The sequence below is a fragment of the Amblyomma mixtum genome, chromosome 3 (genome assembly GCF_055824585.1).
Source record: "Amblyomma mixtum isolate Tamu chromosome 3, ASM5582458v1, whole genome shotgun sequence".
Lineage (NCBI taxonomy): Eukaryota > Metazoa > Arthropoda > Arachnida > Ixodida > Ixodidae > Amblyomma > Amblyomma mixtum.
In genome coordinates this window covers 346,193,620-346,265,708 of record NC_143014.1, presented here as the reverse complement: position 1 = coordinate 346,265,708, position 72,089 = coordinate 346,193,620, and the positions used below count along the sequence as shown (strand labels likewise).

The 72,089-nt window shown below is 47.0% G+C and overlaps 1 protein-coding gene and 1 long non-coding RNA gene across 2 annotated transcripts; both read left to right on the top strand.

Annotated features, from left to right (window-relative positions):
- The first annotated feature begins 24,971 nt into the window (after positions 1 to 24,971).
- LOC149356246 (sulfotransferase 2A1-like) lies at positions 24,972 to 50,348 on the top strand. The gene is made up of 3 exons (XM_089576290.1): positions 24,972 to 25,044; positions 35,376 to 36,216; positions 48,974 to 50,348. The coding sequence occupies exons 2-3, from the start codon at positions 35,428 to 35,430 to the stop codon at positions 49,211 to 49,213; spliced, it is 1,029 nt and encodes a 342-aa protein (XP_089432416.1). The 5' UTR covers positions 24,972 to 25,044; positions 35,376 to 35,427; the 3' UTR covers positions 49,214 to 50,348.
- On the top strand, positions 40,895 to 47,293 carry LOC149356247 (uncharacterized). The gene is made up of 3 exons (XR_016291627.1): positions 40,895 to 41,264; positions 42,071 to 42,251; positions 46,319 to 47,293. It is a non-coding gene; the product is annotated as an uncharacterized LOC149356247 (long non-coding RNA).
- Positions 50,349 to 72,089: the final 21,741 nt, after the last annotated feature.

The window sequence follows — 72,089 nt, the reverse complement described above, 5'->3', positions numbered from 1 at the left end:
TGGAGGAGGTGAACAAGTGTCGGCATCGCCTCCAGACACCAGATGCCCACGGCTCCCGGTCGCCCCCCCCCCCCCCCCCCCCTAGCCCAACAAGCAGTACCTCGGAGCTCGTCTTCCCGGAGGCAACCCGCTTTGCCACCCTCTCGTGTTCAAGGGAGTCCTCGTGCGAGAGTGATCCGCAGCTGTCGCCCTCCCTCACAGGACAGAGTTCTTGATGTCGAACTCTTTGCTGCCTCCTGGCCCCCGACGCCAGCCCAAGAAGAAGAGGCGCTGCAAACCAAACGCTCTGGCCCCTGCCCCCATCACCCTTAGCCAGAGGATGGAGCTGCAGGATCCCCTGCAGCAATGGTAAGTAGCTCTTTGGCCAGCTGTTTAACAACACCTGCTACATCAAACTCACGTGCCCTAAAGGAGGCAGTCACTGAGCCCCACCCAAAGGTCCTGGGAACGGCGGCACCCACCAACAACCCAATGGCCTCAGCCAGCCTCTCATCCGAGCCCACCTGGGCGGGAACCATATGGCAGAAGAGGAGCCAATGGACACACGGTCAAGCCCATTGGACAACCTCCTGTGCATGGCCAGCCAATAGCTGCAAGCCACCGCACCACTACTCAGCAGTGACTCGCCGCCAGCCAGTCACCTGACACCCCCAAGATATCCTTCCCAATATCCCAACAGGACTCTGGACAGGCATCGGCAGAAGTCCACTCTGCATCCAGAGTGAGTACTCGTGCCGACTCGCGCACTAATGGTTTGGTTTATGGGGTTTAACGTCCCAAAGCGACTAAGGCTATGAGAGACACCGTAGTGGAGGGCTCCGGAAATTTCGACCACCTGGGGTTCTTTAACGTGCACTGACATCGCACAGTACACGGGCCTCTAGAATTTCTCCTCCAAAGAAATTCCAGCCGCCGCGGCCGGGATCGAACCCCCGTCTTTCGGGTCAGCAACCGAGCACCGTAACCACTGAGCCACCGCGGCGGCTTCGCGCACTAATCCTGAGCACTACGGCGCAGGTGAACGGGACGACCGCGGTCCAGATGGCTGGACGGAAGTCCACAGCCCTTCGCAGGACAGCCTACCTCGATGACTAAAGCACGGTCGTGACCCAGCTCCGAGCACCGCAGCAGCCCAGGCACCGCACGAGTCTCGCCCCCTGCAGCCAACTCATCGGCAGACTGGAGAGGAGTCCTAAGCTACGCTAAGGCTCTCTGGTCACGGCGCAACAATGCGCCCCTGATTGCCTCCACTGGAACCGCCAACTCCCACGATGGAGCCTCTGCACGCACGCCTTGCCGATGCCAAAGACCTTGTCTACCAGGGCACCCTGGACTGCGACGTGCTGGCCCTCCAGGACACCCGGATTCCTGCCTGTCTCCCACCTTCCTGATTACACCGGGTACTCGGGACGCTCCTGCTTCTCCCTACAGGACTGCAGCAGCGACGCCTCCTTTTTGGATGATGTCACCCTCAGGGCAGACCTCGCACGGCCATCTATGTCAGAAACAGAATCCCTGATACAGTTCTAAGAGTGGATGACCCGAACGAGGGCCACTTGGAGATTTGTGCAGTGCGAGTCCGAATGGGCAACACGGACACCTCAGTGGCTTCGGTCTATCTCCCTCCCAGTGTGCCCTGGGATTCATCCTGCCTCATGGCCCTCCATGCTCTCCTCGGTGGGGATGTCCTAATCTGTGGTGATTTTAATTCTCTTCGCAGGGAATGCTGCAGCCGAACCACGGCCGCCAGAGGCAGGAAACTCCTGGGTGCCATATACAATGGCAGCCACCGTGACCTGCAGGCCGCGGCTACTACCTTCATCCGACCAGCACGGTCGTCCATCATCGGCCTCGCCCTGCTGTCGGACGCCTGCCATTTCTCTTGGGAAAGAGCAGGGGACTCCCTGGCCTTGGACCACTTTCCCATATTTCTAAACTCTTCTTCTCAAAGGCGAGGAAGGAAAAGTTGCGCAGAGCCACGAGGGGGCCCTTGTTCAAAGATCTCGTAAAGGACATTCCGCTTGCAGGGGACTTCCTTGCCCGCCTCGGCACGTGCGCCCAGATCGCCATCGTATACTGGTCTATCTGAGTGCAGGCTCCGGCCCTCGACCCCCAACTGCTGAACCTCCGAGCTGCCAGGTGAGTCACAGAGCTAAAAGCGGAAAGAGCGCTGCTGCCTGCAGATTGGACGGCCTACCGACGGATCGACGCTGTCTGCCGTAGTCAGGCCAACTGCCATTCTCGGGATGGCAGGATTGGCTCTACCACTCCATCCGGTTTGTCCAGCAGTGGGTAACAGCCTGGCGCCTTCTCCAGTCGCTGCTGCAGGTCACCACCAACCGCCGTCCGGTGCATGGAGTGGCCATCGCCCGGGGAGTGTCTCAATGGGTGGGCAGCTGACCGACTACTTCTCCAAGACAGCCCAACCGGGCCCCAGCCTCTCGCTGCCCCCCTCATACCCAGACAACACAATTCTGCTCTCCCGTGCCTGCAGGCTTTGTAGGTGCGACCACGCTGTGCAACGTGCCGATCACCAACCACGAGCTCCACAGTGCCCTGAACCGGTCTAAAAAGTAGAGTGCTCCTGTGGCAGACGGGCTCACGTTGCAGATGTTGCGGAACCTGGATGCCGCGGAAAAAGATCGCCTCCTGGTCGTGTTCAATGACATTTGGGCGAGTTTCACCTCACGGACGTGTTGTACCACAGCCTCGTGGTCGTCATGCTCAAGCTCAGCTAGCCATCCAGGGAGCTTTCTTGTTACGCTGACCCCCACCACCTGTAAAACAATAGCGTGGATGGCCCTCTAGCGACTCACATAGATCGCAGAGGTCACTAGTTTCCTTCCCGAGAACCACGCAGGGTTCCGCAGGCACCGATGCACAGCATACACCATCGCGGACTTGGGGTCCTCACCGCTAAGAGGCGACGCATCATGCAGACGTCACCCTCTAGTCCTCCTGGACGTCCAGTCGGCATTCGATTGTCTCCTTTACAGCACCATCGAGACGGAACTGGACAAGCTGGGGGTGACGGGAAACCTACGATTCTTCATTACCTCCTTTTTCTCCGATCGTTTTTTTACAGGAGCGCGTAGGGGGCACCGTAGTACTCTCCACTTCATCCCCTCCAGGGTACCCCAGCAATCGGGCCCCAGCCCCTTCCCGTTCAAACTGGTCATGGCAGGCCTGACCGGCTCTATCCTGCAGGGCCACCGCCACAAGGTTCTCTGCTCTCTGTGTGCGCGGACCATGTGGCGCTCTGGGTTCGATAACGGCGGAGGCAGATCACCTCATCCAGGCAGGCCCTCCACACTCAGCCACCAAGTCCGGGGCCCTGTTTGCCAATCGGAGGGGAGCACCCGACAAGGCTCAAATTGCTACCCTCTATATCAATTTTTAAACCTCCCTTGGAAGACCTAGGTGAAGTACCCCGGCCTCACTATAGACCACCGGCTCACCTGGATCCCTGCTGCCAAGACATTCCTGTCCCACTTGAATCGAGTCGACCGAGCAGCCCAACACCTCCTCGCCCGAGGCAACGGCTGCACCCCCACTTGGGCCATCCGACGGTTTCAGGCAGCGGCCACATCGGCCATGCAGCGCGTATCGCCTCTTGTCACCCTCCGGCCTACCCGCCCTAATCGCTTGGAACTGTCCCGCAGTAGATGTATTCGCCACCCACAGTGATCGCAGGCACTGGCCACCCTGGCAGATGCGGGCGTCTACCCGCTGAGCCTCCTGCTCGTCCAAAGACGCCTGATGGACATGGACACACTCTCATACCTTCCATATGGTGGGGCCCTCCGTGACCCTCTCCACGGCAACCCCAACGCCAGGATGGGGAAGCTTTCTACAGCCGATGTGGAGACACTTCGCTCTCCCCTGAGGCACCCGATCCTCCCTCGCCTCCTATCCCGTCCTGCCCTGCTGGATATCCTGGGCCTTGACGGAGTGACCAAACGTCGTTCCCCTGCTACCGCACTCCGCAATAGCAACGCAACTTTCCTGGATGAGTGCAAAGGCTCAACCCTCATCTACACCTACGGCTCGGTTCGACCAGCCACTGGGCAGGCGGTGGCGGCTCTGACGGTGCCCCGGTCGGAGCAGAGCTGCACCTGCAGGCTCTCTTTCCTGGGCAGCTCCACAGAAGCTGATAGACCCTCCTTGCCCCGTTATTGTCCTGTGTGATTCTCGGCCAGCCCTCCTGCTCCTGTGCAAGCCCCACATCTCCTGGACCTCGACCAGCGTCCTTGGTGAACAGCTTCAAGCCCTTGAGGACGCTGGCTACCAGATGTCTGCAATTGCTACCTGGCCATGCCGGCTATCAAGGCTGCGAGGACGCCGACGCCGTTGTGCAGTGCAGCCCACAGCAACGGGCTGCCAGTGACTACGAAATAGCCCCCACGACTTTGGCCATCAGCTACTCAAGCAGGTGGTAAGCCACCCCAAAGGGTGCATCGCCGCATACCGGCCCTTCCATCGACTTTCCGACAAGATCCCTCACCGGGAACAAGCCCTGGTGCTGCGACTCCGCACCGGCTGCTCCTGGACGCCAAAGCGCAAGTTCGTCTTCAGCATGGCACTCTCCCCTGCCAGCGCATCGTGCGGCATGCGGGCACTTTGGGACACTTGCTGTGCGCGTACCTAAGATTTTCTCTCCACCGTCGACGTCTCTTGCAGGTTACCGGGCCCTCGGACTGTCAGCCGACACGGAGGAGCAGCTCCTGTTCCCGGCTGGAAACCACCTCTCCGCCCACCGCGTCTTATTGATCTACCTCGAGGAGACCGGCCTGGACGCCAACCTCTAGGCCTGCGGCTCTTTGGATCTGTGACGCCGAGGACCTGGACCATGGCAGCAGCAAAGACATAGACGTTTACTGCATCTCCCCCTCCACACCCCCCCCCCCCCCCCCCAAATCTCCTCAACCTCCCCTAGACGACAAGAGGGATCCCACAAATAAGGAAAACATAACCCGCGTCCAGTATACTCTCCAAAGAATGCCCCTAAATAACAACCACCACTACAATGCCGGGCAGTCAGGAATACCCCAAAGTAACCACCACCACTACAATGTCTGGCAGCCACGAATGTGGCATGCGACGCCGGACCTAGAACGCCGAGTAGGTGCTGTATCGGTCTATCTTTTCGGTGCCTCGGATCACTCTCCATGGCCGCCACGCTCGCTCATTACTCTTTCTCTTTCACGTTACTCTCTTTCCCGATCGGCTCACCCTTCCATTCCTCTTCCCTGATCTCCGACTGCTTCGTCCAGATATTGCCATTTTCTCTTCCTGTTCCTTTTTCCAAATCGCCGCTCCTCTCCACATCTCCGCTGTGAGGCTTCAGACGGAGAGCGCCAACGCCATTTTTTTTTCGAATGATGCTTTTAATGCTAACTCGATAACAAAAATTAGGGCCCTCCTATTGATAGTGTAACGAAGGAAATGCGAAAGTTCTTAGGTGTTCTGTTTTGCCGTCAACACAGTAATTCGAAGGTCGTTCCTGCATTTAAATTGTGTACCCTTCGCCATCACCATTTTACATAGGAGCAGAAATGACCACCTAAGAGAAAGGCCGACATGCGGTGTCCTACCCATCAGCTCGTGGGAGACAGACGTTCGGCTCCACATCCCCGAAGATATATCATCGTTCTCTGCCAAGAACAGCTTGAAACAAGGTTTTTCCGCCCACTATGGGAGCTTAATCTACGTCAGGTGGGCCGAATACCTCCTTTGGTGGCAGGCCAAGTGGAAGGTTCTCGGAATTGAAACTGAGAATTTTTGGAGAGGTAGGCTAATACCGAAAATTTGGGAGGTGGGACAAGTGCCAAATTTGGCGGTGGAATGTTTCGGAGGTGGGCTAACTGCAAAAATTGGCCGGTAGGCGAACTGAAATATATTATGCGGGTGGGTGAACTCCGAAGACTTGAGGGAAAGCCAAATGCTAAGTTTTGGGGGTTGGCCAACTACCTATATCTTGGAGCGTCCAATTGCCAAATTTGATAAGAGGGTTAAAAAGCATAATTTTCGGCAGGGCAAACTGCCATAGTGCCATAATGTCATGGTGGCCACCAGCCAAACTTTTGGGCCACCGCGCCGCGTTGGCTCAATAGTTACGGCGCTCGGCTGTTGACCCGAAAGACACGGGTTCGAACCCGGCTGTGGCGGCCGAATTTTGTTGGAGGCGAAATTCTAGAAGCCCGTGTGCTATGCGATGTCAGTGCACGTTAAAGAACCCCAGGTGGTCGAAATTTCCGGAGCCCTTCACTACGGCGTCCCTCATAGCCTTAGTCGCTTTGGGAGGTTAAACGCCATTAAACCAAACCAAACCGAATTTTTGCGCCAAGTGGTAAATTTTTGTGATGTCGGCCGAATGTCAAATTTTGGGGGTCCTTCAGACGTTCAAATATGCTAGAACTCTCTGTTTGGTCTCTGTAGGTTCACGTGATCGTGATGACGTCACTTCCAAATTGACCTATCAGGGGATTTCACTGTGGAGAAACCGGCTGGTTTTTGTAAGACGTACACAAAGGACTAGTGATAGCATTTTGGCAAACGCCCAGGCCGAATTTGGAGGTCATCACTGTGTCGGGCGTGCTCAGATATGGTTGTACATCGTTTGTGGTCCAAACTGGCCAAGGTCAAATTTCGGGGCTGGCCCGGGCCAATTTTTCCAGATTACCCGTGACAAATTTGGAGGTCACCATCGTGTCGCGCACGGTGTATTAGGGTGGACACCAGATTTGGTCTGAATCGGCCAAGGTCGGTCTGTTGCTATGATTTTCGAGGTTAAAGGTGAAATCAAGCACGGAATGGTGACCGCCTCTTGCGTTTTGTAGAGCTACCGCTCTAAAATGCCCAGAATGTCCACTCAGTGTAGAACCCCTGAGTTCACACCTACGCTTGTCAGAAAAAATCACTCCGGAGGGGCTCAAGACAGTCGTTGCCGCGGGAACAAAAGTTCAGAGGGTACTTGAGGCTTCTTACGTGGGGTGAAGGCGAAAGCATTAGTGTGTCATCGTGACCGTTTGGCCTCGACTCAGGTTGCGCAATCACAAATGAAACGTCCAAACATTGATCACTCGAACGCTGAATCCGCCAAGGTCCGAGTGAAACACTCTGACACACGGTTCGAACACCTGCCGCGAGCTAGCCTCCAACCAAAGTAGGACGCGTATCCTATATCCAGAGGGAAACCGTATGAAACTACCCACAATGTTGCAGGATGAACGATCCCGTCACAATTTTAATACCCACATAGGTTTTGAGGGAAGTAAAGGGCGCAGTGACTGTCGCATATCTTTCTGGACACGTAAACCGTTCCTTCAGGGAAGAGGTAAAGTCGGGGAAGTCATGCAACTGAATGTGCATATCTCGTTAGTTGGAATCTTTGTCGCAAGCTAGCCACGAATTTAGCTAGAACTTGTCATCACCTATATGCAAAGAGAAATGGTATGACAACCCGGAACGCTGTATGAGGAACAGTTCCTGAAACTTGTGATACGTTTCTAGCCTGAAATTCTGGCACAACGTTGATGTTTGCTAGGGGGGGATATAATTCGAATGAAATTTACATCCGTCCGAAATTGCGGCGGTCGGCTTGCTGTGTTGCGTCCTACGGCCGCTTGATGACGTCACCATTTTTTTCTTCCCGTCGCTGCTATTTTCTTCATCATTTGCGAGTACACACTCCAACAAACGCTGCCGGCTTTTCTCGTAATGCAGCTAATACGGCTTCAGTCTTAATGACCGCGAAGGGCGGAACACGTCCCTGCTGCTGAGAAAGCAGCACGCTTCAGTGGGTCGTACGGCACCTGCAATAGGCTGTTCACAGCAGGCGTCTAAAAAACGCTACATATGCATGCAGATAGCGCGGGAAACTTCAACAAACGTGTTGCTCTTGCTGTGTTGCCTAGGGAACGCTCTTAAGGAAATGAATGTATCTGGAATCTTGTTTAGCTCTAGCTATCAAACGTTTATACTGGGAACAGCGATAAAGAGTTGATTTACTCACCAAAAGAGGCGCAGGGGTACTACTTCTTTCGTCTTGGTATATCTTCGCTGCTGCCTGGGAGCTCCACGACGACTGCCTTTCAGTGAACGTTCGCAGAGTCACGTTCGAAACGCCGAGGTCATCTTCTTCTTCCTTCAGTGAGCGGACTTGTTGCAACCAGTAGCTTCCTCTTCAAAAGCGTGGCGGATACACAAGCATACCAAAGAAGCAATCGGAAAACGAGTAAAAAGCCCTAAACGAATTTTTGGTTCGGTTCGGGTTACCAAATTCTACCACGACTCAATAAGTCACTTTCCAGCTGACACTGCACCGTGGCGCCACCACTCTTGGCTAGTTCGGCGGCGTTGGTTCGGCCGTATTGCATAAGCCGCCCGTTTTAAAATGGCCATTTCGCGTCTGTCTGGTCCTCTGTCATTGGTCACTCAGATATACCAGAGGATTTGAAACGTCTGTAGAAAGTGACCCTGCCATTGGGTGGTTGGCGACCGGAACTCACCATTGGCTGGCATTGGCGTTGATATGTAGCCACTGGTGAGCTACATCGCTGAGAGCTGTGTGAGCTGTGCCCCGAGCAGGCGAGCGGACCTGCCCGCTAGCATGACTGCGATGTGCAGCCAGCGCTGAGGTCCGGTCGCTGCTACCCAATGGGCCGGTAGCTTTCCAAAGACGATGCAAAGCCGCTCGTATATCTGAGTTACCAATAACGGACGACTAGACGGACGTGAAATGGTCATCTTACGATCGTCAGCTTACGGAATACGGTCCCAGGTGCATCTTTTGCGTACACGTTCAGTCTCGAGCCCCTAAAACTTCGTAAAGTAATGCCAACCTTTGAATAATTGCGCCCCGCAGTCACCCTTCCGCCCTCTATTCCCTCCCTCGCTGGTTGCGGCCGTCGGGCGCCTAAACGTGCACCTCCCCAGGCATGTTTTGCACACCATTTTTGATGCATGAATAGATTGTTCTGCATCTAGACGAGAGGAGGAAGCGGAGGAGTGGAGGCGATATGTCGCTACTTTACCAAGCTTCAGGAGCTTTAGTTCAACCCATCGTTGAGCGGTGGCGTCCGTGTGCATCGCTGTACCAGGCGAGCCACCTATTTTTAGACAAAGCTTAAAAACATCCCAAGGCAAGATGGGCGGAAGCAATTACAGCCAATTTTATCTTGCTACTAAAGTGTTTTTGAACTTCGCTCAACTGAATAATCGAAAAAGGGAAAGTTTTTAGCTGCAGGCTTTCCTGCGAGAATTCTGGTGCTAAAACATAGAGCGTGCCAAAAACAGACGTCTAATTATTCACTTTGTGTATGTTATACGAATAAAAGCCTAATTTATTTTTATTCCTTTGCTCTAGGTGAGTTTCGCTTGCGTTAAAAAAAATTGGCGGGGCTTATCTTTGGTTAAGCCTGGTAGGTTGCGAAAGCAGGTGTTTTATACTGCATATGCAGCGCCTCTAGTGGGAAGAGCGCGGCTCGTCGTGGCAAGGGGCCGCCGTTACCCGTCGAGCCGAGTTGCTGGCCCGTCTCTCGCTCCTGGTATGCCGCCGTGACGTCACTAGGCATGGTATGACGTCAGGGGTCATTCTAAATGTCACGCGTGGCTACCGGCCGCCGCTGCGTGACGACTCGACTTGGTAGCCCATTTCTCACCCTTGTATGACGTCAGAGGTCGTTCTAAAGGTCAAACGTGGCTACCGGCCGCTGCTACGCGAAAAGCCGTTCATGAACGTAGTTTTGCTTTCGCAATAAAAAATGCGTGCAATGTGAAAGGAACGCCCGCGAACATGCTTTCGCGTGTCACGACAGCAGCGCTCTCAAACGCAGAATTCCCGAACGTGGCCTCTTTCGAAGATGCCGCGAATGTGACGGGGTAAAAACAATGAAGTAAGCGCTGGCGACAATGTTTAAAGTCACCTGTGACTTGGCGTGAAAGAACATGGTGTTAAAGAGCTTATCGACTTAGAAAAGCTGCTTGGAAACGCCTATCTCATAAACGCTGCCCGCGGAATTGGTTAAATTACAAATTTTTCGCGGCTTCATTGAAAAGGACCACTGGTAAGGCGAAGGAGGAGTACAATGCGAATTTGAACAGTTATTTATCCAGCCTAAGTAACCGCAAAGGTTTGTACCGATTGAGTAAACGCAAGCTAAATTCTCCGGCCCCTCATGTTACCTAGTCAGTGGTTTTACCACCCGAGGATGAAAAAAAGACCTGAGAAGATAGCTCAAGGCCTTGCTCTGCGCTTTCGAGCTCGCTTGGTGGTGCTCTTCGTCCTACTCCCTCCGCGCGCAGACTTCATTGCGGTTACACCCTCAGAATTATTTTCCATATTTACTGGCCTCAAACCTGCAGCTTCTGGATGCGATGGGGTCTCTATCGGTATGTTGAAGTCTCTTGTGGAAGACTTGACCTCTGTTGTATTGCATTTTGTGAATGTATCCCTTGAGACGGCTTGGCTCCCTTCTTAATGGAAAATTGAGAAAAAAGTCTTACTTCCCAAAGATCCTAAGGTGGGTTTTTTATAAATTAAACCCGGCTGATTTGCCTCTTATCTAATTTAGTAAAACTCAGTGAATACATTTTTCATAGCCGTCTTACAGATCGCGTTATTGCACTGCAAGCCTTCAGTGCTTCTCAGACAAGGTTTTTTCGTGGGTGCTCGTTCTGGACTTCACATTTAGACTTGGAAAGCAGAATTACAGCTGCAATGGAGAAGAAAGAGGTCGCGGCTTTAGTCATTTTGGATATCGCTTAAGTATATGACACCGTAGAGCATTCTACACTATTGAACAAGCTTGACGAAATTCGGTCACCTCTTTACATTCTTGCATGGGTGCTGGAATTCCTAAAAAAATGACGTTTCCTCTGTTCCGGCGCTTCTCTCGAAAAGCTTTTCTCAGTCTAGGGTGTGCCTCAGGGATCGGTTCAGTCTCTTTATTTTTAACATACTTATGCGAGACATACCTACTCAGGGTGACATCAAAGTGTATGTGTATGCGTACGAAATAGCCTTTTTTCTTCTGCTAGAGACATTCATTCAGTTTACCAGCTATTGCAGGCCTACCTCAATGCACTGGAAGTATGGCTGGGTAAGTTACATTCAATTCTCGCCGTGAACAAATCTTCCGTTCTCGGTTTTCCTGAAGCGTCGCCTTTTTATATCTGTCTACTGTATCGTGGGGCCCAAATCCCGCAAGTTGAGTCCTTAAAGTAACTAGGTGTAATATATGACCCTCATCTACACTGGAAACCTCATATCAGAAATATAATCCTAAAGGTGAGCGAGCTCTCGGTCGCCTGACGCCTATCAGCAATAAGAAACTCGGTATGCGCAGAGACACTATTTTATTGCTCTATAAGACGTATTTAAGACCAATTTAGGAGTTCGGTTGTGTTCTATTCTCCGGTTGTCCTAGATGCAAAATTGAACCTCTGGTTCTTTTGGAAAGGCGCGCTCTGCGGCTTGGCCTGGGTTTGCAAACATCAGTGGCAAATTGTGCCCTCCTTCTGGAAGCTCGCGTGCGGGACTTGGAACTCTCGCTTCCAGCTTATCACACTTCGCTCCTTCTTACGGGAACTTGAGCCTATGCCTGGAGTGGCTTCTCCAATTTTTTGACTAACCCTGCTTTGTTTCTAGATAAACATTCGCCGCTGTACAAACTGCCTCAATTTGTGTATATAGAGCACCTGTTGTCCGGAATTGTAGTCTCGCGTAGGTCAGTGTAACGCGTTAGTAATGTGCAGGCTGCAGTAGCTGTTTGTTTCGACCATACGCTACCGTTACATGCAAAGCACTTATCTGCCAATGTGTTAAACTAAACGGTCTCCTGGAGGATTATCTGTTCCAGTATCCGAGCCATGCTGTTGTTTTTACAGATGCCTCTCTACAGGGCACAAAAGCAGCAGAAGGTGTTTATTCCCACACTAGATTGATATTATTCTGTCCAGGGCCCTGATTATACACCAATTTTTGCTCCTCGATTTCTCGCTATTGATTTGGCCCTTCAAAAGTTCCCCGCAATATTTCTCAAGTAATCATTGTATCGGGCTGTCTTTCAGTCTTGGCAGCGCTTGAAATTTCGGGATCTAGTCTCTTGTACTGATCCCTAATGTACTTTTTGCCACTTCATGTGCGAGAATTGCTTTTCCAGGGGATCCCAGGGCACTGTGGGATTACTTCAAATTGTATGGCCGATTTCTTATCGAAATCAGCCATCAATGGGCCTGTCCCATCTCGTTCCGATCCTCACCCGGCTGATCACGACCTGTTATGAACGTTACCAAATACACCCGTACCTGAGCTATGAGCCCATTCTTGGTACAGCGTATTTCGAACATTTGAAATTCCCATGGAACATACGCTCTTGCGCATCAAGGCAATCTGAGGTTTCCACGACGCTGTTGCGCTGCAGGATTTCACGCCTTAATATTTATGCCGTTCTGGGTTCACGCCGTCGAATCTATGTGCGTCGTGCGGGGACGTTGAAACGATAGATGATTTAATCCTCTGCTGCACGCGGTTTGCACGGCAGAGAAATCAGTTTTTTGCAAAATCCTCTTGCTCAATTAGGGCTACCGTTTACTCTTCCCGTCCTCCTCTCCTTTGGTGCAACCGTCAAAGGGCATGCTGTTAAGCAGGTGTGTCAGCTTCTTCACAAGAATATTACTGAAACCGGCAGATTTCTGTATTAACTTCTCGACGCCTTTAGTTTTCTTTCAAAATTATTTGATTTCTGATTATTGGTTTAAAATTTATTCAACCCACACCGCTTTGTTTCCTCAATTTTCATTCCGATTTTCTCAAGGGCTCTCAAAATTCGTGATCATTTTTTTTTTCACAGGTTCATCTGTTGATATTTAAGAGCTGCTTGAGATAAACCTCGGTGAGTTTTTTTCCTGTTTGTATCTGCACCAAACCGTGGCGAATCCCCCACCGTCGACATGTGCGATCGTTTTTGAGGCAACAACAACAACAACAACGAAATTTCCAGTTGCTCGACACTCGCCGTGAGGACCCATTCTGGGAAGTATCGGCTAAGTTTCAGGTGGCTGGTTGGGGCCTGTTTCTCATTGCGCTTTTGAGCTTTTCGTTTTGAGGGCATAACTCACGAGTTAAGGCCGTTAGCCCGGGTTATGCTTACCCAGTCTCCCGGCCGGGGCAGCTACTCCTGGTCGGCTTCCCTATTTCCTGATCCCCTGTCTCTGGGAGCTTTTTGCTGAGTGCCATCAGCAGTCTTCCTGTTGCCCGGGTGTCTAATGATGGCGGTGCAATCACGACGACCAACCCTAGGACTGTTCGGGCTTCGCTCCTCTCAGCCACTTCTCTATACGAGACAATCTTTGAGGTACACTAGTTTGTACGCGGTGGGAACCTGTTCCGAGCGCCAGACCTCACCTGTGTAAGAGATATACTGCACATACTACACATCTACTACACATCTACTACAGATCTACTACACATCTACTCCTCATCATTTGGCTTATTGCGGGTAAGTTGTTTTATCCTTTCCAATCTCGCCTGCACGAAAGGGACTGTTAGAGGTGTTAATTCTTTCCTGACTCCAGTTCAGACTGAACTTCCGATCGGAGCAGGTGTCGTTGCTGTGCACCGCTGTAGTCGGGATGTCAACAACGCGCGAGTGCCTACTGAGCATGTGGCTACTTTTGCTGGCCTGTCATCTTTCGTGTAGAGCCATCATCGTCTAGGCCTCTGCAGTGCAACAACTGCTGGCGCTATGGTTATAACGCCGGCGGTTGCAAGTCCAACTTACGCTGCAACAGTGGGGACGCTCATGCAACGAGCACCTGCACTGAGAAGAACGATAATTGTTGCCTTTTTGGTGCGAATCACACTGCAAAGTCCTCGAACTGTCTCTTTCGAGCGCTGAAAACTCAAATCGTTGAGATCATTTACCGGAAACGCTATTCACGCTGAGACGCAACATCAGAGCTTAAAGAACGAGCCTATGGTTATGCAGGTGTGACAGCCCACCAAGGGGTAATGTTTGACTCGACGCTTTCTCAGGCAATTGCGTATGCTATGGAGGCTTCCGTGGCTAAATTGGCTGAGCGAATTGTTGCAAGTGCCTCGGAGTGCTTTACTAACGTTCCGGCGGCTCAGCTTACTTGTGCGCTCCATGCTGGTTTGGTCACAATGTCGGCAACTATTCCCTCTCCACTTACCCAGTCTGCGATACCTGAAGCATCTCAGCCCCAGGAACGAACTACTGTCCCTACCGCTGTACTTTCTTTTTATACTTCAAATGATGTTGGGATCACCTATTATTCAGAGATGATGGACCCTGCTGTGCGGGTATAAGCTGTAGTTGTAGTTGTAATGTCTCATTCGTCTTTTCAGCGTCCCCAGACCAATTCAAAGAAACAGCAGCTTGGTACTAAGCGGAAGGATAACGTTTTGGAGCAGGCAGTTGCTGCCATGCTTTTGCAACAATCGCGTCGCTGCGAGTTCTACAGTGGAACAGTCGCTCAATTCTTTCAGCTTCAACAAATTTGAACTGCCTTTATGCCCAGCTTAGTCCGGATACTGTAATTCTACCAGAAACATAGCTTCAAGCCGACAAGCCTTTTATTTAAAAAAAAAAATATTGGTCAGTTCGTATAGATCGCCAATCAAGAGAAGGGGTTTGCTAACTTTAGTCTTCAAAATTTTGCCGCAGGGCTGAGCTGTCTTTTCAGCAAACCATTCTAGACTGTGAGATATTGTCATTAGCCTTTGTTCTTGCTGGGTGCTCTCCATTTTCGTTAGTGAATGTCTATTTCTCCTACGGAGTACAGAATATCACTCCTCTGGTCTTGCAACTCGCTAACTGTCAAAACCCAGTTCTTGTGGCTGGTGATTTCAATTTACATTATTCTCCGTGCGGCTTTAGGATAAACTTATGCGGCTGTCGCCACTGGGACTGGGTTTATGATAAGTGCCTTCTGTGTATGAATTGGTGATTTGCCACTTATCTTGGAGGACAGACTCAATCTGTTTCCGATCTCATATTCGTCACTCCAGGCATTGGCGTAATGAAATGTTCAACTGTTGTTTGCGACACCTTTAGTGATAATATAGCTTTAAGGTTTGATATTATATTTTTTATACTCCTGCAGCTTAACTGCGGTTTTACGCCAATAATGACAGATTGCAGAAGAATTTTCGCTCTGCCTTTGCGTCATTTTCTAACATGATCGAAGGTCACCAATCAGTAAATATATGCCTGGCTACAGAGGAATTCCGTAAAAGGTTGAAGATTTCTGATGCAGCAGTTAAAAGAGACTACTGATTGTTGTAGGCATGCGGACTGTGCAAGAGATTACAGGCGGACGAAGGCGACATGGAAAAAAAGCTTCTTCATATTCAATGCCCAAAAAACTGGAAGGATTACCAGTTTAGCCATTTTGAAAAGCATGGCTTCACGCGCGAAAGACAAATACTACACTGATTATTTCGATTATTTTCAAAGTCTGGAAATCGACGTGCACTATTCGGCTTTTTAGTGTGTAGAAAACAGCTCACGACATGTCGAAATTTGCAGTTATTAGTTTTGGCGCCAAAACAAGCTACAGAGGCGGTTGCGTCAAATGCCAAGGGATCGCAAAAGCGGTTCTCGTCTGTACTACTTTTGCTTGCAATGTTGCTGGCACCAGTGACGCCAAATACGAGTAATTATGACTCTTAAGTCAATAAGTATGAGCTGCATGTAGTTCTACTGAGATTACTACAACATCAACTGGTGGGCGAGTTGATCTGACATGTCTAGTGAAGCAGCGCAACGGCACAAGGTCACCGGAATAAAGGGACAAACACAGCGCTGTGTTTGTCCCTTTCTTCTCTTGCCCTCGTGCCATTGCGCTGGTGCACTAGATATGAGATTACTACCTGCTGCTCCCAGTGCTGATGATGCCACTTCAAAAAATTGGCTGATGGTTTAGCATGGTTGGACCTGGTAAAAAGCGATGGCTTCATCTTCGGTCTCCTCTGCACGTCACCACCGCATGGTTTCATTCCAACGGCAGTCTCTGGCTTCTTTCAGCCGAGCCGACTCGTGCATCTCTAGCCGGGGCTGCACCACCAAACGCCTCTTTTATACAACCGACTCGCCTCCTGTCGTCTCTATTGCGCATGCGTAGCTGGCGGAGCGCCGGTGCCGACTCGGCCGCCGCAGCCACGCTAACCTCACGAAGTGCCAGGCAAGGCGGGGCCCCATCCCAGCTGCGGCGGTTGCCATGACAACGGCTAGGCTTTCCGGCACCGACACGGCCCAGGCGCAGCCACGCTGACGGCTTGAAACCGGGCGCAGTGAAGCTATCGCCTCAAAATGGTCCTTTTTAAAGGAACGGAAGGTTGGGAAAGTTGGTACTGCTTCATAACTTTGCAGCAGCGCACCACAACGAGCACAAGAGCGAGAAGAGACACAAAGACGGCGCTGAATCTACATCTATGCTTTATTGGAAGAAAACACGCATCAATTTGTACATTCCGAAAATTCTACCCACATGCGCATATTCAGTCAAAGAATTACACCCAGAAGTGCCTATCACAGACAAGGTAGGTAGGAAAGACTCTTATTGCTCTAGAAAGTTGCTAGTAGCAGACGAGAAAGAAGAGGTCCATCTTCCTTCTTCTCACAGGGTCGGTGCCCCATCACAGACAAAATCGCTACACATCAAATGCGCGTACACAAAGGCAATACCGTTATACAGTATTCTCATTTTCTTGGCTGATATCGTTGCGGATGAAGCCCTGACACACCGTTTTTCCTTCTGGATAATGTGGAATGGCTCGGCCAGTTCCCTTGTGCGTCTGTCTCTATGCCGAAACGGCTCCTCTGTGTTTACAAAAGACTGACCGCATTCACAGACGAAGCAGTGATTGGCTAGATAATTTCCATCTTTTGTAATGAGTTAGCATGCTTTATTGGCCCCATATTATTACATCGGCCAGACTGGTCTATGTAAGTACGACCACAAAAAAGCAGAATTTGATGCACCACACCCTTCCTACACGTAACATATCCATTTACATGATCAACATGGCATCTCTTCCTCCTGCGTCCTTCATACTTGCATTGAACGGCCGCGCCTATTTTTTCTAGTTTGTTTGGGCCAAGAAAAGAACATTCACATCGTGCTTAGCCCCCACTTTCTTCAATATGTGTGATAGGGCATGTACTTACGGCATGACCACCGTTTGCTTGCGTTCTTTTGACGCCCTTCGCCGTTCCGAATCATGCTTCCATGACTTCAATGTGCCGATGATTTTGTCCGCACTCGACCAGAGAACGGAGTCAGGATACCTCGCTTCTTCACACCTCTTAACCTGTGTTGCCAGGCTATTGCCATTTGATGAAGACAGGTGCTCTTCACTGTCACGCTTAAACAACTTTTAAATATCCTGCTTTTTACCAGCTTGGAATGAAAGGAGTTATAGTTCAATAGCGGCTTTTCGCTTCTAGGGGAACACTGCCAATAAATATGGGTCACCTGACCTGTCAGTTTAAAATAAAGGAACCGGACGACACCTCCTGTGGGACTTCATGCATGAATATTAGCCCCGAACGATTTCTTACTAAGCTCGCAAAACGGAGTACTTTTAATATTAGCTGACTATCAACACCTCAGATATTCCTGGAGCGGAAAATTTTGTTGAACTCAGCGGCCTCAACTCTCTCTGACAATGCTGAGCTGCCGTATCCCTTCTCTGTATTCCTGTTACACAAGTCTAGTTTAGTGCTATCTGCCCTCTTTGCATTTTTCCATGAACATGAATCTCTCGATAATTTTTGACACTATTGTCGCCTCTTCACTTCTTTGAGAGAGAAGTATGCTGGAGGAACCCTTTCAGCATCGTGACCTTAGTTTGAGCAGCCCCTCTTGCTATCCTTTGGCGCCACCACACTTGGGTTCAACCACAGGTCAGGGGCCGTATTCCATAAGCTGTCCATTTTAAAATTACAGCATTGCGCCCGTATGGGCCTCCCTCATTGGTCACTGAGATATACCCGCGGCTTTCAAGTGCCTGTGGGAAGCGATCTGGGCATTGTGTGCTGGGCGACCGGACCTCAACACTGGATGGAATTGACTGCGATATGCAGCCACTGGTGAGGCGCAACGCAACGCTGTGTCAACAGCAGGCGACAGGACCTGCCCACTTGTTGCCATTGGCGGCGATATGCAGCCGAAGGTGACGTCCGGTCGTCTTCTACTCATTGACCGGGTCGCTTTCCACAGACGCTTGGAAGCCGCTGGTGTATCTGAGTGAGCAATGACAGAGGGTCAGACGGACGCGAAATGGCCTTTTTAAAATTGGCAGCTTATAAGATACGGCAGCTGTTTGCTCCGCTGTTCAAAATTTCTTGCTGGAATCCATCGACTGCGTTTAAACCATAGAATATTGTATTTTCTTTGACTTATTAAAACTTCGCCTATTACACTGATTGTTTTCTTATCCAAACTCTCTTCCCGTTTCAGTCCATGCCCTACTTGAATTATATCCCACCGGCGTTGCTCTATCGTGTGCGTTTCATCTGCCTTTATTATGTACAGGTGTATAGCAACCTCGGCCTCCCGATTCTTGGCCGATCCCCCAGTGTGGGTATGTGGCATAATTTTTAAGGCGAACAAGAACAACGCAAAAGGCAAGGCATATGAACTCATGCTAGACAGGAACACACTGAAAAGGGGAGGCAAAGGTGCAAATACAAGGGCAAAACCCAGCAGTAAGACCCAAAGACACGAAATATTTGTTACAAACAACTAGAGTGTAATTCAGAGCAAATAGCACAATAAGCAGCACAGTACCCAGCACAAAGGCACCCAAAGCAGGCACCAAAACGACGGCTCAGTGAATGCTATAGCTACAGTGGAGTGAGCAATAAACACAGATGTTGTAATGCACGTGAAACGAAGGCAATCAGGACGATAGACGGGCCGCTCACGGCACGTACTACCTCGCTCGTGAACTGACACCGCACGGTAAATGGGCCTCTAGGATTTCGCCTCCATCGAAATTCAACCAGCACCGCCGGGTTCGAAACCAAATCTTTCGGGTCAGTAGCCAAGCCCCATAACCACTGCGCCTCCGCGGCAGCTACTTAAAACATCTCCGTACTTCACAGTACCATCCGCACTCAAACGTACTTGCAGATAGGGCAGTTCGGAAAATCATCATCAGCCTGACTACGCCGACTCCAGGGCAAAGGCCTCTCTCATGTTCTATTCACCATGTACACAAGGCAGAAGGCTTGTCTACAACACGCTCTGGGCGTGTTTCGGGCTGAATTAACACGCGATATCTATAGATAACATTTGGTTAAAATGGTCTTGATGTAAGCATGTGCAGTTAAACTTATAGGATTTCGCTGTCATTTTTTGACTTCCTAGTCGCAGCGTCTTTGGGAGGTGCGGAACAGATAGTGCACTCCTTCCAGACATGCGTTTTGCTCTCTGTACTTTGCCAGCTGCCGCCACCATAACCCCGCAAATTTCTAAATCTCATCCGTCAACCTAACCTTCTGCTGTCCTCCGCTATGCTTGCCTTCTCTTGAAACCCATTCCGCTACGCTTAAGGACAAGCGGGTATCTTGCCTTCGCACCACAAGCCCTCACCAAGCACATATCTTTCTCCTGATTACGACTAGGATGTCATTAACCCGCGTTTGTACCCTCGCTCACTTTTCTGTCCGATTTCGGTCTCTTAACGTTGCCCTTATTATTTTTGTTTTTCAGGGCCCATTGCGTTGTACCCTATCGTAAGCTAAGCCCATTTCGTTAGCTTCAATGTTTCTGCTCACAGGTGACTGAGAGTAGGATGCAGTTGTATACTTTTATTGCGAAAGCAATAGTACTCGCACCTTCAAGCCTTCGCGTAAGCCGGCCGCAGTTACGTTTGAGCTTTACCGGAGTGAATATGGGCGACCAACTCGCTCCTTCAGATAGCCCGGCTGCAGTTACGCAGCTGTGGCGCGCCGAGCACCTGTGGCGATACTGCCGCTATGACGTCATACCAGCTGTAGATTATGGGCGACCAAGTCGCTCCTTCAGAGAGCCCGGCTGCAGTTACGGTGTGTGTTTGCCGCGCGGAGCACCTGTGGCGCTACTGCGGCTGTGACGTCATACCAGCTGTAGATTGTGGTTTCTTTCTCTCAGTTGCAACAACATCAAAAACAAAATATAAAAAATACCGTAGATGCTTTGAGTCGTCGCGCAGCTGCGGCCGGTAGCCACGCGTGACCTGTAGACGCGCCGCACTGCGTTCCTTCAGTTGGAGGCGCTGCGCTTTTGCTTTCGCAACCTACCAGGCTTAACCAAAGCTAAGCCCCCGCCAATTTTTTTTCTTGAGGGACATTCGTAATTGCCATTCATGACCTAAGAAGACCTGCTACATGCGCTCCACCCCTTTCTTATTCTCCTTGTTATTTCCCTCATGATCCAGATCAGCGGCCACTGCCAGTCCTGAGTAGACGTATTTCTTTACCACTTCCAGCACCTCGCTACCCAATGTGAACTATTGTTCACTTGCTTGATTATTCAACATTAGTTTGCTTTTTGCATGCTGTTTTAGATCCACCGTTCCGCTCTAATTGATCATGATTTGATGTTCATCTCCTGAATGACTTAGCAAGGCAATGTCATCAGCGAATCGAAAATTTCTTCGGTATTCTCGATTAACTGTTATTCCTAACTGTTCATGATCCAGGCACCAGAACGCCTGTAAACAGGCGGTCAATAGCAATAAGGAGACCATGTCTTCCTGCCCTTGCTTTTTGGAACTTTATTGCTGACTTTACGGAGGACTATGGTAGCTGTGCAGCTGTTTTAGATATATCCCAGTATTTTCAGATCAGCCTCTTCTAGAGCCTGATTCCGCAATGCCTGCATGACTGCTGAGGTTTTCACTGAGTGTAATGCTTTCTCGTAATCAACGAAGGCTATATATAGGGGTTGGTTATAACCTGCGCATTTCTCTAATCACCTGATTGATAGTGTGAGTATGGTCTATTGTCGTGTATCCTTTACGAAAGCGTGCCTTATCATTTGGTTCGTTTAAGTATAAGGTTGTCCTGCCTCTATTAGCGGTTACTTTACTAAACCCCTTGTAGGAGCGAACACTAAGCTGATCGGTCTAATTTTTGAACTCTTTCACTTCTTCTTTATTATGAATTGAGATGATGTTATAGTTCGTGCAAGCTTCTGATACACTGGAAGTCATAAGGCATTGCGTATAGAGGGTGGCTAGCTTTTCTAGCATAATCTTCCCTCGGTCCTTAACAGTGCCATGGTTACCTGATCCCCACCATCTGCTTTCCCCTTCTGCATTGCTCCTAAGACTTTCTATTTCATTAGTGGCGGGATTTCCCATTGGTGTGCTCTGTTGTCTCTGTCGTTAACGTTCTGATTACAAAAGGTACTGTACAGATTTGTGTAGACCTCTTGGGCTACTTTAACTATAAAATCAATATTGCTAATTATTGCCACCTTTGTCTCTTAACGTATACATTGGTTTTTACATACGCCTAGTTTCCTCTTCACCGCCTTTAGGCTACGTACGTTCTTTAGAACATGCTCCATTCTCTCCATATCAAACTTCGTTATGTCGGCTACCTTATGTAGGACAATTCAGAATGGCTTCAGGAAGGTTCTGGAAAGGAATCTGCACACAGGCCTCCCAAAAGTGCTCTTCAACTACCAAATAACACCTCTGGATGAATTAAGGATAGTTGCCGGGCCTGTTGGTACACGATCACACGGTAAAATAGCGCGCTTACACGGGACGAAGAAAGAAGACACGCACACACACAGCGCTGAACTTACAACTGCATGGTTTATTGCATTGCTCGCAATAAATACCGGAAAGGAAAACAAAAAACAACCAAAGGAAGGCGAGGAGATATCCTCCAGTCGCATCATGTCGTCAATGGTTATTCAAGATATTTAATCTATTTTCTTGTCAGTGCCATCGATGGAGTGCTAACGCATGACGCGCCTTTCCTATCTATGATGAATGCTTCATATAGTTCACGTTTGTGCTGATGATTGTACCGCCTCAAAATCTGGCTTCGTCCAAGGTTAGGTGTGCAATAACAGGCAGATACGTGTTTTGCCAGCGTGCTGCCGTATCCCGTGCGGATGTTAATGGCGTGCTCTCGTAGACGGTCGTTTATGCAGCGTCCACTTTGGCCCACATAAGATGCGCCGCATGACAGCGGTATCTCGTAGATTACCTCCGTGTCACAGGTGTCACAGATTACCTCCGTGTAAGCGCGCTGTTTTACGGTGTGACCTCTGGATGACGGAAATCTCTCTTTCAGCCACTTCTGGGTTACCAGACTCGTTCTCGCCTGGTCACGTTCCTGCCACCACCTGTTTTCCTTCCGTTACGTTCGCAGGAAGAGGCAGATAGCATGCTCGGCAGTGGTGATTTCGTTTGGGCAAGAAACTTCGGTGAAGGTGAAAAGTGGCTCCCAGGAACCGTGAAACAGACAATGCATAACCAACTAGCCCCGCAACGTGTTTTACTAAGGTTCATGGATGGTTACAAATGAGATGCCAGCTGGAGAAATGCAAGAACACTGGGATCAGCTTCACCCACGTGAAGCTCCAGTCATGCCGGCGACAACACCTGCAGAAAAAGCAGCAGCTGACCCGCCACCTGAAAAACAATCCTCTTCAAAGCCACCCTGTGGCCCACACCGTTTCGGAACTTCAGCGATCTGCCCGTGTCAAGTAACCGGTGCATTTTTATCCACCCTAAGCAAGGAAGAATGCTGTGCCGTAATTTGAGTGTGCCGGCTACGACCCATTAACTGCGTGGTGTGCGCGCCGAGCCGCCAAGTGATCCTTCGGGAGTGCGCGCAGCGGTGTGTTGCGTTTACACGGAGGGCCCGCTCTGGCGCCGAGGTTTATGTTAGTGCCCCGCGCGCAGGCATGTGCCCCTTCTATTTCCGAGAAGAAACTTAATGCTGTGTTTCGGCAGCTCTCGTTCCGTCTGCTTCTTGTAACCACGTCTGCCTCCGCTGGTAGGCGGTAAGGCATTCATCTACAGCGTGACTAGTGGACGCCACAGAGTGACAGCTTCGTTATCTGGTGCCACAAAGGCTATGGACTGGTTTCGAAATAAAATAAGCAGTATTAATATATCTAAGAAGCTATTATTCTGCTTCTATAATCGTTTCAAGGTGGTTACCCTTGACTATCCTCTGGTGTTGCATGGATAAGATTGTATGTCCTGCTCTTGTAAGCGTCCACTGTTTTAGGCTGTATTAAAGCACCTCGGCTTTTATTTTGACAGGGACCTCACTTGGAAAAGCCACCTTGCTCACGTTTCTAAGAGACATCTCTGGGATACTGGGCGAAAATTTTGCGCCAGCTGTTTCTGATGCCAATAACGCATAAAAAGGATAACTACGGTAACATTTTGCGCAAAAAAAGGCGTGAGAGTCATTTTTCTGTGTTTTCCTATGGTGCCTAAAAAAGCTGCCAATGTGAGGTAATAAGACTCCTGCTGATCCAGCACAATTCAATCGCTATACAAATTTCACGTGTGTAAGACCAATTTTCGCCATCCTTTTAATTTTCCTGCTCAAAAAGTTTAGTCGGCGTTTTGGCAGTTTCCTGCGAAGAATTTTGAATTGGCAAGTGGCAGCGCATAAAATTCGCGCATAGAGAATCGTTGGCGGCACTGTTTGTGGAACTGTCACCATTTAGCCATGCCGGCGATTCTGGTAAGTTTGACGTCCCGTTGAAGATGATAATTTCCCGCTTTCTCTTCCTCCGCCAAGGAATCTGCTCACTGTTGAATGAGAACTGTCAAAAATAGAAAGTCATTAGAAAGGGAGCTCTGCGTTAAGAGACCATTGCTTGTGCTGTTGGTACCATTTTAGTGTGAACTTTATAAGAAAACGGGCGAATCATATCATGATAGCCGAAGGTTCACACCCGTGAAGAATTGAGAAATAACTTCAGCACTTTGAGACTAAATTTTCACTAGGCCTAAGGAATTTATATTGTTGCTGACCTATGTAATTTCTTCTTTCAACCTCTCACTAGTGTGGTTTGCGCAGGTTGTGCCTGGAAGGCGTGTGTTGCGCATCTTAAAAGCAGCCTCCTGCGTTTGGCAGGTTCTCATGGGTATGTATACCGGGTATCATATTCTCGTATGTACCTACAAGAAAGAAAGCCGCGAGACTTCTTGCCTTCATCACAGCTAAGAAGTGGCAGAACCGGTTCTAGCCCCTCTCCCAATGAGCGCGCTACGGGAAAGACAGTGCACCACCAATGGTGATTGTTGGTTGGTTTATTGGGTTTAACGTCCCAAAGCGACTAAGGCTATGAGAAACGCCGTAGTGGAGGGCTCCGGAAATTTCGACCACCTGGGGTTCTTTAACGTGCACTGACATCGCACAGTACACGGGCCTCTAGAATTTCTCCTCCAAAGAAATTCCAGCCGCCGCGGCCGGGATCGAACCCGCGTCTTCCGGGCCAGCAGCCGAGCACCATAACCGCTCAGCCACCGCGGCAGGGCGCGAATAAAGTGCCACATCCAACTATAAATGCTTTTATAGAAAATTCTGCATAACGACAGTTTACTGTACGGGGACTGGGAGTTGCCCATGCTGCGCCGCACTTTCCGCAGTAGTTAGCTACATCGAGATAAGGGAAACTACAAGAGACAAAAGAACGGCACCGTCAGGAAAGTCTCCAGCGCGCATGATTAGGGAACAGCTCGGTTTACAGCTCTTAAGTGCAGCCTATACGGACCTCACCCATGCATGGACAGAATCTTATCCAGGTGCTCTTGGGCAAAGTCTGACGGTCGTATTCGAGGGGATGATAAAGGTGTCCTCGCCGTAAGAACTCGGAGTAGTTGAGGAAAGATAAAATTAGATTGTGCAGATTATTTGACCCACTTGTTGTGTATATCGTACTAGACCGTATCGCTGCGTGTAAGAAAAGAGCACTTCCTTGAGAAGCACTAAGAGGAAACAACTGAAATTTGGCTTCTCGCACCCTGTGCGCCACGTAAAGGTTAGCTGCAGAAAGATTTCTTCAAGTCATAATTAGCAGACAAGGCTGTGATTTTCGGCTCAAGCTGCATGCTGTAAAGACGCGACGTTGTGTCCGGGTGAAAAGCGGTGGCTTTACGAATGCGTGAAAATCACTTAAACCCACCTGCCCTTGTCTACGTTCGGGTAGGCGTTATGTCCGAGATGAAACTTCGTAGCTTGCTGGAGCGCCATTATTTATATGACCGCTGTGCAAGTTTTGGCAAACATTCGGCACTCATATCGTCAGTGGCTGGCACACTCAAGACGTGCGGATGCTTTGCTTTCTTCTTGCCGCTACGATGCTTCGTAAGTTACCGCCCCTCACATTGCTCAAAGTTTCCTCTCAGCGCGAAGATTCGAGAATGTTCTAATCATGCAAGATGCACGCACTTCTGCGAAATGCTGCAGCTTGTAGACGAAGCATTTTCGATGCAGCCCATGCAGCGCAGCGCAGGATACTATACGTGTAAATTTTGCCGTCAAGATATTTAAGATAACCTAAACAAGCATCGTTAGTCTACTATGACGATGCTATTTTGCCCGGTTCTCAGCAGGCGTGCGCTTGTCCTATCTCTCTCGGTTTCCTCTAGAAACTCTCAGCACTGCCAGCAGTCAGGCGTGCAGAGTGCTCCCAAGTTGATTTACCTGGTGTGCTAACGACAGAAACCTGGCTACGAGAAAGCTTTCCCTTTGTTATGGTTCTGTAACCGGATAGAAAACCACAAGATTTGGAATGGAATATTAGTCCTCCATCGCCGCAAAAAAGGGGGAATTGCATCGTGGGTTACTCATCTTGAGGAGCGGTATGACAATTAAGAGGCCTCATCTGTTTTGCTCAATATAGGAAGACAAATCTAACGAGTCCAATGAAAGGAAACTTCTGTGACTAAAATGAAAAAAATATGTCACCTGCAAAGACAGTTTCCGCTACACCTGGTCAACCCACTGCAATTGAAGCAACAGGCGACTCTTCACTAGTTTTCGTCGGCTGCTCATATAGCTTCGACAGCACTGGTTGGTGTAATGATTGAGTACATTACGACTAAAGTACTTTCCAAAGGAACATAGTTTTATGAACGGTGGCTTCTGACTGAGCGCGGCTCGGTATGTGTCCTGGAACGGGAACGTACCTCATGAGCCTCTACCGGATTCAAGAGTTTCTGCAGAAAGTTGCTGACAAAAGAAAAATCGTGCTTCCAGGACAATGCTGATACTATCACAGCCATGTGCCAGGACAACGATGGCTGTATCGCTCTTTTCTTCGCTCTCTAGGCCCTCTCTTCTCTTCTTGAGTACTCTCCATTTCTGAAAAAAAAAAGGTCTGCATGGGTTCCGAGTGTGGCGTAGTTAGGTGTTGCGTGACTTCTCGCATGATCCTAAGATCACGGCTCCCAACTGTAGACTAATATGTTTATGATCCCTTCCCTGGCTGTACTTCCCCTCTTCGTCTATTTCCATCATCGCCAGCTTGCTATAGATGCCCTGCGACATTAGACAGTAGTAAATGGTTGTGTGCCTGTCACGGAATTCCCACGTGATTTGTGCCTCAGGTTTAGTTTCTCTATTGACAATAACTAGGTTGTGCCGCTCACAGAAGTCTAGCATTAACTTCCGGTTACAATCTGTGTATCCATCCAGATCCACGATGTGGCCATTCATGTCTCCAAGCAGAATAATATCGGCGCTCTCTCCAAACTGCTTTATATCGTCATTGAGGCACTTAACTAGATGCTTGTTTTCATGCCTGCATTTGTCCCCGGTCCCTAAATAAACTACCCCTAGCATGTTTTTTACCAGCAATTCTACCAAATACCCAGACATGTTCTTTGCAAGTTGATTTAATTCCTTGCCAATTTGTTCCTTGATGTATCAGCATACCTACTCCTCCTCCCTTTTTCTCCGTTGTTGTTCTGTTGACTCCTCAACAGAGATAGCCATCGATTAATGGTGGATCTTCTAGATCACTCAGATGTGTCTCGCATAGAGCGTAAACACCTACTTCTCCGTCCTTTAATTGCTCTTCTAACCATTGCGCTCACATTCTACGCCCTTCCTTGTTTATGTAACTGATCCTAGTGTTAAAATTATTTCCAGAAGTGGTGGTATAATTTCGATGGAGGCAAAAATCTAGTGGCTCGTTTACTGCGTGATGTCAGTGCATGCTTAAGAACACCAAGTGGTCGAAATTTCCGGAGCCCTTCACTAAGGCGTCTCTCATAGCATGAGTCGCTTTGGGACGTTAACCCCCATAAACCAAACCTATTTAGCAGTTTTCTTCCTGGAACTCCTAGCGGCGATTTTGTTGGGCAGAGCCGCCGTTGTTACACTTTCTGCTTCGCTTCGGCCTACCCATACACCCTGATCTGCTGCGGAGCCCCTAAAAAATCTACTGCCTGGTCTGCCAGGAGCCCGCCGATCTTCGCTCCTACGCTTCCACTAAGATGGATGGGATCTCGTGTAAAGCGTCTGCGAAAGCCTGCTCTATGCACTTCCCTGTTTATGTGTGCCTCTTCAAAGCCTTTCTCGACGCTTAACGTCCTTATCTCTCGATTAGGAGTCACCACGTCTTTGGCAATCTCTCCGTTCTGTCCTTGCACCTTCGGCACAGGGCACACCACGATCTGCAGTTGCTGTGCCTTATATCGTCTACTCCCTCAACTAATCTGTCCACTACTTGTGCGGTGTCACCATTCAGGACATCATTTAGCCCCGCCGCTATCACTACCAAATTACGCCCTGCAGCGTTCTCTGAAAGTTATCTTTTAGTCTCTCTGAGTACCGCGTCCATTATCCTCCGTGAGAAAACCTCAACTGCTACCTGCATATCACCCTTTACACGCGCCATTATAGCTCTTTCGCACCTCGTCATATCTTAGTCACCAGCGATGAGCACTAGGGTACTCTCTTCCTCCCTCCTAACTTCCGGACTGTGCTGCCTTTTATCAGTTACTGAGACATCATTCTTCGTGTTTAGCTTGTTCCCCTTCTTGGCGGTGCATTGCTGTTCCGGTCTGAAGCTGCCGGACTTACATTCTTATCGCTATCCATGCCAACGCTAGCACCGTCCACATGGCTGGTGCTGGAATGTCCTCAGTGTGGCTTCCGATGCCGGTGTCAATCATTTTTTTTTTTTGCAGTTGAACAAGCTGTTCTTGAATTTTCCGCTTCTCTGCTCTTTCGAACCTGTAGCTCTCTTTCTAGAGCATCCTGACGTAACGCTAGTTTGGTGTTCGCTTGGTCAGCCCTGTCCACGCGTGCACCCAATACGCAAGATTTCTTCATAAAATGCGCGCCTTCGGCTTTCTCTACAGATTAGAACTGCAATTCCTTCAAATTCACCGACGCCTCACTCTCCTTGCTTCTAACCTTCAGTTCCTAACCCATCTTAGCAGGACTCGATTTTTGCTACTACAAAATTCTAGAACATCTATACATGCTAAAATAAAATTCAAGCTACCACAAATGCCGATCACCTAGGAACAGAATAACTACCGTTCTAAAATTGTCAACTTTAAAATGAGCGCTGAAAGTCTATAGCTGCCGGCTAGAATAGACCCGGCCTTTATCGGTCACTGACCTAAATTCTGCTCTTCAGCCTGCACTTCCTCTAACTGGCCTAAATCTAAAACTGTGTATCCAAACTTCTATGGGAGGTCTTCTCACGACATCACGGGGCTATTTTGATGAATAGCGCATAGCGTCAGCACTGAAGGTCGGAGCAAGGGGCGATAAGCCGATCAGACTTGCAGACAGCCGTCCGTCGTGCTAAATGTGAAACAAAATGGTGGTCACTGCGACGACCGTGCACACTCCCTGCATTGTGGGCGGAGAAAAAATTTTAGCATATATGCTTTTAGAATGCGCGGATTGTACACCGATACAACAACGGGAAGCTTTGGGCCAGTTGGTCTGACAAGTCGGAGAGGAGGAATAACCGCGAACTTGACAGGACTGAAGAACGAGAAGAGGACAGGACGAGCGGTTACCGCTCGTTTTGCCCTCTTCTCGTTCTTCAGTCCTGTCAAGTTCGCGGTTATTCCTCCTCTCCAACATGTACACCGATAATTATGGTATTGCTGGTGGCGCTTGGACAAACGATGCTGATTTCTAAACGGATGGCCTCTTGCATTAACGCTAACAGCATGACTACATTCATTTTTTTCCTCGTTATCAAACCTCCCCGCAAGTGCTTCATCCTGCTGCTATGGTGTTTTCAGTAATGCAGGGTATAAAAAAAGCGTGAGCAGGTCAAGCCGACATTGAAAATGGGATACTCCTGAACCTAGCGAAACGAACATCAAATCTTGGGCCCAAACGTACACAAATCTTGAAAAAATTTTCATACTTTAAAAACGCTTCTGAGAATACTTTTAATATATCCTAAAAACGTCTCTTCCACAGATTTTTCTACCAAGCAGGCAAAATTTTGCCATTCAATATATAATAAAGATAAGCTAAGAGTTGCGTTCTAACGTGAGCTCCAACTGCATTTAATGTGGAAAATATCGTTGCTGGAAAATAGCAATACATTTTACTCTACCCACGATCTAAAGGGTGACATTTGGCAACCCCTAGAGCAAACTAAATTATCGCAAAACTGGTACCATCTTCCTAAAAATAACAGAACACGAAATTGAGCAGACAAGCCTACGGAAATGAGGGCTCGTTATGATATGCATATTTAGAAAGCGAAATTCCATCGTAACCAGGGAAAGCCTAGGGGAATGTTTTTTTTTTTACTTTGTGGTGTGGAACAATGGCAAATTAGTAGTATGGCTAAAAATTATTTGATTAGAAAGTAGAAGAAACAACAGTCAAATGCCGCCAGTGGGATCTGAACTCACGACCTCCTTATGTTTACCAACTCAGCTACGGCGGCGTCTGTCCAATATTCTACTATCGGGAGTATTTAAGTTCCGTGTAATCTAACCTTGGTAGTGTTGACGAGCGCCACCCTTCTCCATAGCAGCGGACACAGAATATCCAGTATTAGCGCGAGTCTCACGAGGAACGTGATCGAATGGTGAGGACAGCAGCTGCGCGAAAACCCTCTCACGCTACCTTGACACGAACACGAAACACGAGAGCTACACTCCCTACTTCCATAACGCTCCACAATCGCGTTTTGTCAGGTGCATATTTCTGCATGTCTTTTATTTCCTTCGTATTTTCAGCATTTTTTTCTTTTTAAATCTTTCAGTTAGCTATCGGAGCAAAAAGTATTTTTGGTTGTACTTTTATTTCGTGCTTTTGTCACCTTGCATAGCGGCCTGTGGTTTTTTGTAACGCTCCTCCATGGGTCCGGTGGACAAACGTTTTTGACTAAAGCAAAAGCATTCCTGGGCTATGTCGGCGGGTTCGTGTCACCAAAACTTATTAGCAAAAAGTGTCCGCAAAACGTCTCCGCAGTAGTGGCGTTCTGAGAAGAGGTAGCATCAAACGAGTGGTTGTAATCGATAGAGGATGATATGAGGATGCTGCGGGGAAAAATTATGTCGATGGGATGAATAGTTAACTAATTAGAGCTAAAATGTCGAAAAAGCGTCGAAATAGCGCGTGCGTCGATATAGTGGACGGGAAAACATCCGTGCACGGGAAATTAGTGAAACAATAGACAAAAGAGTGAAAATAAAGTATTAAATCAACGGAAATGCATTTCATGAGTGATCATTAATCGAACAAAAAGTTTCATTGGTATAGAATAATTAGCTAATTAATTATCAGCAAAAACTATTCCACGGTTGAATAGGTTTGACAGGGATATATGAAGTGGACGGGAAAGCAACCAGGGCGCCAAATTTGGAAAACCTTAATGGTTGCCTGAGATAAAAAAGGCATAATCAGAGTAAATAAATTGCTATTTAATTCAAGAATCCGATAATTACGCTAATTCGGTAGTTATTTACTTAACAAACAAAAAAGAATGATAATGAGAGGCGAAGAGTCGCGACGAGTGCCGAGGAGGCGTCAGTGCGTTTAAATTCGCCCAGTGCGGGTCACACGCAGTTATCTCCATTTTTTATTGATTGGGCATCAGAGTGTCATATCGGGAATAAGTGGCTGTAGGCTGAGGCCACCGATGAGCAATGAAAGAAAACGAAGATCAATAGACATAAACATGCAGGAAACAATATTCTGCATCGCAATCTTTGGTTGAGTTGGAGGCTGTACGCAGCCACTGGCGGGATTAGCCTCGCGGGATTAGCCACTGGCGCGATTAGCCTAGCCGTTAATTGCTCCACCGTAAAAATCCATAGATATTAATTAAATCAGCAATTGGCTACACAGCGCATATCTCTGACCTGGCAGGTCTACGTCATCATGCGCGCAATCCCCACAAGAGTCACTAACTGCTACGGTCGCCACCTGAAGTATAGGCCACAGTCTCGATGAAATTTTAGAACGCGGGAGGGAAGCGTCTTGTCTGTGTGACTAGTGTCCGCGCTGGTAAACGATGTCTTGATATGAACCGTATGACACTCCTGCCCGCATGAATTCATTGAGTAGGCCACACCATTCCGAATTAACATCTGGACAACACATGACATAATTCTTTACATCACCGCACACACTATGCGAAGAAAACAGCGGAGATGATGCCAGACCCGTCTTATGCATCGACACTAGGGTACGAGCAAAACCTGTGCGAATGCAGAGTAGTTAAATGGCTTCAGGTCTCTTTAGTCCCTTGGTCACACGCGGTTGGTTGGGTGGACAATACAGGTAACTGAAATGACTGCGGACCGTTACTTTCAAGAATATCTTTATATCTGGAGGGACATCTCTTGATGGATGCACAGAAAGAGCCTCGTGGGCGAGGACGCCTGCCACCTCGTTGCCCAAGACGCCTACGTGCGAAGGAACCCATTAGAAGCTTATACATAGAGTAGCCTCTGTTGTTCAGATTATGCACCAAGTTCAGAGAGCTAATAGACAACCCTTCGCAGGGAAGCCCACACTTTGATCTTTTGAAGGGCCGATTTCGAATCTGACAATATGGCAGCAGGGTGAGCCGGAAAAGACAGATCGTTCCACATAACTGGTCGCGCGTTCAGCCGTTATGGAGGACACGGCACTAGTAACGCGGGCATGCCAGGAAATATTCAAGGATGGAGTATGAAATTCCGCTTCACTAACTCTGCACAGAACCATCAGTGAAACCTTGGGCATTGAAAGCATACTGTTATTCAAAATGCTCGAGACAGAGCGAACGCGTTTCTAGCAAAGGAGTGCTCCAATTAGCGCGAACGCGAGGAATGGTCAACGCAGAGGTGAGACTGAAAATGTCTAAGGTGGGTTTAACCGGTGGCTTCGTCTGTGAACGTTAAGACGTAAGGTGCTAAGCCTGGGACTCTAAGCCCAGGCTTAGTAAGCCTGGGACTCTGATCTGTTTCGGAGCCACTCGAGAAGAGCTACCGTCTCTCCGAGGCAACCAAGCCGCATTAATAACGTTTGTGAAGCCACAAGGGCAAGAGATTTTAATAGTGGCTCATAAAGAACTCGATTGTTCGCGGCCGCCTGCGGACTCGCAACGCTCTGCTTATGCTCTTTCTCTCCAAAATTTCAGGATGTTCAAACTGTGAAATATTAAATGTAGTTGATACATTATGCGGCTCACCACCAGGGCTTCATGGAGTCTTACCATTGACGAAGGATTATTTCTCCATTGTTCACCTGCGATTATACAGATCATACTAACGCGCAAAGACAGTGCTGAGAAAACTGATTGCACGACTTGTCGCCACTGGAGACGAGAGTCAAGAACGACGCCAAGAAAGCTCGACTACAGACCGATTCGGTTTAACCTTTACATATATCTTTTTATAAGCAACTGTTAAAGGTACATCGGTGCCATTTGCTCAGCTAGATTGTACAACAAAGCAGACATTATTTACCTCACATGGATCAATAATTATATGATTAATCTAATTGACTGATAAATGTTTAATTTCAGTGGACCAGGTTTAATTACGATATTGGTGGCTGTCAATATCGATGGTGATCCCTGTTCTTAATTTTTTTTAAATCGGCAGTGTGCTTCCTAATATCGAACGTCAAAAATAAGCTTTTGAAACGTTGCTGAGTCAACTTTGTATTATTACCTAGTTATATAATGGCGCCGCTGCGCGTAATATCGCCGCCAAAATCAAGTTCTACATTATTACATGCACCAACTGCGCCTGTATTAGATGTATAAGAAGTGAATGACTTCATTTTATAAGTATGCAATGCGGAAATGCTAACTGGACGTGCTTTCAAATGCGTATTTTTAACATTCTATATTCCAAAACACATTTCCTTGTTGTTGACCTTTGATGTTGATGACCATCAGTTTCCCAATATAACCCTTCTGCGTAAAAACAAGAAGAAAAATTGTATTTGTTAAGTTCATGAATTCATTGTTTAATTATTGCTTCAAAATTTGAACACGAAATCTGTCTTGCTGTACAATCTAGCTCAACGGACTGCACCGACGTATCTCTCAGTTTTTTTAAATAGCTGTAAATGCTAAAAAAATCATCCTGTGCATTGACGAATACACGGGCTGCCATGGTCTGTTCTGCAGCCACGCATAACGTCTTGCAACAATTGGAAACAAGACAAGGTCGTACGTTTCCACTTATATAGACAATCCCATACATTTAAGATAATCCTCTACTGAAAGCAGAGTTTCTTGAGCTATCAAGGCTTATCGCTTGTGTTAGTAGCTGATAAACACAACAGAAATGTCGCCTTCATATAATATAGACATACGGAGCTTCCTATGATTTTTCTTCAAGGCCTCAGGAAGACGAGTCATTAAAACATTAAAGTGGGAGAAAGGACCTCTGAGGCAGACCTCGCAATACAGCCCTTTTTATGCTTGAAATAGTCCCAAAACCTCGCTAGAATGCAGCGGTCACAGATGAAAGAGTGAATGCATCATAGAAGATGCTCCTGTACATCCATGGCTTGCAAAGTATTTAGTATTGAGCTTTGAAGGACACTGTCGTAAACGTTTCCTACGTGAAGGAAAATGGCTAGTGTCGAAACGCCAAAAGTCCTCTGAAGTTCACTGTGGCTTACCAGGTCGAACACTTTATCTTGCGTACTAAAACCTTGGAGGAATCGGGTCATGCATGATTGAAGTGCTTTGCTTTTCTCTAGCCACCACGTTACGCGACCGCTTTTGGGTTAGGAATCGGGCACACAAGCTGCTCAGCCGCTACACCATATGCAGTGGGAGCTGGAAAGGAATAAGAATAGTGGAGAGGGTGGACCACTGCCCCTGCTCCTTCGCGGGCATGTGCCATGCGTCCCGCTTGACGTCCATGGCGTCATGCGCTGAAACGAAAGCAAGTAGCAACCAACACTAAAGAAACCAAACAAGACAACAAAAGCGTGTGTCATGACCTAAGCAGTGGCAGCCAGTGGGAGAGAGGGAGAGAAAGAAACGTCATTAAAGAACGTAGATTAAGCTTTTAGAACATCCTATGCCTGGTTGACCAAGGACAGGTGGTCTTCCCGGAAGGAAATGTAGAGACTAGACTGGGTGACAGGAAAGGAGTAGAGGCAGTGCTCCAGATTAGGATATAGAGCACGACAGATGGGACAGGATAGGTCAGGACAAAGACAGAAAGGGAATAGTCGGGATTGTGTACAGAGAGTTTTTGTTTGAATTCTACGAAGTTTATATGATTGGGCAACATTGAAATCTGGACGGGGGCGTGGTACGAGTCGGTATAAAGTTCACTTATTCGTAGTTTTTCTTATTGTGAGCGTTTGGGGGCCAGCTTCTCGGCTCACGCTGAAGGACTTGACCAGAGGATGACAGGCACCCGGATGTGAACATCGCGGGCTAGCAGATGAGCCAACTCTTATCCTCTGATCCCTGGTCAGGGAGGGTCCCTGGACAGAGCCAGGGAGTGTAGGGCGTCCTCTAGTTCTTGTTTTATGTTGGATGGAATTAACCGGCGTTGGAGAAAGCGATTAGCCGCCACACTATGAGCGTAAAGCATGCTCACACATTGCCGTCAGATCCATCCATCGATCGCCTGTGAATTTCATTATATGTGCACAGTGCACAGTGCTTGATGTCTGACGTATCCAAGAATGAACACGTTGCGATGTTATTTGGAGCTCCCCACTAATGTCACTACTCCGCTGCTGTACCCTGTACGAGAAAAACGTAGTTCGATGCGTCTTCCAAATGCACGAGCCCTATGCTGCGAATATCGCAAACGCTTCACTCCAATTGCCCCCCTCCCGCATGAGCAAATTTGGCTCAACATTGTCCTTCACAGCCGCTAATTGTTGTCTCACCTCTTGCAGTGCTTCGAAGCAAACTGTCAAGGCTCTCTGCAGCTCTTGCATCCCCCAAGCTATGCCTAAATGCCAAAGTGAGCGAATAAAGCCTTTCTGCAATGTTATCGATGGCGTGCCGAGGTGCCCCTTCACCGTGCCTGAGCGCATAAGGCAAGCCCTGGAATTTGTCCCAGGGAAGGGCGATCTGCTGCAAGTGACCTACCCCAAGAGCGGCACTCATTGGGTGCAGTATGTCACGCCGCTCATCCTCAAGGAAGGCGGGTCCATTGACAGCTATGAAGAGTTCATTGACGCCTGCGTGTTTATTGACTACAACGAAGTACACTGGGAGCACTACCTCGCGCCAGGGACCCTTAGGTTGTTTATGACTCATCTTCCGATGCGCCGTGACAAGTTCAACCCCGAGGCCAAGTACGTCTATGTTGCACGGAACCCTTGGGATGTCTGCGTCTCATTTTACTACCACGTAAGGTCTCTCAGTTTTTTCCATTTCGAAGATGGCTCCTTCGACGACTTCTTGGATGCGTTCCTTGAAGGCAACTTTGGATACGGTGACTACTTTGACCACGTGATGTCCGCCTACTGCTTGAGAAACGAGCCGAACGTCTTGTTCATCACGTACGAGGAATTGAAACGAGACACGCAGGGCACCGTCGTCCGCTTGGCCCGCTTTCTCGGCGAACGCTACAGCAAGGGGTTGCAGGACGACGGCGAAGCAGGGAAAAAGAGGTTGGAGCTGATTTTGGAAAGGGCGAAACCGGACAGTATGAGCAAAGCAATGGAGATCGACCTGGCTAACACTAGAAGGTCAGACCTGAAGACAAGGCTGACGGACCTCAATGTCACGGTGAATCCCCTTACAAAATGGATATCAACTTTCTTTAGAATTTGTATTAACATTCTATTGACTCTAGTAACCTTGTAGTAACTTTTACATTCTATCAACAATTGTTCATACAACGTTGAAAGTTACTAGAAAATAATTTTTACATTCTATGTACCTTTGTCAATACAAAGTTGGTAGACTGTTACTTCTTTGTATTTACTCCTGTCAATAGAAAGTTACTAGAAAAGCTGGGTGCAGTTTGACACGTTGAGAGAAGTAAATGAACAAACTGCATGGTGTTCGAGGTGATTAACACTATCTTGTTCGCATAATCGTGACGACATCTTACCTGATTGCATGGTGGAATCTGTTGCAGCTAGTCAACAATTTCACTATATCGAAAAGCGACCAACATTATTCGCAGCAAATGCGTTTGGAATGTAATCAGGATATGGGAAAACGTTTTAAAACAGAAGATATATTCCATTTTAATACTTTATGTTCTTTACGGACTGCTGTGAGCAGAAATACTCTAGAAAGTGACAAAACATTTTTGGTCATGCGAATAGATGCCTCAAATCATGTACTGTAGGCGAACACTTCAAAGCTATGAAAACAACCTTGAACACGAAACAAACATTACACTCACATTCCCTTAGCCAAGCATATTCTATTAACATTCGTTGATAGGAAGTTCATACAATTTCCTTACTGCTTTCTATGTACTGCTGTCAGTAGAAACATACTATAGACACCGACAGAACGTTCTATAATCAGAATAAATGCCTAAATTAATTAAGTACTCTAGCCTAACATGTCAATGCAACTAAAGCAACCTTGAACACGAAACAAACATTTGCAGTCACATTTTCTTAGGGCATATTTTATCAACATTTGTTGATAGAAAGTTCATACAATTTTCTTACTGCTTATATACTGCTGTCAATAGAAATATACTACGAACCGAGAAAGCATTTTGGTGATGCGAATAAACAAATAAAAGCCTAAAATAATCAAGTACTGTAGCCGACAACTTCAAACCGGCAACTTAACTAACCTTGAAGACGAAACAAAAATTTGCAATCACATTCCCATAGCCGAGCATGCTGTGGATTTTTAGAAATTTCAGTTCAATTTTCTCAATACTAGATTTACTGCTTTCGCATTTTCGAGTGCGCGGAAAAGGGCAAAGTTCATAACAGAACATTTATCCCGAAATTCAGAAACGTGCCTTGAATTGAAGACATTTAGTGACACTTTTTGATTGTATAAAGTCTACGAAAAAAGTTACCAGCAAACGAAATAATTTTGGTACAAAGTGAATGAATTCATAGAATACTCAAGTATTATTGCCTCGCACTTCAAGGAAATTAAAAGAAATTTAAGAAAAAATAGGAGCTAGTGACATATTGTGTTACATAAGCGCAATGATGACTTCGTTACAGCGAATCAGTTTCGCTGATGGCTCATTCTACACGAAAACAATGCTTTCTGCTGCGTATTCGTCCTTAAATTCTGTACTCAGGTAGTCATTAAACAGATTTAACATTTCAGAACTAACAAAGAATTTCAGCAGAGCTGTACAACAACTCTGCCAATTCGAAACACGTTGGTGTTGCTATTGTTGTAGTTCTTGATAGGTCATATTTTAACGTGCAGTTGAACAGTGATGTACCGTACGACGGTGCTAAAACACACTAGCAATAAGAGCGTTTCGCTCTGAGGTTTCAGAGGGATTATTGTTGCGAGCTACAAAAAAATTCAAGTTTAGCATTGCACCGATGTGTTTCCACACTCATTGAATGACACGTTCTCGCTAGCCCAAATGGCGCCCAAATTATATCACCAGCTTCCTGAACCTGCACCGCAAGCACACTTTCCCTGCACACTGCCCGCCATGCAAAAGTGCCCGGTACACTATGCCACTCCACGTGGGAGCGCCCAATTTAAACCCTCGCACTACCCTCCTCCTCGAGCGACCAGCAATGGCTGATCGCACGGGACTGAAAAACCCCGCGCGAAAAGGGCCGCACCGCTTCGCGCTCTGAGTAAATTCTGTGTAACGTGTGCAGGCTTACAGCTTCGAGAACTCAAGTTGCTTCGTTCCTCAGCGACTGTACATGCGAAATTTCAGGCAAGGCAATATTAATTTTATTCATGTTCGGCGGCCGATACTATAAAGAGAAGTATAGAGAAACAAAACAGGTAACAGCGGCCCGCTGTACTCAACTGCGGTAACAAGGGCTTTGCATGAGGAAGGTGCACGGCAATTGGAGCACTATAAGCCCTCATTCTTGACTTGTTACATTTTTCGGTAGTACTGAGCCACAGAGGAGCTTCCAGTATGGAAAAAGCTAGGGTGAGAGCAGCCCCCACTTTGAGCACCGCTAAAGCACAGGCGCAGTGCCTCTTCCGCATCTTCACTTGCATCTCCTTCAACGCAAACACGGTACGAAGCTGTGGCGAGGGAAAACGTGGTGAGAGCTGTATTTTCTATCTTCCAGTAATGCAATGACTAAGGAATCCTGGAATAAAGTGTTGGGTTTTAACGTAGTCATACGGAGTAGACGCGCGAAAGCATGTGTTCATTCTTCGCCTTTTCTTACTGCCATCAGCGGACGTGAGGCCGAGCCGAGGACCGCATAAGGCAGAGGCAAAAAGCAATCAAGGAAGCACACAAAAAGACTACGGCAGCGCGACTGTCGGCGGGGCTCGCTCGAGCAAAGAGCGTGCAAGGTGTCCAATGACGTGATATAAACACACACAAAACAGAGGCGATGCTGCAGCGCAGCATTGAAAGTTTCGCGCGTCACGCTAGAGCGGCGTGCGAACGCTCGTGTTCCCTAGGTACACACACGTACACTAAATCGCATGAGCCAAGCTGTGTAGAGTACGCTAAGCCACACAATATGCGAAAATAAAAACCGAAACCAGTAGCATTTGGCAACATCATCATCATTCCTTATTCTGCGACGGAGTTACGGGGAGCTGAGTTATAGACGCTTTACAGCGGCGTATCATGGGGGCTGCCATCTTTGATCACGTGATCACGCCGCCATTACTCGCCTCCTGACCGCTCGGCGGGCTCGGCGTGCGCCTCGTCGCGACGGCTGCCGAGTCTGATGTTTCGGTTCCGACAGGCAGTTTTTCGGCTGATACGGTTCTAAAGGAGTGGGAAGACGACACTGTGGTTGGTCCGAAGCTTCGAAGAACATGTGAAAACCCGAATTTGATCACTTTAGACGTGAAAACGTGATCGGGCTTCATGTCGCGAAGAGCCGCTGAGCTCTCCGCCTGTTCGAGGGAACGGGTGGATCGCCTGAATGCCGCTGAAGGCTTTGCTTAGTATTTTTTTTATTGTTATTATCTAAAACAACACGGTTTAATGACCCTGCGGCTGCGCACATGCATGCGGAAACTGCTCTAAAACGCTCACATGCACATTGTATTCATTTGTTTACAACCTGTTAAAGGTGCATAGGCAACCTAAAATATTTTCTGTTGGTTTGCTAAACAAAGGAAGGCGACAAAAATAAACAAACAAATGTTACCCAATCATTTAAGCAGTACCATGCATCAAGCAGCCCTCACAAGCTGGAATGCAATCGTTTACAAGGATTCCGCGATATAATTGTTATAACGCGTGCATGGAAGAGCGTTGACTACACGAAGTTCACAATTATGTCAGCCTGATGTAGTATACAAGTGTGGTACGCTCCATGCTCGATATGCGGACATGAAAGTGCTCGAGGTCTCGTTGGTTGTAAGCAATCAGCCGGAGTCACTTCTAGTGACTGTCTCGCATGGATCGCGAGGAAGTGACAACCGCAGAGCACAGCAGCCGTAACACAAATGCTTTATTCCGATTGTGGTCCACGAAAATCGCGCTACATGGAGCGAAGTTTAACAGTAGCACCAAGACGGTATGTAATACACGAACTGACGGTAAGCGTTGTCCGCTCGCACGGCTATGCACTGCACAATATGCAGTAGCGGTATAGGATACGTACGTCGTCTTTTTTTTTTGTGACGTTTCGGTGGCGGGACAGCTCGTTCATGGGGCTATGTTGCGCGCTTACCGTCGCAGATTTTCCAAGATCGAGACCTTTCTTTCTATATTCGCTGTCTTGCGCTGGCGAACATGTGTGTTGCGTTCGCCCGTTCGGAACGGGTGGATGCCGAACGGGCGCGAACAGGGGCAGTACGTCCTTGTGCAGTTCGGTTCCGTGAAGCTCGCAAACGATCGCATCCCGCCCCTTTAACTGTTTGTCGCAATATTTGCAATCCACAACAGAGCATGTATTTTATCTTTCCACATTTCCACTGGTGCGTCGAGGCATACACGCCGGCAACTTACGAGGCAAGTAATGGCGCCGTGCTCTGAGCGCACCTGTGGCGCCATCTGGTCTCAAACGGAAGAACTGCGCGCTGTAAACGGTCTATAGCCTTAGAACTAGGCAGACAGTGCAGCCGTGCAGCGGCTGCGGCTTTCCTGGCCCCAGATGCGTCGCCTGTAGCTGCCCGGCATGCTGCCCGGTTTTCCAAGCTTTCGTTCGCAGCGCCGCCAGAAACAGATGGTTGTGAGTAGTCGCATTTTTTCACCGCAATCATTCCAATTTGCTGACTTTGTAATTGAAACAAAATATTTTGTTGTTTAATGCAACAAGTTTGTGGCAAAAGGGCGTTATCAATTCTTTTTTTAACGCGTGTAAAGTTAGGCGACATTAGCGCCACCTTTCCGTTCGCTGGCGGCGGATTGCGAGTCTCATGTTGGCCGCGCGCTACACTATCTTTTTTAGGACGCTGAAACGACTCTTTGTTGGCGGGGTGCGACGGTTGTGATGTGGGTGCGTTTCTTCAGTTTGTTTGTGTTAAATGTGCGGCCTCGTTAGTGTTGTGGTAGTGTGACTGAACTCGGAAGGTGACAGATGGCTCCAGTGCTGCGGAAGACGTTCTTACGCGCACGCAGTGCTCAAAAACTGCTTTGACGTACTGCACGCAACCACGCCGAGAGCGGCCGGCGCCCGATGCCCGATAGAAGAAACGGCTTGCCGTGAACGTTGACAAATGTAAGTACAGAACTGGAAAATGACTTCTGCGATGTGTCGGGGGTATGATTGAGGGCTGCGAATGCATTTGGGTTGGTCTTCACGTCTTGTTCGCAGTGAGGTGCAAAATGCGGGCACCACGCGATCGTCTGCAGAGAGAAGGTGTTCTGACACGCTCGCTTGCCAACTATGCAACTTTTAACCCGCCGCCTCACGCTGTTTGCGTCAGCTCCTCGGCGCAGGAGTTATGTGATAGAATTTGGTTGCACGCCGAGATTTATGGGGTGCTGCTTGATTCGTTATTCCGACTGAACAGGAGCAGCGCGTGAAAAGGAGACCATAAGAACGAAAAGTGCTTGTAGCGGCGTGCGTCTTTTGATTCTGCTGCCTGAGTGTTTACTGGATAAGGAGCATTGCCCGTTCTACGTCGCAGTCACATCAAGTGCTGTGTTTCTTGATAGTTCTGGTCAACGAAACGACGATTAAAAATAGCAGAACCATTCCATTGCAGTGCAGCTGAGGTAATCGCACAATGGAAGGTTTGTTGTCATTTTATTTTTTTACGTTCACTACATTTATGTCATTCCCCCATTTTCAGTCTGAAGCGATAAAAGTATAACGTGATTCGCGAATAATAGCTTTAAGAAAAGTATGACAAGCTTTGTAAACAATTTTTTTGCTAACTATTGGAGGCATAGGTAATTAATAATTAGCCTCCACTCATGAACACATTGGACTGAACAGCTAGAGGTTTTAATGGGATGTGGCTTCTGTGATGTTTATGAAAGCATGGCTCTAATGCAGCCTTTCTTCAAATGCACCCGCAGTCAAGCCCTGTACAGCTGCTCCACCGGTATCATCACGCTACTTTTGCACCAGCTTTCATCTGTCATCGAGCCAATGCTACCTCAAACAGAGGCAAATGACATCAAGACCTGCTGGTTCAGCCTATCAGCCATTGACACTGGATACCAAGCATGTGCCACTTGTAAAAGGATAGGTAGACAAGTGGGTATATTTTCCTTGTCTTTTTTAGCCTGCCAAAAATCTTCTGGTCCAGGCTCCCTCTCTCTTTCGTTTTTTTTTCTTTTAAAAGAGGACCAAGAGAAAGGGAAAAGATATTGCGGGCGTCATGAAAGCACTCCCCTAGTCAAGTGCATTGTGTTATAGTGTGAAATGCTTTCTATAGTTTTTTCCCTTATGCCTCTCGTGCTTGGAAATCTTGACCACTGCATAGACCAAATTAAAGCAATTATCTGCTTCATGACCTATATACAGCAGTCTAAAAGCAGCAAATAAATTTATAGGTTTACTTCAGCAGTACCTACCTCTTACAAGGTATGGCATGTTTGAAGTGAACCAGTGATGTGATAGGCATGGCCTAACGGGCAATGCATAATTGAATATTGGCATTCAAGTGGAGCACTCTGCTTTAGAAGCATATTTGTTGCTAGCATCAATAATTGATACCTTACCAGGTTATCCTTGCATTACATGAAACCCTGCAAAGCTTATATTTTAGCTGTACAGAAGAAAGGTGCTTATTCGATGTCATGAGCATTGCTGAGGTTTTCTTTCACACTCCCTTTGTCACAACTGACTGCACTGTACAGTTGAAATGCATTTGGAATTGAGTATTGGTGCATTGTTTTTTTTATTCATGCCGACTTTCAGTTACTGATTGCATTACACTAGCTGAGCCTAAGTCAACAAATATTGCTGTGACCTTAACAAGACCCCTGGCTTTACTTGAACCGATGCATTTGATGTTGCCTTTCTCCCGTGCCATCAAGGTTTGTAATAAGCTGTGTAAATAACTTATTTTCTTTCTCGAGGTATTTATTGCTGCAATTAGTGACAGGTAATTTCCTAAAGAACAACCTAAGTGCACATCATTTTTATCTTCTTTGGAACACTTGTTTGCTTGTTTCCCTTGTATTCTTACCTTAAACAGATATGAGCAGGCCTCAGCACTAGAGGGATGTGCTGCGGGACAAATAAAAAACTACCAGTCCAGCTGCTCCCTTAGGGGCACGTTTCTGAGGCTTTTATCGCTTGTAGTTCTATGCAGTTTTACTTACAAGTATTGTATCTGACGCAGTGTGTGCCTTAATATTTTGTTCATTTGCTTTAGAGTGTGCCACTCTTGCCCTGACGAACTTGCTCACCTTTGTACTCTTTGTTCATACATTTTCCCCTAACACCTGGTATAGCTCCAAATGATACATTATCTACAGCAACATGTGCATTATATTGCAATGTCTTTGTGCCATCACTTTTAAAAACAAAAGCTGCCTGAATTTTTGTGCAGACAAATCAGAAACACAACATAATTTTTATATCTTATGGCCTGCATGTTATCTTCATATGACTGGAATGGCTAAATATCTCTTCGTGGTAGCCTAATTTGGTCATCATCATCATCAGCCTGACTACACCCACTGCAGGGCAAAGGCCTCTCCCATGTCTCTCCAATTAACCCTGTCCTTTGTCACTTGCCGCCACTGTATCCCCGCAAACTTCTTAATCTCATCCGACCACCTAACTTTCTGCCGTCCCCTGCTGCGTTTGCTTTCTCTTGGAATCCACTCCGTTACCCTTAAGGACCAGCGGTTATCTTGCCTTCGCATTACATGCCCTGCCCAAGCCCATTTCTTCTTCTTGATTTCAACTAAGATGTCATTAACCCGCGTTTGCTCCCTCACCCACTCCGCCCTCTTCCGATCTCTTAACGTTACACCTATCATTTTCCTTTCCATAGCTCGCTGCGTTGTTCTTAACTTAAGCTGAACCCTCTTTGTTAGCCTCCACGTTTCTGCCCCATAGGTGAGTACCGGTAGGATACAGCTGTTGTGTACTTTTTTCTTCAGGGATATTGGTAAGCTACCAATCATGATCTGAGAGAATCTGCTATATGCGCTCCACCCCATTCTTATTCTTCTAGTTATTTCCCTCTCATGATCCGGATCTGCGGTCACTACCTGCCCTAAATAGACATATTCTCTTACTACTTCCAGCACCTCGCTACCAATTGCGAACTGCTGTTCCCTTGCTAGGCTGTTGAACATTACTTTGGTTTTCTGCATGTTGATTCTTAGCCCCACCGTTCTGCTCTGCCTGTCTAACTGGTTGATCATGCTTTGCAGTTCTTGTCCTGAGTGGCTTAGCAAGGCAATGTCATCAGCGAATCGCAAATTACTCAGGTATTCTCCATTAACTCTTATCCCTAACTGTTCCCATTCCAGTCCCCGGAATACCTCCTGTAAGCAGGCATTGAAGAGCATTGGCGAGATCATGTCTCCCTGCCTGACACCTTTCCGTATTGGAATTTTATTGCTGACTTTATGGAGAACTATAGTAGCTGTGCAATCGTTATAAATATCTTCCAATATTTTCACATAACACTCTTCCACACCCTGATTCCGCAATGCCTGCATGACAGCTGAGGTTTCCACTGAGTCAAATGCTTTCTCGTAATCAATGAGGGCTATATATAGGGGTTGGTTATATTCTGCGCATTTCTCTATCACCTGATTGATAGTGTGAATGTGGTCTATTGTCGAGTATCCTTTACGAAAGCCTGCCTGATCATTTGGTTGACTAAAGTCCAAGGTTGTCCTGACTCTATTAGCGATTACCTTAGTAAATACCTTGTAGGCAACGGACAATAAGCTGATTGGTCTGTAATTCTTCAAGTCCTTGACGTCTCCTTTCTTATGACTTAAGATAATGTTAGCGTTCTTCCAAGCTTCTGGTACTCTCGAGGTCACAAGGCACTGCGTATATAGGGTGGCTAGTTTTTGTAGCACAATCTCTCCTCCGTATTTCAACAAATCTGCTGTTACCTGATCCTCACCAGCTGCTTTCCCTCTTTGCATTGCTCCTAAGGCTTTCTTTACTTCATCCTTCGTTACTGGCAGGATGTCCCATTGCTGTGCTCGACTGCCTCTCTCAGTAACTTGATGATTACATTCGCTACTGTATAGATTTGTGTAGAATTCTTCGGCTAATTCAACTATCTTATCCATATTGCTGATGACATTGCCCTGTTTGTCTTTTAGCGCATACATCTGGTTTTTACCTATGCCCAGTTTTCTCCTCACTGATTTTAAGCTACCTCCGTTCCTTAGAGCATGCTCGATTTTCTCCACGTTAAACTTTCTTATGTCGGCTACCTTGCGCTTATTTATTAACTTCGATAGATCTGCTAGTTCTATCCTGTCTGTGGAGTTAGAACTCCTCATGCTATGGCGTTTCTTAATCAGATCTTTAGTCTCCTGAGATAGCTTGCTGGTATCCTGTCGAACCATCCTACCACCTACTTCTGCGGCGCACTCTGGAACGATAGCTGTAAGATTATCATTCATTGTTTCAACACTGCGGTTGTGTTCTTCAGTTAAAGCGGAAAATCTGTTTTGCAGCGACAGTCTGAATTCCTCTACCTTCCCTCTTAATGCTAACTCGTTAATAGCCTTTCGCTTCACCAGTTTCCTCCGTTCCCTCTTCAAATCTAAGCTAACACGAGACCTTACCATTCTGTGGTCGCTACAAAGGACCTTACCGAGGACCTCCACATCCTCTACGATGCCAGGGTGTGCACACAGTATGAAGTCTATTTAATGTTTAGTCTCACCATTGGGGCTCTTCCACGTCCACTTCCTGTTTGCTCGTTTGCGGAAGAAGGTATTCATAATCCGTAAACTATTTCTATCTGCGAACTCTACTAATAACTCTCCCCTACTGTTCCTAGAACCTATGCCATAGTCACCTACCGCCTTGTCTCGAGCCTGCCTAATTAGGTGTAACACGTTAATGTCAGTTCCTGTGAATATCATTCAGTCTTCGAATGTGGGGGCAGAATTGAACACAACAGCATGTTATAGCTTTTTCTTGTTCAAGGACGCATTACATTTAGTTCTAGTCTTGTGACTGCTGCTTATGCTATTACTCAGCAGCCTTATCAAACTCGCTCGGAGTGCTGCATTTTAGTGCACATTTAACTGATTGTTGCTGCTCCGTGTTTGATTCTATTAGAAGTTACTATAACTGTATACTTTGAATGTTTTCTTGTGCAGTTCTCTTGCTGCTGCATTCTGCCATGGAGAAGGCTACCTGTTCGTGCACACGTCTCATCACTAGGACGCTACCTCTTCCACTGGTGATGCAGACAAGTAACGACAGGGTTAATTGGAGAGGCATGGGAGAGGCCTTTGCCCTGCAGTGGGCATAGTCAGGCTGATGATGATGATGAACAACAAGCAGGCTGCCTGATATTGAGGACAAGTGTCAGGATAGTGCACCAACAAAGTCGCTTAAGCATTTCTGTGCTGATGCATTTTTATTAAAATCAGCTCATAGCTTAATATCTACATCCATGGGGACATTTAGCATATGTTTGGCATTTGTTTGACTTTTAATTCGCTAGTGTTTGCAGCCTTTAATGTTGGTCTTAAGACAGTGTAAGCATTGTTTCACTGTGTGGGATTTTTTAGCTGTTTTGGAGAGATGTGTGTGTATGCATGCAGTTTTTTTCCACGGGTTTGTCATGTGGCTCATGGAACTTTCATGTTACAGAAGAAATTATTTCGTTTATGTGTTGTACAGGAAAGTGAGCAGTATTTATATGCACCAGGTGTTTCAGGGAAGAATAAGTAGTTTTCAAAAATATGGCTTTTTCTGCATAATATTACCAGTGTTAGCAGACACCAGAAAGCCGGTGAGGTGTATTTAGTAAGCTGGTTAACTAATTTCTGATAATTAACTTTTTAACTAACACAGGTTTGCAACTGGTTGCAGTTAAAGACTTTTAGCCAGTTGTTCGTAGTAGCCATATCAGTTTCTGGAATGTACAAAACATGATTACTTTCGCCGCTGTGGCTCGACAAAATTTGGCTGCATCGTGCGAAAATACATGCGCTTTTGAAAGCACACAGGGAAAGAAACCCCTCCAGTGCATGTAACTGCTACAAATCTCTAATGGCAACTAGACGCCTAACTCTGATAGTGAAGGAATCATATTCTTAGCAGTAAGAAACAGACACAACACCAAGATACACACACAGAGGACACCCGCTAGACTTAACTATCTTTACTGGACACTTGTACGACATAAATATGTATCACTGAGCACACGCAGAGGTGCCTCGTCATCTGCAACAGGTCTAACTACGCCCTCCCCTCTCCTCCAAGGCATACGGTTGCGCCGATAAACAATCTCTTTTTCTGCCAACACCAGGGAGGGAGTGCTTACACACGTCACCCGCCTCTTGAATACGAAAGACTTCGATAATTTTTCTTTCTTTTTTCTCGGCTCCCAGGCCTTTCGTATTCAAAAGGCGGGTGACGTGTGTAAGCACTCCCTCCCTGGCATTGGCAGAAAAAGGGATTGTTTATCGGCGCAACCGTATGCCTTGGAGGAGAGGGGAGGGCGTAGTTAGACCTGATGCCGATGACGAGGCACCTGCGTGTGCTCAGTGATACATATTTATGTCGTACAAGTGTCCAGTAAATATAGTTGAAGTCTAGCGGGTGTCCTGTGTGTGTGTGTCTTGGTGTTGTGTGTGTTCTTACCGCTAAGAGTATGATTCCTTCAAGCCGTTACCAACTAGCCCAACTTAATGTTTTAACAAAGTTTCTGATAGTGAAAAGGTTCATTAATAAAAATTAGCTAACCAGCGTATTACGTAAGACACTTCACAAGTTTTCTGGTGCCTGCCAACACTGGTAATACTATGCTGAAAAAGCCATACATTCATCTCAAAATACCTGTTTTTTGAAAATTACTTAGTCTTCCCTGAAACACCTCGTATATATGTAAGAAAAACCTAACGGGATTTAATTGACGATGTTTTGGTTGGAGGGCCAGTCTCGTATATATGTAAGAAAAACCTAACGGGATTTAATTGACGATGTTTTGGTTGGAGGGCCAGTCGTTTTCAAGTGTACTACAGCATTTGAAGCGCACAGCTTTTGTTTCGAATGCTATACTATACTCGAAAAAGGCTGGTCCTCCAGCCGAAACATCGTGAATTAAAACCTGTTATGTTTTTCAATTGCTGTGTGTCAGTCATTGTTACTCAGAGGGAACTGAGGGGAAGCGTGCCGAAGGCAATATTCTGTTCCTCTGTTGTTCTCCATAAAATATTTTGATGCATCATGCATGTGTTGTAGCGCGGATGTACACTTGTGCACAATAAATGTAATAATTTGAATTTTGCTTCTATTATTCTTTAAGCACTCCAGGATAGTGTTCACAAAATGATTTTGAAGTGATAAAACTATGTTGGTAAAAGTGTTGTACTGTGTAGTTAACATACACTTTTCCAAAAGTTGATGTAGGAATTATACTTTCTTCGTACTTGAGTCTTTTGAATAACGGTGGCCAATTGTCGGAAGACCGTTGATAGGGTGTTGGTAGACATTGTCGGTATGTGGTTGATAAGAAGTGTAAAGACTTTCTATGTACTTGAGTCTTTTGGATAACGGTGGCCAATTGTCGGAAGACCGTTAATAGGGTGTTGGTAGACATTGTCGGTAAGGGGTCAGTAGGAAGTGTATACAAACTCGATAAGGGGATGATAGGAAGTATAAAGACTTTCTATGTACTTGAGTCTTTTGGATATCGGTGGCCAATTGTCGGAAGACGGTTGATAGGTTGTTACTACAATGTACAAAGGCGTTTAAAAGACTTTCTATTCAATGTTGATAGGTTCTATTAACAATTGTCGAAAGACTTTCTAAAGAATGTTACTAAAAATTTTTGTAAGGGTCCAGCTGTTGCCAAAGATCCCACGCACTCTAACATGGTCACGCAAGGCAAAGTAGGAGGTTGGAAAGAGCACTTCAACCGCGACCAGCTGAAGCGCATGGAGGCGGCTATTGTGAAGAAGACGCGGGGATCTGGTGTTATGAACCTCTTGGCAGATATTCGTGACGAAGCTCTGCGGATCACGGAAGAATTGTGCCAGTGACAAAGTGTTTATTATTTGCCACAAACCATGGGTGAAAATCTTCCCGGCTAGTTTACATTTGCCTCGTAATGCGTAAAGGGCCGAAGAGACCAAGCTGAATAAAGTGTCATTATTCATTAGATTGTGCTTCTTGTAAGAAATAATTACCTCCTGATGTCCGCTTTCAGGATTAAATCAATTTCTTTGCGGCAACTGTCGTTTCACATCACCCAACGTTTCCAGCCATCCCACGTCGTAAATATCTACCTGTGGACCCACTAATTATTGAATCAATAGGTATCGAACAAATATATTGATTCTCTGAAAGTACCATCTAGTACGGGAATTGACAACCCTAAATTCCTCAAAAGCCCAAACTGTATTTCTCTCTCATCTTGGATAAGCTGTACCAGCAATCCCTCGATGATAATGTCCTCCCATCAGAATAGAAGACCGGAAAGGTTGTTCTAGTCCACAAATGTGGAATTAAAGAGACCCTACCGTTGGCGCCCTATATAATTACAGGCATTCCACGCAAAACGCTTAAACACGCACTTTACTTGGGCATCGTGAATTTTCTTTAAAGTTACTCTTTTTTTACGAATTCGCAGTTTGGCTTCCGCAAGAACCTCTCTTGCGAAATGCAACTAGCGTCTTTTACCGACAAACAGGGACAGGGTTGCAATCCTTCGCACCGTTGCTACATGTTCACTAATAAATCGTATCGGAATCCGGAATCGCAACGCCATCAACCGCTACGTTTTCTGAAACCCAACTAGTTTCGTATCACTTAAAAATAAGACCACGACCGAAAAATACGGGAAATCGCCTGCCGAACAAAATTATACCTGTCATCGTTTTTCCTCGCAGCATTAACAATTGGAACAAATTGCCTGAGGCCGTGGTGTCTACAAGTGATATGCAATTTGGGGATGCGTTAAGGCGATATGTTTGCAGTAGTCCACAGTCATAAACTATATTGTCATTGTATTCTCATTTTGCGTCTTTCTTGTGCAACAAAGAATGCTTGTCTCTAAACTTGATTCTCTACTGTTTGGATTCTTGTAGTAATTTCGTTCTTGTTGTGCTTTTATGTTTTACTTGAAATGATCTTTTGCTCATTTAACCACTGTGCACATTTTCCCTTTCCCTGAAATGCCCCCTACAACAATGCCTCCGGGCGATTTTTTAGTACCATACTAAATAAAAATAAAATACCATCCCTGACGGTCGTTCCATAGCCAATTGTGTTTTTCTTAATTTTTTTAAGCCGTTCGAAAAAATCTTTCATAAGCTACTCCTTTTTAAACTAGCTATATTGTACCTCAGAAAAGAGGGTTCCAACTTACCTACAACATTTCTTCTGTCACCGATAAGAGTTCCTCTCATTTAACAGTTTCAACACCCCGCTAAATGCTGTTCTTTCCAGTGTGCCACAAGGCTGTGTTTTAAGTCCTGTGTTGTTCCTTGTCTAGATTAGCGACTTGACCGAACTCGTGTCCTATAACATACACTTATTCGCGGATGACTGTGTAGTCTTTACTGAAATGAATGACCAGAACGACGTGATCACATTCCAAAATGACAGTAACCTGTTAGGGCCCAACAAAAATCTAACAGATAGATGACTCGTAAGAGTCGTTGCCGAAGTTTGCGCGAAGGAACGTGGGCCACTTGAACGTCATAATCTGAAAAGATGCGAGCAAGGTTCTCACTCAAGGACCCTCTTGACCTAAATATCTATCTAGATGTGATCTACAAGATCCCCTGTCGTGGTTGTGACGCTTCCTATATCGGAGAAAGAGGAAAATTCAAGACAAGGCTCAAGCAGCACCAAAATGACGTTGCCAAAGGAAAAACTAACTCAAACTCTTTAGCGCAACATCATAAGGAAACTGGCCATACCATGGACTGGAACGCAGCACGTGTAATTGCACAGAAAAAATCATTACCAAAAAGCCTTCGCATAGATTCATTGAACATTAAATCCACGTCAAACACGATTAACCGGACCCGTGGCAATCTCCCAGAGATATACCTGGCACCCTTCGAAAAATCGTCCATATATAGCTCCCCTTCCCGTCCTTTGCTTCTTTGTGATCAAGGCATCCGTACGGGCACCGAAACGTTAATTTCTTTTACTTTCTTTGCATCATTTGCGAGTGTGTGTGTTTTCTTTGACTAATCAGTATGAATTTTCCTCGCCAGACGGGATTCCGTCGAACCCTAGACTCCATAATCTTCTCTTATAAAGAATAACTTATCACTTATGTTTCGTTACGGTTGCTTCATTCCCTCCCAAGTTACACAGGTGTGCTTTTTATAGTACGCTGAGTACTTCCTATAGCACGTGTGGCTACTACGCTCCACTCCTTCTTGGTTGCGTAAATTTTATAATTGTGTCCGGAATTTTTACGCAAGGTGATATAACACTCCTTGCTGTCCCTCGTGATTCTTTTCTGGCTATACAGGTACCGCAGTTATTCTAATTTGCGCGGGGAGCATTCTCCTTTTCAAAGAAGCATCATACAAGATTGAACCAGAGTGCCTGCGAACCGCTCGTTCCTGCATGTCAAGACGTCGGTAAGAACGAGTAACGTTCTTACCAAAGCAAAAATAGTCAACAGACTTGTCTCCATTAATTTGATGGATTGTTCTGGAGTACACAACTTCAAAGAGGAGCTTTTGTGTCAACAGCTACCCCCACTTTTTGTCCCGGATGCCGATGTAGTAGCAGTTGCCGGCTTGAACCGAAAAGTAGACACCTGCCATGCCACGCTTGTAAAAGGAAAGAAGTTTTGGCTTACAAAAGTCCTGTTCTTCGTGCGTTCTAGGCAACCCCCGCTTTACAAAACATGTAGGCTCAATGCTGTTAAGCTGCAGGCCGTACTGACTACACTGTTGTCCTTCGACTTCAATAAAAGCATGCAACCTCCACTATTGAAGTAATAATCAATTTTTCCTGGCTGCTTCTATTCGTTGCTTTGTTTGGGTCGAGTGGGTACTTCCTAAACCCGTTTTGGCGAATGGTTCCTCTAGCCTGAAATTTCTCCCGGAGGAACGTTATAACAATGATTTGACGGGTAAAACATTTGCCAGAAATGATGAACTGGTCACTAAGCATTGAAACTAGGGACGTGCGAATACTAAATTTTTCGAATAGGAATCGAATACGAATACTTGGTTCCAAATATCGAATCGAATATCGAATAACCAAGGACAGACGCATTTAACCACTACAAAACATTTATTTGAGCACCAAAAAACATCACAGTTCAACTACCAGTGATTAAATGAGCACAAAAGGTGTGTGTGGCTGCACAAAAAGTATTGAAGTCCCGAACGTTGTTCTTAGAAGAGTGGAAATATCAGAGAAGATGTCTAGTACACAGCACTGATCAAGGCTAGCTTGCCATAAGCACAAAAGCGCGTTGCTGGGATGAACATAAAAGGTTGTCGTGAAGGAAAACCGGCTGCTCCACATGATCAGTCAGGAGTAGTTCCCTTCTAGCTGAAACGACTTCTCCAGCCAAAGAAAATGTCCTCTCAATTTGCACTGAACTGGCACGTATTGCGACGTATTTCGTGCAGAGCTCTGACTATACCAGCTTCACAGGTATAGCAACAAAGAAGCTCACCAGCACAGTCAGCTACTGCATGGCCCAACGTTACACATTGCTCTGGGCGCCGCCATGTTGTTATGTCTCTGTCGATAGGACTTGCGGACCGAAATTAACGCCGGTGCTCTAAGTAGAATATTCGGCTAGATACGAATATTCGCGTCGTGTCGAGTATTCGAAACAACACGAATACTTGGATTTCGAATGGAATACGAATACTAAAAATATAATAATCGAATTATATTCGAAAATTTCTAATATTCGCATACCCCTAATTGAAACCACCTCTTGCAACGACAGGAAAACGCGCGATTATAAAAGTTCTTTCTCCGATCTGAAGGACTTCCCACAGTAGGTGTTCATATTACAGCACAACATCCAGTTCATATTAACAAAACTTTATTATAACTAATTAAAATCGCATCGATGTCATATTCAGGATAACTAGCGACACGTAGAACAATCTCTGAGGTATCGCTGAGCAGACAAAGTGTTTGGAATAAATAGGCAACGTTGTGCAAACAGGGAGACCCAGCGTAGTATAAAAAGTACAGCGGAATATAATTCGTCAAAGCACAAAAAAGCCAAATATTCAAAGCACCTATTGTATACTTTCGTCTTTCGTGCTGCTCTATACTTGAAACTAGCATAACATGTACTATCGGGGACAAAGGTGGTATACTCCACGCGGCGGGAGCGGGAGCAACGCAAAACTTTGGCATTTTGGCGAGCTAAAACACGGAACACTGAAACGAGCTAAGCAAAATTCCTGCTAATAATAAAGGTCACGCACTGTCTGTCTCGATCCCTGATGCCGCCTATAGATGGCGTTGCAAGCAGTTTTCCGTTGCTCCGGCTCCCGCCGCGTGTAGTATACCACTTTTGTCCACGGTAATATATAAACGTGGCCGCGAGAAAATTATAAGCAAGCGATCACCGGCGCAGTTCGTGGGAATTAAACATCCTGAAGTTTCGCCATGGAAAGATGACATACTGAGAAAAGGAAACGCGTCTTAATAGTTAAAGGAGCCCTGCGACGTAGATAAAGCATGACGTCTTCATTCTTTGTATGCAGAGTAAATGACATTGTGAGTCCTGAACGCGCAATGAGATCGCCAAAATCCTAATATTTGATATTTTGATCTTCCCCAGAAATGCCTGCTTCGAGCCGATGGTGCCGCATCGCGGCGGCGATTTGCGGCAGCGGAAATGAGGTGGCATCCAGATGGCGCGCTACCTTTCTCATTGGTTGGTGATTCAGTTTGCACATTGCACACTGACCTACTACACACCTTGCCCAAAATTGTGAAGAGAAAGGCCAGACGAGAGTCGAGTTTGGGGGAGGGGGGGGGGGGGGGGGGGTACTGCCGACAGCCTTCCAGCCAGTGTAAAAAAGAAACATCGGCGAGCTTCCTTTGTTGTTCGTCACCCTTGCCAGTGGCTTTGCCCTTCCCTGACTACGGCGCGGTGTACACGGGGGGAAGACTCCGTGAAAATGCGCGGCTGTCTATAGCCCCTACAAAGCAACCATTGCATGCACGCTTCCGCTGCGTGTGCCCTAGGCGCGGTTCTGATTGGTAGCGTCCAATCTCGTTAGTGGGTGAGTCAAATGGGCGAGTGAAATGCGGTTTCGTCTGAGCTTTTCATGTTAAATTTTCAGAGGTTTTTAGGTTTTTGAAATTTTTTGGCGCATTTTACCAGTTTGCCGCCTTCGCGCATCTTGCCATATGCATATATATACATGTATTTTCCATGAGTAAATTTAGATGTAAGTCAGCGCTGTGTGTGTCTTTTCTATCTGTGTCCCTGTCTTTTGCGCTGTTTGAAAGATTCACTTTCTCATCATTATTACCACCTATCGTTCCCACATCCCTCACTGCAACCCGGTTTTTCACACTGACTGGCATGCCTTTCGCACTAATCTCGCCTCCTAGTCCTTTCAATTCTACGACGACTGGACGTCGCGCGTTTCTGCAGCGCTCACGTTCAGTAGCCGTCGCGTTCGCTCTCGTCACCCAATCCCAGACCCAGATCCTCACCTTCTCCGTTTATAGCGTCGCCGTAAACGTCTTCAACGCTCCTTTCTCTCCCAACCCCACAATGCCCAACTTTGCTCCCAGATCACTGCTCTGCGGGCCGAGATCGTCGCCCACTGCGCCTCCCTCGAGCACTCTCGTTGGAGTGCTCTTTGTGATGGCCTTGACTCTGTATTGCACTCGCGATCCGCATGGTCTCTCTTTAAATCCCTCCTTGGCCTCTCCACCTTCCGCCCCCTCGTACCCGGTGTACTCAGGTGGACCTAACCCCTATCTGGACCACTCCTTCACTCTCCGGGGACCTCGAATCTGCTCTGGCTGCTAAAGCTGCACGCTCGGCTCCCGGTGAGGATGCCATTACATACACCACACTTCGTAACCTTCCTGACTGCGCCAAAGAATTCTTCCTTCAAACGTACAATGAGGCCTGGGAGAGCGGCTGCTTGCCGAGTTCCTGGACACCTGCCCTCATTTCTATGATACCAAAGCCAGGCAAACTTCCCTCTCTAACCACCGCCCAATCTTCCTGACGTCGTGCGTTGGTAAGACCCCCTGAGCGACTGGCTCTGACTCGCCTCTCTAATTTTCTTGAGACACGGAAGTTCTTCCCGCATTCTCTCATTGGCTTCCGACGCCGCGTCTGTGGACAGGACATGTTTCTGATTCTCCAGCGTACCTTTCTGTCACCTACCCCCACTCAAATTCGCGCACTTGTGACCGTCGATGTTCGCAAGACCTTCGATGGTGTTTGCCACGATCACATCCTTTCTTAGCTCGCCTCCTTCGACTATGGCTCCTGCATGTACTCTTATATCCGCTCATTTCCTCTCTAAACGTGTGGCTCGCTTTCGAATAGACATCCATCTGTCTGACCCATACCACCTCACCCGTGGCACTCCTCAAGGTGCTGTTCTCTCTCCTACACTTTTCAATCTCACTATGGCCCCTCTCGCATCCAAACTCGCTGAAATTCCCGACCTGTATCATATATTTTACGCCGATGACATCACTCTCGGGTGTTCTTCTGGCTCTCCAGGTCATGTACAGGACACGCTGCAACGTGCCTATATCTAATCGACTCCTTTCTTTCACTGCTAGCCTCTCTCCTTCTCCTGAGAAATCCAGGGTTCTCCTTCTCAACCATTCCTCCTACCAGCGCTCACACAACCACTTCGTCTCTCTCCACCTTTCCGGCTCTCCCATTCCTGTCGTCACAATGCAAAGTTATTGGCTTCCCTTTGCATGCGGCCAAGAATGTGGAAGCCCTCTACCACGCTGTCGCCACCTGCCACTTGGTAACTCCCCTCCTGTGGCGCGTGGTCACTCGACGCTCAGGTCTCCACGAGGCTCCCGCGAGCCCAGTTGCCTGCGTGCTGGCCCTCAACTCGGTCTTCTACTTTGCACCCTACGCTTCCTTCATTCAGACTCAACGCTCTCGAGACTGCCCTTGTGGGTCTCTAGAAGCAGCTCTCAACTTCCCTATCGCTACCTCTACCGCTAAGCTCTTTGCCACAGGCATCTTCCATCCTCTGCATTCTCATCTCAGTCTCCATAGTGACACGCAGCTTGCCCGGCTTCCCTTGACCCGTCAGGGTCTGTAGTTATTGACTCAAGCGGGTATCTCACCCATTCCAATCTCCCCGTTTACCTCTCCGATTCCAACCCCCGCTCCCAATCTTCGTATCCTTCCCCTCCCGACCAACATGTCCACCGTCCTGCACGCCGGCCGTTGTCATGCAGCCGCGCAGCACCATTCCCCTCTCATTGATACCCAGGGTGTAGCCTACACGGATGCCTCCTTTGTGGCTCCTCGAGGTTACTGCGGCTACGCCCTGCACCATCCACACCTCCCTGCTCCTGAAACCCACGCCAGTGGGCCGTATCTACACCCTCCAGAGGCATTGTCCCTCGAGGTCCTCGCCATTGCGCGTGCCCTCCAATCATTCCCTGCTGAAAGAAAGTTCTATGATGCAATAACCTCATAGATCATTCATCATTGAATATCATTCAATCTGTATGACATATCATACCATCTGTATGATATATCGTAAGAATTGTATGATATATCATACATATTGTATGATATGCCATACAGATTGTATGATATTCTATGTTGAATGATCTATGAGGTTATTGCATCATAGAACTTTTTTTCAGCAGGGTTTGCCCTCCTTCCCTCTCTCCAAGAGTACAAAGTCTATTCAGACTCACAAGTCGCTATACACCACATACAGAAACGCACCCTAACTCCTTCTCTCCAACAGGAGGTCGAACGAGCGGTCTCCGCACTGCAGCCTTCCATCGTTTTAATCCGCTGGGTGCCTGGCCATTCAGGGATTGACGGCAATGAGCTGGCCAACCAGCTCGCCCACGACACACTTTTGGCGGGCACTGTTGATTCCCTGGCTAAAGCGCTCGGAGGACGATGGGAGACTCACCCTTTGCCGCACCATAAAAGAGGTCTACCTCGAGCCCCGCCTCGACGAACGCCTTTACCCTCCCCCGTCATCCATCACTCACGGTGCTGGAGGCTCGCCTTCTTCGGCACATCCGAATTAATGCAGTCATCACCCCGTCCCGCCTCTTTCTCTATCGCTATCGATCGAACCCTTCTTGTCCAAGCTGCCTCTGTATCTATGTGGACATGGCCCATTCCCTCTTCTATTTCCCGGCTGCTCAGCAGTCGGGTCCCTACCCCCCACCCTCTCTGTCCATCACCACCTGGCTCGCCTGGCTTGGCGCTGAAGGAGAGGAATAACAGCGACTTCTGGTCGCCCAGGCGGTCGACATGCTCGGCCAGTAAATTATGGTAGAATAAAGGTCTTTTACTACTACTACTACGTTAGCGAACATGGGACGAACACGAGAGAGGCATCCTGTCGGACTCTTTCGTGTTCGTGCCGTGTTGCGCTATCGGGTTACCGAAGAGAATGCACCAACTAGCCCAGCTACAAGTTTTACTTGAATAGGTTCTTCACTTCGAGGAGGAAGTTTCGGTAGGGGAGGAGGGTGTGAAGTGGGAAGTGTGATGGGTCAGGGAGCGTGAAGATGAAATTTGTTTTCCATGCGAGGTAGGTGCTAATGAGGATTAACCGGTTCACCTGAACAGCTCTGAGAAAGAAATACGCCAGCCCAGAAGAACGGAATCCAAGGGATGGGAAGGCTGCAGTGATAGCGAACGTAGGCTAAGTAAGGTTGTGTGTCCGCCTATGGGAGATGCGACAGGTAGCGTGGTGGGACTGTGTGGGTTTTTAGAAACTAAGCTGTAGGGCAGAAGGAAATACCGGGAAGCAAGAAAATTAAACCGAAAGCGCTTTTTTTTTGGGGGGGGGGGTTGAGGGGGATGGAAAGGAGTGCGAAAGTCAAGGACCCCCATGAAATGATGGGAGGTGCAGAGCTTGAGGAGTGAAACCGAAGAGTAAAAGGAAATAATAATAAAAAAAGAAATTTAAAAAAGAGAAGAGTATGGTCAGAAGAGGGGGAAGGTGAAAGAAACGATAAAGAGGCGACTTGAAGGACTTGAAAAGGTGATGTAATCTGTTTTCGCCTTGTAGTTGCAGTTTATGAAGTGACAAGGTGCAAGACCTTTTAAAGACTTACGACATTGCCGTAGTACACCTGAAAGATTTCCTGTGAAGATATCGATGCTGCTGTTTGCAAGGTTTTGAATTTCTAGACCACAGATGCCTCTGTACTTTCTTTTCCTTGCAGATTTGAAACCTAATTGGATAATGAATAGTTTATCACCATCGAAGTCATCACCAAGTTCATTAAAGTGTTCGGAAACTGCATTTTGGACGCACTCATTGCTTGCTTCTCCTATATATCTTCACGTAGTGGTGACTGCAGTCCGGCGAACAGGAAAACAGCGAGAATGTCTCCGAAACAAAACTCTTTATTTGGGCTGACTTGCGCCCGCAAAGAACAGAATCACTCGGTGGAGGCGTAGCTACAAGCGTGCTCGGCTGTTGTCGAACAGAATGCCCGCCGCTGTCGGCCATGCTCTTTTTAAAGCTGATAGCAAATTTTCGAGATAAAGTTTGGAAGGTTACTAGAACAATTTGGCGCAAAGTAGAATCGGCTTCGCCTGGATGCGATCAATCTAGATAAATCTAGGCGCTTCTTGCGTCACAAACGAAGCGATAAAGCGGCGTGTCGGCAGCCTTGAAGTAAGAACAAACAAACACTACAAACACGAGCTACAAAGATTCGCGGCAATATTGTTTCTGGGAGCAGGTGCATTGCAGCTCGTAGATAACAGTAGGCGACTCATATTTAGAGCTAGTCCTCATATCGTAGATGAAGTCTCTTGCAGCGCTTTTAACAGCGAAGTGGCTTTGAAAATTCTTGAGTGGTTTGTATCTAGGTCAGCAGCACTAGCTTATTGTCGGTGGGGGTTTCTTACCATGCTTAACATGTACTAGGATATCTGCGAGGTTTATGGTACATCTCCATGTCAGCCTTGGTGTATTGGGAATTGTAAGTTACATTTTTTTTTGCCATTGCTAATCAAAATTGATTGGTATTTCCACATAATATGGTTTATGTTGGAAGGGCAGTCGATTATTTCTTTTTGAATGCAGGGGGCTACTTAGCGTTAGCTTTTGATCTCGTTTTAAGCACAACGCTGCCTTTTAGTCTGATTGCTGCTTGGAAAGAAGGGTGTTCTGGGGATGTGTTCTCTAGTGGGCAGGTAAATCTGCGAGCACTTGGTTAGCATTTAACAGACCCGTGCTGGGAATTCGCGCGAAGAAAGCAGCACCGCAGTTACACAGCGTAGCGGAGTAATGCGAAGGCTGGTTCTTAAGGTAGACGGAGTGGATTCGAAGAGAAGGAAAGCGTAGCAGGGGGCGGAAGGAAATTAGGAGGGACGATGAGATTGAGAAGTTTGCGGGGATACGCTGGCTGCAGCTGGAAAAGGAGACGGTTAATTAAAGAGACATAGGAGAGGCCTGTGCCATGCAGTAGGCGTGGTCAGGCTGATGATGCTGATGATGATGGGGATGGTTCCTATCAATATACCAATAGGCTGTTTTTTGATTAGTGCATGTGTTTCAAATAGTTGTCGTTGCTACATATTCGTCTAAGGTGCGCTGCCTGTCCTAGTTATATGCCTGGCTCACACGTCCTGGATGACGGCTACTGAAATCTAGGCAGCGGTGCGTACGCTGCCTGTAGAGCGTTGTTTTAAGCTCACGATTCTATGAACGAACAGCAGTATCAACTAAATTGGCTTGCGTTCTAGAATAGTGGAACAAAAACTTAATGGTATAGTTAAATCAATTAAGGTCTGAGGCGAACACTTATAGGGTAAAAAATCGGTTTTGCTAGATAATTACAATGTCGCTTACTAACGCAGGTATATGAGCTGTTTTTCTCAGAATGATTTTAGAAGTTTGGACACCGTTAACCATATCAATATTTGCATAGGTCAGTGTGAAGCGAGTGCTCATAGATGTTCCAAATACCTGAGTGTAATCAGAACGATTGCAAGCAGAGCAGTTCAGCGCAAGTACCAACTCAAGTAGCGAGGAATGCACTTCAGCTTCATGCGGGTGTGTATTTTGAGTTAGAGCGTTTGAAGTCGGGTCGATCGCTTCATTTCCAGCAATCTTTGAGTGCAAAGTATCGACGTAGAGTGTAACCAGTGTGCTGTCCTCTGGGGTAATTGCTGTGTCATTAAGTGATTCTATTATTCGAAGAAAGTGCGTGTCTGGACAAAGCAACGAACAAGGGTTGGAATGCCTTCCAGATAGCGGTTCAGATATATTAACAAGTGTGCTGTAGGCGTGTTGTTAGTTAGGTTCGGTTAGTTTAGGGGGTTTTACGTCCCAAAGCGACTCCGGCTCTGAGGGACGCCGTAGTGAAGGGCTCCGGAAATTTCGACCACCAGGGGTTCCTTAACATGCACCGACATCGCACAGTACACGGGCCTCTGGAATTTCACCTTCATTGAAATTCGACCACCACGGCAGGGATCTAACCCGCGTCTTTCGGGTCAGAAGCAGAGCGCCATAACCACTGAGCCAACGCGGCGGAAACAGAAGAAGTCTGGAACGAACCAGGGTGAAAAGGTTGACATATACGACGCCTAAAATCTCAATGCTTATTTAGCTCATTTCCTTAGCTTGCATTTTGCTGTTCGGAGAATAAAAGTTCTTCTTAGAGTTAACCAGGTCCTGGGGGATCATTGTTTCCTTGCTTGCCTGTTCGGTTTCGGCAATGTTTTTGTCTCAGAATCATGCTTTTTTCCAGGGCATTACTTTTTCAAAGCAGCAATATTTCAGACTACGTAGATGACCGGCGCAAAGGCAATAGAAGTTTGGCATGCACGTACTTTGTGGATATAAAAAATGAAGATAACCTTTCAGTTACTTTCTTGAAAAGCATATTTGAGCGTACAGCGGCGTCCCTTTAACGCTACTCCCGCTTTTTATGGGCGCCCCGAATGATGAACCGCTTTCGGTGCGGAACAATGGTTTTCGATGCATATGTGCATCGCTAATATAGAAACTCGCGCTTGCGACAATAGAGTGAGTAGAAATGCTCTAAACCCAGTACGGCGCATATGATTTTGTTGAGTGCTTAATATAGAAGTCACGTAAACAAACCATTGACAACTGAAACCAGACACTACATGCAGACAGGATGAGTTTTGGATCTGTAACGAAAGCCTTTCATTCCATGCTTGCGTTCAATCGCACTTAAACCCAGACAGCAACGAACGTGGTTCCACTGGTCCCATCTGTGCCCACGTTGACTAGCCCGTCATGCCAGCGCCTGGCACGGACCTCTCCTATTCTCTAGCATTTTCACTGCGAATACACTTCTTTTTCTGGTGTCTGATTCGAAGCACACCAGGCGACTCCAAACGGCTCAGCGATTCAAAATGTTGGCACACTTTGGTCGTGTTACACATCGCCATGAATGTTCCCGCCTGCTTGATACAATGGCAGCGTTTCATTTAACTCAGCTGGTACAGGAGCCCACCCGAGGTGATCACGTTCTAGATCTGTTATTTACTAACCTTCCTACTCATTCCCGCACCTACGTACTCGAAGAGATAAGCGATCACAGATTCGTCCACAGTTTAGTACCCATGTACGTTCCTGCCAAGCATATTACGACCAAATGCATCCTAAACTACCCGAAATGCGATCATGAAAAAATGAACCGCATGCTAAGAGACTTCGCGCATACTTTTCAAACCGCCTTTGTAACTCGCACGGCAAACGAAAATTGGTTGTTATTTCGCGATAAGTTGAAGGAAATCGAGCATGCCTGCATCCCAAAAATACACGTCAAAACAAGAACTGACTCCCCCTGGTTCACAAAAGATGTTAAGAAGTGTCTAAACAAAAAGAAAAGAGTGTACCGCAGAGCTAAGGAAGTTAACTCTGACAGCGCCTGGCAACAGTACAAAGACGTATCTGCTACGACCGAAATCGCCATAAAGAAGGCTAAAAACAAATTTTTTAACCACACTTTACCCGACTTGTTAAGAACTAACCCTGCAAAATTCTGGCAAGTGATAAACCCTAAGGGCAGCCATGAGATACCAGTATTGAAAGATGCGGACGGACGTGTGGCACCTCCAGAGGCAATGCCTGACCTATTCAACAAGCATTTTACAGATACCTTTACAACCGAATCAGTGCCTTTTAATTACCGTGAACCTCAACAACCGTTACTGCTTCATCCATCAGAACCAATCATCATTAGCGCAGCTGGTGTTGCCCGAGCTATTGAGCGACTTCCACTTAATTGTAGCCCTGGTCCAGACGGTATCAATACCAAACTTCTTAAACTTACCGCGCACGTGTCGGCTGCCTTACTAACTTTAATATTTCAGCAGTCTTTAGATACAGGATGCATTCCCGATGACTGGAAAACCGCAAACATCAGCCCAGTTTTTAAATCCGGTGATAGCACGTCACCGGAAAATTATCGCCCCATATCACTAACATCTATTTGTTGCAAGTTGCTTGAACATATCCTCTTTTCAAACATAATGACCCACCTAAACGCTAATAACTTGCTTATTGCTAACCAGCATGGCTTTAGGCAAAAAAAGTCCTGTCAAACACAGCTATTTGAGCTCCTCACAGATCTTCATGAATCGGTACACGAATTAATATATACTGATGCCATATTTATAGATTTTTCAAAAGCTTTCGATCGCGTTCCCCACATAAGACTAATGAAGAAAATTAACAACCTACAACTGCATCGCGATATCATCCGTTGGATCGGAGAATTCCTAAGTAATCGCTCCCAAAGCGTCAAAATTAAAGAGTATTCATCGAGCAGTTCACGAGTCATATCGGGAGTCCCACAGGGATCCGTTTTAGGGCCATTACTATTTTTAATTTACATTAATGACATAGCATCTAACATATCATCTAACGTGCGACTGTTCGCTGACGACTGCGTGATCTATAGAAGCATAGTCACCCCCCTTGATGCAGTTATTCTACAGACCGACTTAGTGCGCCTAAATGAATGGTGCCAGCTATGGCAGATGAAAATTAATATAAAAAAAAACAAAGTTGATGACCTTTTCCACGCGCACTAATATACCTTCTAATGTCTACACAATTAATGAGAATACAGTTGAAAGAACGGATTGTTTTAAGTACCTAGGTGTTTATCTCAGTGCTGATTTAAGCTGGAACACCCACATAAATCACATCACAAACAAAGCATTTAAGAAACTGGGACTCATCAAACGTCGTCTATATCTTGCCAACCCCGAGACAAAGCTTCGCGAGTATACTACACTCATAAGGTCAGCTTTAGAATACGCATCTTTAATATGGAGTCCAAGTAGCGTTTCATTAATTAACCGTCTTGAGTCTGTGCAAAATAAAGCTGTCAGGTTCATCCTTTCTTCATACTCACCGTATGAAAGTGTGTCATTATTGAAGCAAACTATCAGTATTCCCGACCTTATCACTCGACGCAAGTTCTCTCGTTTATCGTTTTTTCATTCCTTGTACTACGATGGCTCCCCGTTCACAGCTGATCGCATCGCCCCTGCCCATCATGTTTCATCCCGGTCTGATCATTCCCACAAAGTGCAACCCATCTTCGCACGAACACTGAAATATCAAACATCACCCTTACTATTATCTATGGCAGAGTGGAACTCGTTACCGGCTGACATAGTTTCTGAAACTGAGTTATCACATTTCCAAACAAAACTTTCATCGCACCTTGGCCTACAAAATTCACAGTGATATTTTCAGTATTGTCGAAGCATTGTCTTATACGCTCAACCTATGTATCTTTCAGCGACTGCAGTGATGTGTACTTGCAATTTGTATATAGTTATTCTTTGTATTTGTTAACTACTGTGTGCCAATAATCTGTATTGTGTTGTTTTCATGCCCTCCCAGCCTATGTAATGCCCACTTGGGCCTTTAGGGTATTTAAATAAATAAAAATAAATAAATAAGGAACGAAGCGGATCAAAAATAAAAGACAAAAGCTGCTTGTGTAGAGCACGAACTTTCTGAAAACCAAGTGCCTCGAGAACAAAGCGCTGCTCAGGCTCGAGCGGTTTTGGTCGAGGCGGATATTAAGTTGAAAAGCTTAACGCAAATTTAAAGCCGGAATCTGTGACTGAAAGCAACTGCTGTCTGACGCCGCTGAAGGACCCATAGTGTGGAAGCACTAACGAGGTTATCTTGAGCGCGGCGGCGGTTGCGAGATTTAACGTGAAATATTTATCGACGCGACTACGCGAGAAGGTTTCTTGTAGGTGCAGCACTACCGTGAGACGCTGAGGAAAAAGGCGACCGTCGTGTTGGCGGTCCTCGGGACCCCTGAAAACGCGACGCGCTCATACCTCGAACATTTTCATTTATAGAAGAGACAACGCGCAACCTGAAGTATGTGCATCACTGGAAGACCGCTTGAGTAACCAGCCCGTTCCACAGAACCGCGCTTGCCGCGCGCTAATGCATGAGGAGCTTGGAATTACCATGCACTCTTTCGAGAAACGTAGAACAGTCGGCGATTTCCTTTCGGGCTGCGCCTCTGATCCCGATGTACTGAAACTGGCAAACTCGTAAAAGACCTTACAAAGTGAAAGCAGGGTAGTGATAGGGTTATGTCGAATGATTCGCAGCATACAAAAAGGACTGATAAAAAGTGTCTCCTAGTCTCTACAATTGTAATTTAGCTCGTTTTAGCCAGCTATCACGCGCTGCGGAGAAGGCAGCAATTACATTATATTTTTTGTGTGTTTTCACACACAGTAAATACATGAGGTTTAAAAGCCCAGCACAAAGAAAGCGTCTTTTTTGTGCACAACAAATTCTGTGGTAAGCCACTGTCGCAAAAAAAAAATGTTTTTGAACATGCCTTGAAATTGCCTTTTGGAAAAATCCCACGGAAGGTAAACCACACTGCCGTGCGAATATCACGTAAAAAGCACCTCAGCAAGGACTCAGGACGAAACTTTAGTCATTACCAACGCAGTGAGGATAGCAAAGCCCACGTGGTGAATAGATTCACAGATGCCTTCCGCGCTCCAGCGTCAGCCCACCTGCCTTTCTGGCAGCCAAGAAGAAAACTTCAGAGGACACTTAAGCTCAGCCCTTAAGCGTATTACGTGGCAGCGTTAATGAATCCTCCAAGCGGTTCCTCTTTTCCACGCAGACAGGGGCACTGCTTCCTCTTTCAAGACCACAGTCATTTCCTGAATGACCACGCGACGTGTACAGAGTGTGTCCGCTAACTTGGACCCAGGTGTAAAAAAAAATCAATGCGTTCTTCTGAACTGAAATTGCATGGTCGTTGTTAGGGTTTGTCTAAAGTTTCAGTGCCATTTTTTCGCTCCGTCTATTTGAATAATTAGTCGAGGTAAAAAAATTAACTTTTTAAATATAGCTTGAAACGTTCAGGCGTCAATATGAGAGTTGTGGAGCTCCACAAATAATCTCCTACCCAGGCGTTCCCAACGAGATAGACTTAGCGTGGCGGTTTTTATTCAGGGAAAACGGAAGCCCGCGGAGTTTAAAAAAATACCACGCGGCAGCGAGCTCCGTGCGCCCGGATGCAACACGATTACGGCGCTCTCATTACAGCGATTACTGTAATACAGCATTACAGCGATTACTGTAATAGACAACCACCATTCTTTAGCTACAAACGTCATTTCGGGTGTTCCTCAGGGCTCTGTGCTCGGCCCTCTTCTTTTTTTGGTAGTTAATAACGACCTTCCTTACAACATATCATCGTCAATTCGCCTATTCGCAGACGACTGCATTCTGTATCGACGCATATCATCAAGCAACGATCAAGTCCTCCTCCAAAATGACCTCGACGAAATAACCAACTGGTGCACCCGGTGGCTGATGACATTAAACGTTTCAAAATGCAAGTACATGACAGTGTCACGCAAACGCAATAGCTTAAATTACCAGTATTCTTTAAGGTCAATCCCCCTAACACAAGTCGAGTCCTACCGGTACTTAGGAATAACAATCAGCAAACTTTCATGGTCCGAGCACATCTTAAACATAGTAGCTGAAAGTTCAAAATCGCTCAACAGACTGAGAAGGTACCTAGCCGTGTCCCCTCCATTCATCCGCAAACTCGCTTACGAAACATTCATTCGTACTAAACTAGAATATGCCTCACCCATTTGGAATCCGCACCAGTCATACCTAATTGAAGCATTAGAATCAGTACAAAGTCGTGCAGCCCGATTTATTACTTCATTTTACGATCGCAGAACCAGTGTTTCTGGCATAAAATCATCGCTTGACATACCGCCACTGTCTTTTCGCGGTAAAATTTCCCAACTCTGCCTTTTCCTCAAGTTATACTACAGTTTTCCTCAATTGTACTGCACACTTCTACTGCCTCCCAATAGAACATCTCGTCGTCTTTTTAACAGCCTGAGCCTACAGCGTTTACATGGTTCCACCAATGCCTTTCAAAAATCCTTCCTGCCACCCGCCATTGAACAGTGGAATGAGCTGCCTGAGGCAGTTGTAACTGAGCGCGATGCAAATAAATTCAAAACCCTCCTTTTATCTCATCTTTTTCGTTAGCGCACTTGCAGTGTAATGCCCGACAATTTTCAGTACCACCTCTGCACATGTTACATTTTTGAACCCTTGCCTGCTAATCAGTGTTCCCGTTTTCTTCCTGTATATATAGCGTGATGGCGACAGTGTACCTGTGATTGTTCCCTTTTTCATTTTTCAATACTCTTTTAACAATTGTTTTGCCTTCTTCACTGTTATAGTTCAAATGTTCCTATTGTTTGTGATTTCGTATTTTTGCTCCTCCCTTATGTAATGCCCCACCTAGGGGTTCTTAAGAGAAAATAAATGATGATCCGTCCTTTGTAAAAACCATCACTCGCTTTGCGGCTTTCATGCTGCCAAAGACAGAGCTTCGCGTTGTGCTTAGTTCCAAGATAAGCGTCAGTGGGTACGGGCGGCAGTTGAAACGAAGCGCGGCTCCCGTTTATGAGGCGATAATTTGCACTGTCACGTTAGCAGATTGCATGCGGAGGAACGATGACAATCTCATGAGTTTGAATTCGGAAGCAAAATCCCAACATGCAAAGACGCATATAACAACCTTTATAACGTCGTGTGAATTACGCTCAAGAACAGGAGCCGCGCTTTCATTCCATTGCCGTCCGAACCCACTGGCGCTTATCTTGAATCCAACCGAAACGTGCAGCCATGTCTTGGACAGCACGAAAGGCGCGAAGCGAGTGATGTTTTTTACAAAGCACGTATGAGAGCGCTGTAATCGCGGTGCATCCGGGCGCACGGAGCTCGCTGCCACGTGGTATTTTTTTAAACTCCGCAGGCTTCCGTTTGCCCTGAATAAAACCGCCACGCAAAGTGTATCTCGTTGGAAGTGCCTGGGTTGGACAATATTTGTGGAGCTCCACACCTTTCATATTGAGGCCTGAACGTTTGAAGCTATATTTGAAAAGCTAATTTATTTATCTTGAAAATTATTCAAATAAGAGGAGCGAAAAAAATGGTGCTGTAACTTTAGATAAACCCTAACAACATCCACACCATTTCAGTTCTGAAGAACGCTTAGTTTTTTGTAAATCTTGGTCCAAGTTATCTTGGACACCCTGTATATGAAGCCCCTCTCTAACCAAGCCATGCGAACATGCCAGCGTGGTCTAGCGGTAGCATACCGCAAGTATTTACCTTCTTGCGCATGCAACCGCACACTCAACTTTATCTGTCTTTCGTACTGCTATAAAGCTGTGTCTTACAAACCAGTCCAATGATCGGCGCTCATGAACTCTACCTTTCAGAGCCCGTTACTGAAATAGCTAAAGTTAGGAATCAGGTTATGCATGACTACTCATGCAAGCACAACAGAGCTACGTGACACATGACTGGTATAAGTAACAAAGTGTTGTAACATTTCTTAATAATTCAGAAGGTACACTACTGGAGAAAAAGTTAGAAAGCAGGTAGAAGCATTTCTCAGAGCAGGGCATAGGAACGATCAACCTTCTTTTAGGAAGCACCGATTCCCATAGTAACAATGAAGAGCATTTTCGTTATTGCCTCTGTGCATGTCGTTTTTCCAAGCATGCACATTTCGAAGGCCGAGCAGAATGCAACCGCTCAAAAGATAAAAGCGCAGAATTTGGGAAACCAGATTATAAACAAGCATCTCGCTGCTTATCTTTACCACTGTCAGTCCCTATAACTGCAGCCACCGCAGTGGCTCAGTTAATAAAGAAAAAAAACGCAGTGGCTCAGTGGTTATGGCGCTCGGCTCCTGACTCGAAATAGGCGGGTTCGATCCCGGCCTCGGCAGTCGAATTCAGGCAGTAACTGAGGCTGTCTTCGGGCTGTTTTATCTTCATATTAATTTCTTACACCGCAGGGACATCACCTGCATGGAACGTAAAGTGATTGTGTCATCTCTAAATAGGAAGTAAGGCCCGGGTACACGTACGGCATTTTCTTTCTTTTTCTTCTTTCGCACACACACAGAATTCTGAACGATTCACTAATCGTTAAATAGGTCTGATCTCTGAACGCTTCGTCGCTCGCTGTTTTGTAATGCGTGCTTAAGTTTCTAAGTAGGCGGCCCTAAACATGCTTTCGACAATCACTCGTCAATGGCAAGCGCAGTTTCGGTGCATAATGCTCTCCTGCACACAAAAGGACTGAATAAGAGAGCGAACAGTCGTGAGCAATTCCAGAGGGAAGAAATAGTGCGCTTGTTGCACATAATTATCGAGTAATTAATAAATGAGTGCCCAAACTTTGTTTCTTCGTATATTCCTCGCGACTGTAAGTGCCCGAAACAATACAGCCTATAGTCAGTGGCGTTCCTGCGGGGGGGGGGGGGGGGGGGGGGGGGGGAGGGAGGAGGCGGTCACGCCTCCCAAAAGCCTTTGCACATCTTCCCGAACGTCCGTTTTTGGCCTCTCATTTGGGCGAGATGTGATTTTTGATGAAGAACTGGAAAGCCTTTTCATCTGTAATGCGTTAAGTAGAGTCCTACTTTGTGTTTTCACCGTGCCGCTACCTTATTTCACGCAATTTTACCTTCAACTGGTTGGTAGTTATATGAGCACAATTTGTAGTGATTGTGGAGGTATCGTGGTCCTGCCGTGTCCCCACCGTTGTCTTGCCTTGGCGCCGGCGCGCAGATGACGGCGGTGGCGGTGCCATTCACCGGCGGTTGCGGTGGCCAGCAGTCTCGTCGGAGTGGCAAGGAGACACCCATTCATGTCTTCCTTCCTCCATGAGACACAGTGGCGCCAGGGAGGGGATCCCCCCCTTTGTTGGCTTGGTAAGAAGTGGCTTCCAGCCGCTTCGTCGGAGGGGAACGAGAGCGGAATAAAGCCCCTTCCCAGAACTGAATAATGAAGGCCGCTAATCCCGCTCGTGAAATGCCCGGACAGGTGCTTTGACCTTCCTGGACACGTCGTGGCGGGATTTCTCGCCCGACGACCTGTTTTCTCTTAGTATCGAGATTTATATTGTTCCCGTAACCGTTAACATTGAAAGCATGAATTAGGGTTATTAAGATCGACGTCAACAAGTCTCGCCGGGTGGCCGCCAGCACGCCTGCTTCTACTGTGTATGGCTGCGAGCAGAGTGTGATTACCTCCGGGCCTGCCGCCAAGGACCGCACGCACTGAGAGGACCCATGTGACAGCTGGCTTCAATTACGGAGTTTGCACGGTTGGAGTGCAGGACCAAAACCAGACCCCCTTCACAAAGTGCCTGCACGTGTAGAACGCCGCCGTCGCCTCGGGGAGACGAACGTTATCTTCCCCATTTGCCATGACCGTGCCAGGGAACAAAGGGCCTCGTCTCCTGTTGCTCTTTGGCGTGCCAAGCATCGCGACAAGCTGGCGGGCATCATCTCCGACCCAAGCACGAGGAACCACTTTCGGCCTTTTCGTGACCTCGCGTCCGGCCTCGAGCGGCGGTTGTCTTTGATTATCAGCAGATGTCGGTGACCCGCAGAAACCTTCGACTGGCCGGAGGCCATCACCTACCGCAGTCAACGCTACCTCGACGACAACCTTCTTTCCCTCAGACTCCACATGTGACGGGGGCGTGGCCCTAAGTGCAGTGGTGTGTTTGTGCGCACAAGTTTGTGTTGTTTGTGATCTGGGCCCCTCCCACCCCGGCGTGGGCGTCCTCAACCTAAGGAATTTAGGGAAGGCGAACAGTATAAATGTCGAGAACGAATGCGGCAGAGCAGCCCCATTTAGAACTCACTAGAGCCTCTCTTCAAGCCTCCCTTAGAGCCTCTTTTGGAACCTCACTTCTAACCATGTTGTAAAAAGATGTAAATAAACCCACTTGTAATCTTCCTCCCATCCCTTAACTCTTTGACTTGGCGGCACTCCTGTCCTGGTGGTGGTGGTGGGAACGGGTGTCGAAGCTTGACCACGGTTCCGTCAAGCAGCGAGCAGCAGCAGCGAGCTAGCAACGACCCCGAACCGACCCATCTTCGCCAACAACTGGTGGCAGCGTCAACAGGGTATAACATCCATATTGTTCGCCATTTATTTTTCAAAATCGAAGCTCACAAAAAATGTACAAATAAATTGTAAACAAAAAATTAGAGTTCACTGCGGCGACCGGCACTGGGAGAATGCGAAAGCACGGACGCCTCCTCGGCACTCGTCACCTCTCTTTGCCTGTCTTCATCATTTCTTTTCAGAGCGCAGCTCTTTGGCGCCCGTTTCTGCGTTTCGCATCGCTGTCGCCGTTGTCCGTTTTAACCAGCAGTGCACAGCTTAGTCGCGAGTTAAGCTGCGAAACCATTGGAGCGAGAGCTTGGAAAGCAAAGGAAAGGCGCATAACTTCCCTCTTAGAACAGCGGACACCTCAATCGTCCTTTAAGCTACGTGGCGGTAGTGACAGGTGTTTTTTTTAAGGAACGAAACAGCGCAACTAAAACGAAGGACCAAGAAAAAGAGAGACACGAACACGCGCTTCCTTCGTTTTAGCTGCGCTGTTTCGTTCCTTAAAGATGCAATACCAACTCGCCCACTATACTATGTTGTGACAGATGTGCGCTGCATGCGTTGGAATTGACAACGTTGTGCCAGAAACGCGGCGCTGAAGTCATAGGCCGTCGGCACGCATTGTGTTCATTGGCGTTGGCGATGACAACGTTTTACACTCTGATCATTTTTAGGAAAGGAAGTGCGCATAACTGGCTCCCTGGGTCAGCGAACGCCTGAATCGCGCTAATAGGTATACGTGGGCTGATGAGAGAGGGAGAGATGTGGGCTGCATGCGTTAGCGCTGACAACGATGAGCGAACTCTCGCCATCAACCATTAACTGCCACCTGCCAGAGTGGCAGGGTGGCTGGGGAATTTAATGCACATATAAAGAAAAACAGGAATTTCTTACCACTTATGCGGAAGGACATCCCGTTCCGGTCGCTAGTAACGCCTCCCACGGCTGTGACAACCTCGCGAAACACTTGCACAGACCTATTCTTTAAAAACCAGGCATTGGTGCAGGAAGTCGAGCATACATCCATCTATTTCTCCGACCTCAAAGCTTCCTTCATGACAATCAAGAACTGTTAGTGGAGCGTTTCGTGAAGAACGAATATGTGTGAAAAATAACAAGTTATCTGTAATTGTGCATACATGCCTTGCTCGAACTGTTTGAATAATTAACTAATCAACCTATCGACATAATTTTTTTTGCGCAGTATCCTCACATCATCCTCTCTCGATTACAGC

Coding starts and splice junctions, on each gene's coding strand:
- LOC149356246 (XM_089576290.1), top strand. CDS start 35,428: ATGCCTAAATGCCAAAGTGAGCGAATAAAGCCTTTCTGCAATGTTATC. Junction 36,217..48,973: donor TGACGGACCTCAATGTCACG/GTGAATCCCCTT, acceptor CAATTGTCGAAA/GACTTTCTAAAGAATGTTAC.